At 43.3% G+C, this 61,274-nt stretch overlaps 1 protein-coding gene across 4 annotated transcripts; it reads right to left on the reverse strand.

Annotated features, from left to right (window-relative positions):
* Positions 1-2,728: 2,728 nt before the first annotated feature.
* Positions 2,729-58,006, reverse strand: chn1 (chimerin 1). Of its 4 annotated transcripts, none has more exons than XM_035411395.1 (14): positions 57,886-58,006; positions 57,455-57,583; positions 51,170-51,208; positions 50,988-51,043; positions 39,472-39,503; positions 39,088-39,201; positions 34,916-35,207; positions 13,448-13,525; positions 10,828-10,912; positions 6,379-6,552; positions 5,872-5,949; positions 4,693-4,830; positions 3,862-3,967; positions 2,729-3,638 (listed from the first exon to the last, which is right to left on the reverse strand). In XM_035411395.1, the coding sequence occupies exons 1-14, from the start codon at positions 57,986-57,988 to the stop codon at positions 3,467-3,469; spliced, it is 1,596 nt and encodes a 531-aa protein (XP_035267286.1). In that variant the 5' UTR covers positions 57,989-58,006; the 3' UTR covers positions 2,729-3,466. The 4 variants fall into 4 exon arrangements, with proteins under 4 accessions (XP_035267286.1, XP_035267285.1, XP_035267287.1 ...); XM_035411394.1 differs by having other exon boundaries at positions 34,907-35,207; XM_035411396.1 differs by having other exon boundaries at positions 34,907-35,207; positions 57,811-57,968.
* Between the last annotated feature and the right edge of the window lie 3,268 nt (positions 58,007-61,274).

Consider the following 61,274-nt stretch of genomic DNA (forward strand, 5'->3'; position numbering starts at 1 on the left):
ACAGTCCCGATTGATGAACAGACCATCCTATACAGACGGTCTCACTAAACACAACTGAAAAATTCTTGATGGAGTTAATATACATTTAAAAAGATTTAATGCAGCGCATAGAATATCGGAGCATTTATAATATTGTGGATGTGTGAATATAGGTCATTCTGTCGAGAGAAGAAATCTAGTCTTAGAGCACTGAAAGGTCACTTATCACGCATCACAGAATTACCTTTTAGGATAAAAACTGGCTTCATGTGGAAAAACAGCCACATCGCAATTAATTCAGAAACATTTTATTTGATGTGTGTCAATGAGGCCTCTGTAGCCAATGAACACAGCAGTGGTCTGGGCAGCATGATGTCTATTTGGTGCCCTTGACTTGTATGATAAAAATTTATTTCTGCATACATATCCAAATTGTGTAGATAATTTTGGTTTGTAATGATGGTTTCTGACCGATTCAAAAAAAGTTTCTGCACCTATATGTTAGAAATATAATTAGTGCATTTTAGGAAGGACAATGGTGTAAAAAAAAACTGTAATTATTAAGATTAATCTTAATGTCATTAGTAGATGCTTTGGCACAGTGGTAGGCAACTAACATGGTTCTTTAAGAACTGTTAAATAGTTAAATATTGTATTGTATACTGTAAATATGTCATAAGGGTATATTTTAGAGGAGAAATTGTTTTTAGAGGGAGGCAGCTTTTATTTGCACAATGATTTATTGTCAACAGTACAACAGGAGCCATACATATGCCCATTCTAGTAAGTGCAGCAATCTCAGGCCACATTTAATGCTTACAGGGTCAAGTTCACCTGAGAGGACACAGACAGTACCTGATAAATTAAATCAATTGTCATTGCTTTATGTTTCTATATGTATCCACAATGACAAGTGAAACCAATCGCAAAATCCTGAGACCGAAAGTGAAGTAAAACATTGCAGATAGACTTTTGGTACTCCACGCATACTCCATGTTTTTTTATATGCAGATTCCAAAAATGTTTTGTACATATACAACGTAAATATTTAATTTCTTCCTCAAAATAAAGTATTTTGAGAACCTAGGCACAGAAATGCATAACTACATTTAGCTAACATGCTAGACTATATGGTTCAGAGGAGACTGCACTAACTCATTGCTGAGACTACACAGTTAAAGTCTACTGACTGAATATTTTAATATAGCAAGGGATTTAATGCTGTGTTTCTGAAAATGTATGCTGCAAATTAGCTAGCTAATATAAGCAAGTAACAAAACTTGTAAACTAGCCATTTCACAAATTAATTCACTTTAATAAGCTGATGGTCTATCTAGCAAGAAAGCTATCCAATTTTGGAAGCTGCCTTGTTAATGAGTTATTTTACAAACAATGCACTCTGAATAAGAAAGATTGATCATGATGAAAATGCCCCAGAACTGTAGATTTCCCCAAACCTTCTGCAAACACACACAAAAAAGCCTCTCATTTATTAGCCTGTCAAAGTGGATTTTACAATGGGTTTCAATGGGCATCAAAATCTTTTTCCCTCAGCATGCGCAGAAGAGGCTGTTTTCAGTTTCTTCCTTGGTTTAAGTGCCTGGTCCTTCCCACCCCCTCCAGCTCTAATGTATTCTCTATGACCTAGACAGGGCAACAATGCCTTTTTTGTACACAGACAGAATACCGCAGACGTTGTTCAGTGGGCTAAGGGTCAGGTCTCGTCAGATTTATGGGTCTTAATAATGAAACCAAAAAGTTGTGGTTTCCAGTTACCAACAAGAACAAGGGCATTTAAACGAATTGTAAATGGACTGCATTTATATAGGCCTAGTGCTTTTATCCAAAGCGCTTTACAATTGATGCCTCTCATTCAGCCATTCACACACACTCACACACCAATGGTGAAAGGCTGCCATGCAAGGTACCAATCAGCTCGTTGGGAGCAATTAGGGGTTAGGTGTCTTGCTCAGGGACACTTCGACACACCCAGGGCCGGGGATCGAACCGGCAACCCTCCGACTGCCAGACAACTGCTCTTACCTCCTGAGCTATGTCGCCCCAGAATGGAATTTTATAGTGAATTTCAAAAAACCAGATGCAAACATTTCCCCATAAACTGCCATTCTGTTGTCTGCTGTGCCAGGACATAAACTTCAAAAGGAAGGCACACCCCCAAGCCCCTCCATGTCCTAGTTTCCCAGAATCTCGTCAAGAAATCTAAAAATAGAGAAATACAATTCCACGCTACTTAAGAGATAAACATGGCACGGCTCTTCCCAGCTATCATAGTTAAATGCTTGTACTGCACGCACAATTACAGCATTGGAATGTGCAGACATTGCACAGGAAAGATTTAGCTTGTGGCAAGGGCTGAAAATAAAATGTGTGAATCAAAGTGACATTGTTTTTTCTATGTGGCCAGCAATTAAGAATGCAGTGACAGGAGATGAGGGTTGCCTTGGGTACCTTGGGCATTAGGGCTGAGAGCGAATCAGTGTGAGGGCAGCCGCAATTACAATGATTGACACAGCGTTAGAGGGGCTGTAGGATGAAGGTTGCGCTGTCACTCCAAATATGCAAATACGAATGCACAAACCTCATTTGTCAAGGTCATTCTTCAAGTGCAAATCAATGTAGAGGAGCACTGAGCAGTCAAAGCCAATTTCTTTCTTTCTGAAATAACACAATACTGCAGTTTCACTCAACGATTGGACTAATGTGCTCAACCAAGGTGACACACGAGACATTTGATTTTGGAAAGCAAGTTTTAATAAATTAATATATTCATGCGCAAATCAAGTACAAAAATATTACAACCAAACCATGAACTAAACACTGAATATTGCAAATTTAACACAATGGAATTTTGAAGGCCGGGTTCATTCAGAGAGGCATGAAGAGAGTACATTGGTTTCTTGGATTCTGTTAGAAAGAAGCTTCAAAATTAACCGAAAATGGTACTGCATATATAAAAAAAACAAAAAAAAACAATTGGTCAAATATATCATCACAAAGGCATTAAAAAAAATACTGTATCCTATGTCACATCCAGGTACATAGTGTTTCACAAAAACAACGTGCCCATTTGGCAACAATGAGCTACATCCACAGGACAAAAGAGCATAGTCACAATGCTGTACAACCTTAAACACATGCTGGGTTACTGCTAAAAGGCTATCCCAAAATAAAGACGCTCGGCCATGTTTGGTCCATCTCCATTTTAATGACCCCCGACAAAAATGGGGAGGCAGACATGCAAGACCTGGGTTCAAGGTACATAATCCACACCCATCACAGGGGGGGAGGGGGCAAGGTTATTCAGTAAAGGTCCACAGGAAGAGGAAATATGGGGCGGTATCAAAAAAACAAAACAAAACAAAAAAAAGACCTTCATATTGGAGTCTTTGCACCAACGAAACGATATCGAGCTGCATTATATGAAAAAGTGATTCCTTCATTCACCGTTTTGTCGAGTGGATCCCTTTCAGAAGAGAATGTCTTCATTTTTGATGAGCGACTCAACCACCTGCCTCTGGTAGCGGATGTCGTTGAGCGCCGTCATGGCGTCCAGGTCCGGGGCGCGCATCAGCGTGGGCCCGAACACTATCCCCAGATTCTCCGCGTTCATCAGGTTGTCCTTCTCGTTCTGGGTCACCCTGCGGAGAGGAAGGCCGTGGGTGAGGCTGGGGCAGAGCAGCGAGCACGGGAATAACGTGGAGAGAGACGGCTGAAAGCCTCCCTGGCGGGGCCATGCCGCGGGGGGGTGGGGGGGGGGTTCTGGACGGCGGGATGTGGAAGACACAATTTCAGCACCAACATTTGTCAGCCGAGGCTCCCCCACAGACGCGCGCGCCAGCAGAGACGGCGGCTGCAGCTCACCTCTTTAAGTGGGCCATGAGGTACCTCAGGGTCTCGCAGTGCGCCAGCGGCAGGAGCTTCAGCGCCTCGTGCAGGGCCTCCAAGCGCTCGTCAGGATCGGTGAGCTCTGGAACACAGCGAGCCTCCTGTCAGACAAGCCTCAGGAGGCGTGGCCTCCCTATCTCCATTAAAAGCAGCGCCCATCCCCTCTATCCCCCCACAGTCAGAGAGAGGAAGGCCACACCCCTCTGAGGCTTGTCCTGTCAAACGCCAATTTCAATGTCAGAAAAGCCTCAGGAGGGGCGTGGCCTCCCTCTCTGCATCACTCTGCTCACTCTATTCGCCTTAGTGAGCACCCCCAGTCCTTTCCACAGAGACACACATCAGCATTCCCTCCCATGTTCAGATCAGAGCCTCGCGTCCTCCACAGAGAATCAGAGGAAGCACACGAGTGACGACGGTGAGTAAAAAACCATCGATCTCCATCGATCTAGCATGGCGTCTGAGGCTACAGCGCGCCCTTCGCGGCACATCAGAACACCAGTCAAGGCATCAAGCTCAGCCCACGTGTTTTAAAGACGATGACGCATCACGCCGGAAGCTCCAATCGCAACGCGGCCCCTTTGTTCCACATCGTGTGGTCTCTCATGCAGAGCGGGAGGCGAATGTTCACTGAACACCGTTTTCACGCATCGCGTTATCCAAATCGTACCGAAAGTGTCCTCACGCCAAATACGTGTCACTAATGGTTTTTACTACGCTCCTTTTTCCCCAAACAGCACTCTGATGCACATACACAAGCACACGCACACACCTGCAGGAGGGTAAGACGCATTTGTTTCGCTCACTCACTTGCTGCTTCGATGAACCGGGGGTAGGCATCGTATGTGATGACAGGAATGGGCAAATCCCTGAAGTAAAGTTTAAGTGCACCAGTGATGATATTGATGTCTTCATAAGCATTTACAGAGATGTCTGCCTTCTCTCCATCTGACAAGAGACGAGGGAGAGGTTAGCATCACAGCGCAGGACAGCAGCGATAACGCAGGCCCCTCCCCCTCCCCCTCCAGCTCCAGCTGAGCGAAGCCTGGCCTAATTCTGCAGCAGGGCTGCATCTGTATGGCTGTATGGCACAGCGCTGTGAGGGTGCCTGACACTGCACCAGGAGCATCCAGAGAAAAGGCTCTGCTCTGCTCAGCTAGTCACTGTGCGAGGGGTTTCCCCTGCTCTCTCACACACACACACACACACACTAACACTAACAAACACACACATTAAAACAAACACACACTAAAACAAACACTAAAACAAACACACACATTAAAACAAACCCACACACACACACACTAAAACACACACAAACACTAAAACAAACACACACACACAAACACACACTAAAACAAACCCACACACATACATACACACACTAAAACAAACCCACACACAAACTAAAACAAATCCACACTAAAACAAACCCACACAAACACGCACACACACAGACAGACACACACACGCACACACACACACACAGACAGACCAACAAACACGCACAGACATGCATAAACACACACAAACACATGCGCGCGCGCACACACACACACACACACACACACTCAAAACACACAGCGCTGGACAGGCGCATTGCTTTGAACTTTTTCCCCTTGTGTGTGAACTGAAAGACCCTCATAAAACATGGGGCTCTTTAGACAAGAGATCTGATCAGCTGTGTGGAGCTAATGCTGGATGAGTCTGATCAAGCAGACAGTGACTCTCCTTGGTTTTGGTTAGGGTTAGGGTTCTAAGGGTAAGCAATCCTCTTACATGCATGAACTCATCCTCTAATTAATGTACAATCTTCTCCTTAATATCAAATAAATGAACGGTCCATTACATAAATAGTAATGTTCATCACACATTGATGTGAAGATGTTAAATATGCAAATGGCTCTTAGGCACACACCACACAGCTTTCCACATCAATATTTGGGGCACATGCAGTGCCCATCAACAGGAAGTCAAAGGAACACATACCTCTGTCAAATGCCAGCTTGACATCTTCAATTAAATCACTGAATCCTGATATCCTGTACAGCCCCTCAGACTTCAGACCTGAGCGAGACACAAGCACAAAATCAATCTTATCCCTGACAGGGACCGCCCACACACGCCAAATGTCTAATTTCAGTTTTTAATAAATGTAAAACACAACTAATATTTAGTCTGTAAAACCCTGAAACACACACAATGCAGTCTTTGTGTAGGAGTGGTAGCCTTCATATACACGTACAGCCGGCAGCACGAGGTGGAGTAAAGGCCCCCGAAAGCACCCCCAGCAGACAGCCCCTCCACCTACAGCTGCACCAGGGGGACACAGATCACTCCCTCTGAGGGCGTTAAATCTGTCTGCGCGAGGAGCGTGGGGGGAAATAAAGCCTCCGTGCGAATCGATGAGGCGCAGGGCGCGCGGCGGCTCTCTGCGACAGCAGCACGGGGACGACCCGGACTGGCGCCCGGCGTCCGGCCTGCGTCCAGGCTCACCTCTCGACTCAATCTCCCGGATGCACATGTCCACCACCATGGGCCGCTTGGCGTTGTGGGCCTTCACCAGGGTGGTCAGGTCGCAGCTGTACACCTTCTTTACGTGCTTCAGATCGGGCTTGCAGTCGTTGGGGACCATCTTGGAGCACTGCTTGTGCACGTTGAGCCCGCAGTCTGGAGGAGAGAGATAGGGTGGAAACCCTGAGCAGGATCCTCACAATCCCATTTCCAAAGCAATCCCCCAGACAAACACCATCCCAAGCAGGGGGGCACTGGTCCATTCACAGCTGCTAACACTCTGCTCACCCAGTTAAGGGTTTCAGAAGTCACAGTGTCTAACACACCTAGTAAATTATAAATAAATGAAAATACATGCATGGAAAAATCAGTGATATGACTGCAGCTGGTCTGGAAGTGAGATCTCATTTCCTCAGGTCCACTGAGAGAGCTAATGGCCGTATTGATTGCTTCTTTGTACGTGGCGGAGACTGTGAGCCTCTTTGATCAATGCTCGCCCTCTGAGTGGCATTGCTCACTACAGTGCTCATTGACGGCTAGTGACATCACTTCCTGGTGGGCTGCTGCCGTCACCTTGAAGAGTTCGGAGTGAGGGGCGGGGGGGAGAGTACTACACAAACATCCCTTCTGTCTCCTGATTATTCACTGCTTAACTGCAGTACGTGGGCACTGAAAAACTAAATCTACATTTGCCCTTTACCACAAACAGTCTCACATTCCGAGCAGTGGCCACTGAAGCGTGTCACACGACTGGTTGTTTAGGGAGGGATGCGGTTTTGTCCAGCCAGACGAGCACTGGGCGGAGTTCACATTAACACAGCGGGCAGAGAACAAAGGATGGGCTGAGCTGGAGCTAAAACACCAGACATTTAGAATAGGGCAGGGCCTACCACACTGCCTACTGCCTGAGACTGTTTGGGTGAGGTATATTGTATACTAAAAAAGGTAAATCCAATGGCAATTTTAAACACTCATTTACCAGTCATTTAACAAATAATTCATTAAACTGTACCTCAAATGTAGAGCAATCTTGCAAGGAAAGTAATGTTTGACACACTTTGAATCGAAGCCAACGTTTCCCTCTTTCAGTCTGTACGAGATTCATTACAAACAGTCAATGCGCCAGCCAACTATCACATTCACCTTTACATGAATAAAATGCCACGTGATTGGCTGGGTGGAGACAGGCCAGTTCAATCTGATAAACTGCGTAGCTGTGTCACGCTGTGGTTTGGTTTAATTGGCCAATGGCATGAAGGCAGGTGCCCTGAATGGGCAGGATAATGCGCTTTGTGGGAAGCTGTAGACAATAGCGACCCGTGAGACCTAGCAGGGCTGGGAAGTGCTCATAGATTCAAATGTGCACGGCAGTTTTAATGACGCCTGTTTGTATCAACATTGCACAGCAGGAGAACGGCACACAGTGCATGTAAACACACGCAGACATATGTGTGAGCGTGGGTGTGTACGCACATTCCTTCAGTGGGCGGAAGGGGAACGTGTCTTGAAACCTTTCAAAACTGTTTGTAAGCACACAGGCGCTGATTGTACAGTGTGATAAAATGTAGTATGCTATACTCTATCCATTCTATCAACCAGAGAATTTTCAGGTCGGGCTGACAAAGTGAATCAATCATTGGAGCAGAATGCATATTTCTGGCTGGGAATTTACCCAGTTCCCATGTCTGGAAGCCAGTATCAGTATGACCACCATGCCAGATGGTGACTCTTGAGACATAATATGCATTTATATTTTTTCAGTTGTTTTTCCATAATTTTTAAATGCCACAGATATTACAAGCACACATCAAAACAATAACGTATTCCCTTGCAACAGCAGTTTCAATAAAATAAACCATTTTTAATTTATAATAACTAAGTTTTCCATACTGATTGTTGCTGTGCCAAGCTTTTAAAATGCAGACATGTTCATTTTTACAGAGCCCTTTGCCCTCTATGGATTATTAATCAATGCACTTATATGGAAATAAGGATGAAGCAGGCTCCATGCCCAGCCCCCACGCTAGTGTGCATGTGAATGAGCGGGGCGCAGTGTGTTTGGGGGGTGGGGACTGTGGCCTCAGAGAGCAGGGTTCACCTTGAGCAGACTCAGCGCGGCAGCCAGCAGGCAGATGCAGGGGGAGCCCCCCTCCCCACCGTGAAAACAATGAGCGCAGGCCAGCACGCCCCGCTCTGCTCCCAACCCGCACACTGCTGCAGGCCTCACGCGGCCTGTTCCCCTAGCGCTAAAGGGGGAACGGCCCCAAAGTCGGAACACGCGCGCACAAATACACGATGCGATGAAGAATCACATCAGATGAAAAAAATGTCCATGTTACACACACTACAGTTAGCAATTTTATATTTTCAGAGGAACTCACAAGTCCTTTATTTATATTAACCTATGGGGAAATGTAATTACCTCAAAATACATTATTCTTTCAAGTGTTGGAGACAGCTCTGACAGCTCGATTGTGCCAAATCCAATATTCCCTTTAATACAATGCTGTTGTGTACCTCGAGAGCTCAGTGTTTTGCACTGTGAGCAGTGACCTTCAGTCCCGGGGGGGTTGGGGGTTCTACACACAAGGGGGCTGAACGCAGGCCGGCTCGCTGTGCCCTCAGCTCCACTCTCAGGGCTGGGACAGAGCACCGAGCCCAAGCCACCGTCCCATTTGTCCTGGGGACTGTGTGGGGAAAGCGAGACCCACAGCGGACCGCGCGGTTCATCAGGATGCGGCGAGCTCTCGCTCCGTCACCTCGCCTAACCTTCAGCGCTCCGGAGCCGCTCGACCTGCACGCTGCGCAGTCAGCCAAACGCACTCCATCCATCGATTGGCTGATGGATTCATTTAGCGACCGCGGGACCGCGGCAGTCGCAAGGCGGCCCGAGGACGTGCCTGGAATGACCTGCGGTGCGCGGGCCGGGGCGGGGCCAGGGGGCGGGGCGGGGCCGGGGCGGGGCCGGGTTTGGGCTGCTGAATGTTAATACTCCCACGTGCTCACGCTCTGCGTCTCTGGCCGCTGGGGGCCTTCTGCAGTCACATCTTCACAAACGCGCGCTGGCACGACCTCCTTTCCCAGCACCGCCCCACATAAACATCTCACACAAATGGGGGAGGGGGGGGGGGGGGGTTACATTTTGGAAACACAAATAAGATGCATATCAAATAAGATGGCTGCCCTAGTTTCTGGTATCCATGTCAGAGGCTGAGGAAGCCAGGGAAGCGCGTCTAAACATATCCTCCCTCCCTAACATGCTTGGCTATGAGTGCCCCATCGGCCACTTTCCAAAGCAACAGATAAATGATTCATCACCCTGCGTCCACAAACAAAGGTGCACAACACTCTTGTTCCATAAATAATGCATGAAGTACACACATCCCACAGCATTACAGCAGTAATCTGTACAGAGCCCCAGAGTCTGCGTTGTACAGAAAATATCTGAAATTCATATTCAACATGCTTGACACATGGTGTCTTTTTAAATTACAGTATCGTTCTGATATGATAGTCACAAGCTGTAATGCACACCAATGACAGCAAGGGACAATGACTTCCCATTACATTTCTCTCTGAATATCCCAACCAAAGTTTTAAGAAGAACAACAGCACGAAAAAAATAATCAATTTCGTTTCTACCAGATCACCAAATGGCTAGTAACGTTTAACTGAATAGAATCTGTCAGAAACTTGGCATCGATTGTAGCATTACCTACCCCTGATTTCTCACAAAGCTCCCATAAAGAGTTCTGATTCCACACTGGTTACATAATTCCTCTGATCCATAGCTAGATTATGGGATTTCCTACAACACATGGTTATTTGGGCCTAAACTGAAATAAAAATAAAAAACTAGGGCAACGATGTATACTGGGCATATACTGTAAATGGGCTTCACGAAACACATGGTTAATCTCCATTCAACACATTAACGGTGCACAGTTGCATAATACTTCCAGCTTTGTGTCAGAAGCTTGTAACGTAGGGAGTGTGTCTTCACATATCAAAATAAAGCTATGAAAAAGATGTACTTCACAGTAAAATCATTTACCTTCACATATCATATGATCACACCAACAGACATCACAGTAAAGGGGTATACCGGCAGGTGTTACAGTAAAGGGATATACTTGCAGGTGTCAGTAAAGGGGTGTATTTGCAGGTGTTACAGTAAATGGGTGTCCCTGCAGGTGTCATAGTAAATTGTGTACCTGCAGGTGTCAATAAAGGGGTATACCTGCAGGTGTCAATAAAGGGGTATACACCTGCAGGTGTCAGTAAAGGGGTATACCGGCAGGTGTTACAGTAAAGGGATATACTTGCAGGTGTCAGTAAAGGGGTGTATTTGCAGGTGTTACAGTAAATGGGTGTCCGTGCAGGTGTCAAAGTAAATCATGTACCTGTATGTGTCACAGTAAACACATTTACCTGCACATTTGACTCCCTGAGCAATCAGCCCCCACATGAAGTTGGCGCAGTATTCACACCAGTGAGGCCCGCGGAATGTGTGCACCTGTGGGAGACAGCAGGGTCAGTACTGGGGCCCCACACCCATCCCTTCAGACACACACTAACAGCTCAACTCCATCAGAATATTGTGAAGTCATTTCTCTCTAATGTACAATACCTTTAACTTTGTAGAATGTCTTTTGATTGTATATAAAAATAATAAAAACAGTAGTAACTAATAAACATTAGGCACTGTGCTCGCACAAGGCTCAACAGAATCATTGTCAGTACAATAGAGAATTAAAAAAAATACAGCAGCAGCTCAACATTTGTGTTTAGCTCGTGTAAAACCCAATAAAACACTGGATTAAACAAACAAAAATAATTAGGAGGATCTTTTAGAGGAACTCCCAGCATGCAAAAACTCAGGCCTGACTGGAATGAGCCGAATGTTTGGGATTATCCCTGCGCTGATAAGAGGAATCAGAGCAGAGTCAAATCTGACTGGAGGTTTAATCTACTCAAACAATTAACGAGGGAGGGCATGCGAAAAACAGGCGACGCGGAGCGGGGGGAGCTGCCAGCTGAGGGGGCGAGTTGTCATGGAAATCAGCTCAGGCAACGTGAAAAGCTGCCTTCCCACAGAGAGAGGAAGCCTCACTCCGCCAGGTAACAGCGCAGCCAATCAGGAGTGCCCCCTCTCCCTCTCCAGGGACAGGGAAGCCGACTTCGGCAGACTCCTCAGCCAAACCACTTATCCTCCGCAGTTCAGCCGTTTAACTGAACCCTTCCGAGCGCAGAGAGCGGCTCTGGGCTGCCAGTGGAGTTCTCAGCAAACGCAGCACGAGGGGATTAGGCAGATAATGCCACAAAAAGGAGACGCCATTAGGATTAGAAATGAAAAGCATCCCTGCCGAAAAGACCTGGGCAAACCCCAAAAGAAGGCAGTTTCTTTAGCGCACCGCTAACGTACCGTCCGGTCCAGTAGGCCACATTAGGGAATAATTACTGCCAACTGAGTGGAAGGTAACTTTAAAATCGAATGTCTTTGGATACATTTTTTGAATATATTTTCCCAAAAACAAAGCAGTCACTAATCTGGGCTGCTGGCCACACTAAGCTTTATCCTTATTCATAACTGCCTTAAGAGGAAATAAAGGAATGCCATCAAGCTCAAGGCTGTTTCTGCCCTGAACGCTTTCACAGTAAACAGCAGGCACAATGCAGTGCGGTTCCTGTCCCCCAGAATGCTGAGGCGGGGCGTCTGTCTTTTAGAGGAAAATGCTCAATTCAGGTCAGAGAGCCTGAAAGCAGAAAGGCAGGACAGGACGCTGAGGCACTGCGTGAAGCGGAGGGGATCGCGTGGGGACCTCAGAGGGCACGCGTCCGTCTCCCAAATGGGGCGGCAGTGGCTCAGCTGACAGAAGACAAACAGGGGCACCCTCCTCCGCGTCACCTCCGCCCCCCTGTCCCCCATTCTGTAGCCTAATCTCCCCCATCTGCTGTCCGAAAAGAACAGCGGCACCCCACACGGCTCTCGACAGATCTGCCTCTTTTGAAAAGGGCTCGCAGAACAGAAGCACCCACCCCCAGCCTGTGACATCACTGCAGACAAACATCTCAACTTCCTACACAATAACTGACCTACACAACCACAGTTACTCTCAGTGCATCAGCTCCCATGTGAACAGATAATAAATGCATCTCTACTCACAGCGAGTGGGTACACACACAGCGAGTGGGTACACAAACAGCGAGTGGGTACATACACAGCGAGTGGGTACATACACATTCTGTGGGTACACAAACAGCGAGTGGGTACACACACAGTGAGTGGGTACATACACAGCGAGTGGGTACATACACATTCTGTGGGTACATACACAGCGAGTGGGTACATACACATTCTGTGGGTACACAAACAGCGAGTGGGTACATACACATTCTGTGGGTACACAAACAGCGAGTGGGTACATACACATTCTGTGGGTACACACACAGTAAGTGGGTACATACACATTCTGTGGGTACATACACAGCGAGTGGGTACATACACATTCTGTGGGTACATGCACAGTGAGTGGGTACACACACACAGCGAGTGGGTACATACACATTCTGTGGGTACACAAACAGCGAGTGGGTACATACACATTCTGTGGGTACACACACAGTAAGTGGGTACATACACATTCTGTGGGTACATACACATTCTGTGGGTACATACACAGTGAGTGGGTACACACACAGCGAGTGGGTACATACACATTCTGTGGGTACACAAACAGCGAGTGGGTACATACACATTCTGTGGGTACACAAACAGCGAGTGGGTACATACACATTCTGTGGGTACATACACATTCTGTGGGTACACACACAGTAAGTGGGTACATACACATTCTGTGGGTACACACACAGTAAGTGGGTACATACACATTCTGTGGGTACATACACAGTGAGTGGGTACACACACAGTGAGTGGGTACATACACAGTGAGTGGGTACATACACATTCTGTGGGTACATACACAGCGAGTGGGTACATACACATTCTGTGAGTGCATACACAGTGCGTGGGGGTTCGGGGGACCCTTACCTTGAAGTTGTGCACTTTCTCGTACTTGGGCGTGCGGTCGTTCTCCTTCAGCGTGGCTCGGCGCACCAGCGAGGTGAGCTGCGAATAAGCAAACAGTTTGAGCGGTTGCCAGAGCGTGGCGGGGGGCTTCTGCGGCCCCATCCTCACCCCCAGCGCCGCCGCCAGGATGTCCTGCTGCCCGCCGTCCTGCTTGGGCTTGTGGACCAGGGACTGGTCCCCTTTCCTGCCCGCACGCGACTCCCTGGACGGCATGGGGACGCTAAAGCACGGCACCCCCCCGGGGGGCTCTGCGCGAAAACGGAGAAACGCAGAGAGCTGCGGTGTGCGGAGGACGCGCGGGCCGACCCTAAAGCCCTGCAGTGCTCAGTCCCAGACCAGACTCTGCGCTGCTTCTGCCATGCCGTCCCAAAGAGATGCCCGTCGCTCTAAGAGCACACGGTGAAACTGAGAGAAGTGAAATAAAAATACAAAAAAATACAAAAAAAAATCCCCAAAACAAAGCAGAAAACTTGCTTGAAATTTCGCAGACGTTTAAAAAGTCCCTTCGCGCAGGCGAGGCTGTGGCAGTCTGGAGCGGCAGATTGGAGACAGAGGGGTGAAAGCCCAGTGTGCGCCCTCTCTGCGCATCTATATGCAGATTTGAGTGCGGTTGTTGTGTTAATCCTCTCCTGTGCGGAGCTGATACTGGAACACAGGCAGCACTGTGTGTGGACACCGCCAGAGCGGAGGAGAGAAGGAAGAGGAGGGGGGCGGGGCCAGCAGCAGTCACGCTGGATTAGACGGGTCACATTATGGAGCCAGCTAACCAATCAGAGCCGAGCTTACTGTGCCTTATCCCTAATACTCCCTTCCCCCCCCCTAGCAAGCAGGCAGGCCAGTGAGTGGGAGCAGAGAAAGAGGAGGGGGGGAGGGAGGGAGAGAAGAAAGGGATGGTAATGAGTGATGAATGAGTCACGCATCATCACTGAGGTTCAGAGTGGCTCTCAGCGACCACCACGCAGGGCTGGCTTCCGTACCCATCAGGACTGGGAATGTTTACACTGCCAGAGGATCACAAAGAGAGCCTCGCCGCACTGGCTGGGAAAAACAACACCGCTCACATTCTGTTGTTTTCTGGGCTCACTGACTCAAATCATTCTACTTCAACTTTATCTGTACCCTAAAATAAAGATAACATTAACAAAAAGAAGAAAGTATTCCATTTGAAACTCATGTTTGTTTAAATTTATGTCACCCATCAGAACACCATTTTTCCTAGAATGTAAAAACTCTATAATAGAAACACGGCTCTAGAACAGTCAAGTAACTGGAGAGATATTATGCAAAAGAACAAATTTTTCATAAAAAAGGCTAGCAGATTTCACTCATTAAAACACCCAGAGACAAGCCCATATGTCCTCCCTGGATGCAATTAAAATCTGTTAGATATACTGTTCCCCAGGTTCAACTTTATTCTTCTGATTTAAATGTAAAAATAAATAAATAAAGATGAAAAGGATATGTAAATGAATGCTAATTAGAGCAATGCTATATGAAAAAAAAAAAAAAAAACAACTAATAAATGCAAGCTGTTTTTATAAAAACTACCTTCACTAATGCTCCACACAGATGCACACTCAAAACTTCAGAAGGCTACAAATATTGTTGTTCAACCAGAAAAAAAAATGTAAAAAGGTGATTTCTGGGACAGTATTTGGATTAATCTATGAAAATGAAAATAAGCAGCCCGTCACATTTGGCAGGGTTCTCCCTGCTGCAGTAAAACAAAGGGAGCAGGGCTGCTGAACACTGTGTGCGCTGCGACGGTCACGCTGCAGAGGGACTGATTCACTAACGCCCACGCTCCACATCTGAAGCACTTTCCCTCCCACACCTCAGAGGCTGATTGAGGCCAGCGGAGAGGAGCTCGCCCAGTCGCCCCGCTCCCCAAGCTGAACCGAGCGGGGCTCCAGCCTCCGGCTCACAGCCGGACACGGACCCTGGAAGCTGAGGCCGGAGTGAGCTCCACTCTCACTCTCAGGGAACCCCGCGGTGCCTCAGGACGAGCACCCGAAAGCAGAGGAGCTCTGTCATGAGGACTCCGCCCCCTCCAAACTCACAGCCACTCTCTCGGCCCTTCTGCCAACTGACATTGATGGATCTGCTCATTTGTCAAACGTTTCCCTGGTTGCGTTTTAAAAAGAAAAAAAAGAAAAAAAACACACACCAGTTGATTCAATTAATTAGTCTTTTCTGATGGTCTTGTCCATCTGAGAATAAGAATTACTCCTCATGCATCTGCTTCTTTCTGCACAAGTTCAGATGTCATTTGTTACGGCAAAACGTTTGCTGCAATTTTCCCCAAAACAATTCAAATATACAACTCCTTCATAACTTGGAAACTGAAAATGCACATTTCCCTTCATTTCCCCATTGCTTCAGCACTAATCATGAAAGATGTATGAATAAAACTATGAGGGGTGACAGATAGATAGACTCTGGCTGTCAGGAAGCACATATAATAATGTGTGATAATCATTCTCCTCCCTCCTCCTGCCAGAGATCACTGCTACACAAACACATTAAGAGCACTACATTCAACAAAAGTCTCTTCCCTTCTCTCTTTACCCACAGAATTAAAATGGTCTAATCGATGGTCTAAGCATCAAGGAAGCACACATGACTTCCTGTAAGTGAAGCTGCATGGGGTTATCTCTGAATAGCTACCAACAAAAGCAGACCTTCTGCAGTCTGCACAAAGCCATAATGTCTACCACAAGCGTGCTTCCAGACAGCACTGGAAAATTTAAATTAATTATTTATGAGAAGCAAAACATGGAAACCAAAGGAGCTACATGTGCCATATAAACGGACCAGGCGCTACCAGGCGCATGCATAATGGTGACAATAATGACAACTGGATTTATACAGAGCCTTCAATCTATTAGAAAGGTCCTCAAGAGTACTTCACTGTGAAAAAGGGTCGCCAACCTCAACTGCCACCAATCTGTGAAATGCAACAGCCATTTTGTGCCTTAAAAGCCACTCATCCAAAGTGGAGAAGCACTACTATTCTATCTGGGGGATGATTTGTGGCCAGATTGGCAGAGCCAGATTGGGGATTTGGCCATGGCACCAGGGAACACCCCTGTGGTTTGTGAGAAGTGCCATGGGACTTTCAATGAGCCTGAACCTCGATTTAAATATTAATGAGGGTGGTGATGTGGATTTAAATAATTTTAAATAATAAAGATCATTACCATCGTGCGGTTAGTCACAGTCAGATTAAAGAACAAATTTGCAGGAACACATAAAATATGTATTTTTTGCCATCTGGAAATATTGCAAACACCCAGAAAACAATATACAATATTTATATACAATATTCTACTTGACAACATAGTGCTCCTAGGATTTAGGAAAATAACTTCATGGCATAGATAGAAACAACTCTGATCACATAAAATATGAATACTCAATGTATAGATTGCCATTGGTGCTTTTATTAACACTGATCTTAACATTTATACACGTGTGGGTACTTGTCCATTGCCAATTCAGCAATTCAGTGTGTTAACACAATGTTCCCACCTTTCAGACTTGAGCACACAGCCGTTTCCTTGTTTCTCTCACAGTCATAGTCTATGGAGTCTACTAGATGTTGGTGAAATGCTGGATGGGACTTATATTACGAAGCCAGATCTGATATGTGCAAACAGAAAACTGAGTATACCCTAAACAACGACAGCTTCTCTTGGCCTGGCTAATGTTTCCGCATGAAGAAAGGACACAGGGCAGCATATATGGACATGTCATATCCTTTGTAAGGTCTCATTCTTGTGCTTTTACTTGTTCCAAAGCCATGTATCACATTTGCTGCCCATGTTCTGTATTCTATACTCAGAGGGAAAAAAACATTTTTAAAAGGGTCTCACCTACATGTTAATGCCACACCCACAGTCTATCAACCAAAAATGGGCTGATTTTCAAAAGTATTCGAGCAGTCATGGAACTGCAACCGCCATTTCTGTTCCGCTTAGCTTACACATTCTATTTTAACATTACAAAACACCTATGTGCGTGCATCATGCCTTCCCTAAACTTAATGCAATTGCATTTTTATGAATGCGTGTGGAAGGTGGTGTCTACATTCAGTGTTCACAGCAATGAGGTGAGTGGACATCCAGCAGGTTTGTGGTCAATTCCACTAATGCAGTATGAATTAGATTTTCAATCAATTCTCTAAATTCCATTCCTTCTCAATTCTATTAATTCAGCATGTTTAAAAGTATCATTTTGAATTAATTCTACAAACATGAATTGAAATCAATACTTTCCCCAAGCAATTCCTTTCAGCTGCCTTGAGTTCAATACCATTACATCCTTAAACCAAATCCTCTTATTTCAGGGACATCTATAAAACCAGTTCCACTGTTTAAAGGTCATTGGAATGCCACTTTCTGATCAGTTCTCCACTTCTTGTTAAAGTTTTTATGATGAATACAGTTTAATGAATTTTATGATGAATACAGTTTAAATAGGAATGTACCCCAACCAAAGACAATCAGAAAAGGTTAAAGTGTCAAGGTGATCATTAGAACATGTTTTTCATTAATGGTGGATTCATGAAAATTGATGCTGAAGTCCTGTTAGTAGAAAAGCTACCCTGATTTCTCATTAATCAGGCCAGCTCCTGTGGCAAGAGTGAAAAGGAGCTGCAGCAGCAATGTCCACAGTGACCTTCAATAACAACGGATTTAACCCTTCCTGAGCCGAGGGAAAGGCAGAGCAATAACGTCCTCAGCAGGGAAGGGCAGGGACGCGCATACGCCGAAATTCGACAGCACCGATGAGCCGTGCTTCCCACTCGCAGAGATAATAAAACACAATCAGCCTGAAAAGCATTCCTTCTGGATGTGAACCAACGTCAGGCTTGACTAAGAGCAGAAAAGATGGCTTTGGCCTCATTTAAAATGTAGCGTGACGATGCGTCCACAATTAACTCCTGCACAGTGGAGATTTATTGCACATGGGCAGCACTCGAAAAGCACGGAGGCCGGTGGCTAAGTTAAATTAGCCATAGCAGCACTCTAAAATGGGCAAACACCAAAGAGAGATAGGAGTGTGTTTGGAGCTGAGATGCAACACTCCTCTCTCTAAAGGAACGTAGGAGGCCGGTATTACATAATGTTATATAACCCGAAAGGGATGCGTAATTACATGCAGATACAAAGCTCCGGAGTTGGGGAGCGGTGTGATTACTCAGATTGGCGCCCTGGCGTTGATGGTTTCGATCTCGCGTTCGAGTCGTCGGGCCTTGTGTATCGTTATCGCCTCTGCCCTCGTGAGATCCGTGCCGAGATGTAAAGAACCGGACTCAGGAAAACAGGGCCGGGTCCAGGCATGCCTTAGGGGAGAACGGCCTGCTGGGAGTCGAAGTGCGATAGAGGGCTCTCTGTTCGTACAGCGCGGTGATGCTGTAACACCGCAGGTTGGTGATTATGTAAGCCGGTCACAAGGAAGGGCGGGGGAATAAGGCGGCGGGAAGGAGGACGGACGGTAACCTTGAGGAATAACGCCCCTCCTCGCGCAGAGACCTTTGTTGTGTCACCCGGACCGGCAGAGAGAGAATGGCTGTCCAAGGGAAAGCCTGGCAAATTTACGGGAGGCCGCGAGAGGTTACCACAGCTCGCCACGACAATCATACAACCAATCCAAGCACAACAAATGAGATCCGCACAGCGCGCTCCGGGTGCGCGTCCGAGCAGCCGCAAGCTGCACATTCTGCCTCACGCTAATGGGAGCCATTAGTCACTCCCAGATCCCCACGCTAACACAGCCCTGACTTTGTGCTGGGGCACCAAGCACTAACACCGTGTCCGGGGTAGTCACATTTATGGTATGATCGTGAAGCCACGCACATCCTAAGTGCTGAACGTGCGGCTGCATTTGTTCTCTTGTTTATACTGAGCGCATTACATAAAGAGAGATCTGGGACTGCAGGACAGAACTCCAGAAAGAGCAGATAGCGCGTGATGACTATCACAAGTGCAGAAACTGCATCACAGATTACATAACGGCAGTTTCGGTGTGAAACGCTGAGATTGTGTGGGCACTTTGTTCCGCCTACCTCCCACAGGCGAAGCAGCCTCTGCTCCCAGCATCATCTCTGGGGCAGCGGAAGGACTGAAATAAGAGACTTCCATAGGCGACCAGCCCTGGCTTAATCTGGGGAGATAAGCACTGCAGTGCCCCCAGCGCACAGAGCAGGCCGACCCCCAACCACCGAAAGCCACAGTCTTTCCGCTTACGCTGCAAAAAGCCGAAGCAAAACAAATTATAGTGTTTCAAGACAAATAAATTACCTGGCTCTGCCCCCCGCCTTGACAGTGATGCATGGGGCTGCATTCACAAGCACATGCTGCCTTGCACACGCCAAGGTCACATGAGAACACACGCTGTGCATGATGCATTAGGGCCGGCATGTTTACATGTGTGTGAGGCTGGCAGGAAGCATGAACGCCTGTGGGTTTCACATACATCCAACCTGCCCTGATGGTACCAAGTCTACTGTGTGATTTCCCTTCTCTTCTTTCAAAATGGTACCGGCCTTTTCATTACAATAAGGTAAACACAAAAATAAGAAAAAATAAAATTATCAAAATTAAGAATTAATGTTGTTCAATTAATAACCACAAATAAATTGGATTAACAGTATATTAAATGATAGAACTTCGACCTTAGTGAAAACTACAGGTTTCAAATAAAGATCTCAGGGTCATGAGGAATCATTTCAGCAGGAAAATGCCTGTTCCATTGCATTTATTAGTCCAGCAGTTCATTAGATAATTTTCCAATTCAAAACCTTCTGAATTATTTATGCCTCATGTGTGTGAATTTCAGCAGACAAATGAATAAGTAATGGTCCCCAGCAAAACCCCAGTCAAAGTGCAATATTTTCCATTCAAACGGCTACTAAAATGAAATACTGATATTTTCATTTCTTTATTTAGTTAATTTAAAAAACAATGCCTGTCTCGGCAGCATCCAATCTTTCGCTGCCCTGCTTGGCTGCGGTCAATGGTCTGGGATTCGATACCAGACAGTCGGGTGTGCCACAACTTCAAAGACCAGTGTTCAGTAGCACTTACCAGTCCTCAGCCCAGCATACAGATATTTACTATGCATGGGCAAAGTACTTGAGTACTTGAATACTCGAAAGACGACTGCTCAAGTACTATATCTCCTTAAAAACAAATTTATGATAATTAATGGAAGTGAATGAGTAATCTTACTTAATTATATTTACGCTGCAGCATTAGCAGATCTGTGTTTAATGAGTAATAATGTTAGCTTCTAGAATCCTTCCTCAACAAAAGGCATTTCCACAGCAGAAGTGGTTTGGACGCTGCCAAGGCACAATGGTGAGTAGCCTACGCTACAGTGTAAGCCTATTCTCTGGTGTTTCGTGTAGCTAGTTATAGCTAATGATTCCGGTTTCCATCTTTGCTATGATGACAGGAACTGAAAGAACTGACAACACCATATATAATCTCTGACCAAAAGTCTTTTCTGCCATTTCTCTAACACTAGAATCCCAAATGTCTACCCTCCTGTGTAGTCCATCTCTGCTCGTTGTTTATTTTTCCTTCTAAAAGCTAACCAACAGTATTTGGAAGACATTTGGAAAAAAGAGATTATTACAGGGCAAATTAAACAATGGCAACAAGGCGTGCACAATATATGGCATGTTTTAATTAATTTAAAGTGACAATCTCAAAGATTTCAGTTTCATTCTCTATGGCGGTGCCAATGGCGAGAAGCGGTAATTGCAGGTGTGTTTTTGGACCTCACTTCCCATAGATCCAACCGGATCCAACCAGTGTCGCCTGTGTGACGTCAGCCAGTTGGCACGCCAACTATAACACTTACTATTTACTGAAGAAAAAAAGATTTTTATAAAAGTAATGTTATGTACATACTCATTCGTTGTCTAACATTAGGCTAACTCAAGATGTCTTTACACTGCTGAGCCGGGTTAAAATGCCATAGTAAACCTGGGGTAGAATTAGTGATGATCAATTTCTGCAAACGTTCTTTATCCACCTTTTGCCCGGTATGAACATCTTTACACTGCAGAGAAGAATTTGCGGGATTCGCTGTGGCTCGTGCAATTATGTATCTCGTGCACAATAAGCAGTCTTTTTCGTGAATGATTGTTGTATGGTATTTTTAAAACAACTGCCTTGCAAAATGTTACCCCTGGTGTTTCTGGTTTTGCTAGCTAAACTGTTCGAGAATAAAGCTGAGCTGGGTGTTAAATTAGCAATCAGAACAAGAAGAATAAAACAAAAACAAAGGAGATTTCATCAAAAAGGGCATAAAGGCTGAAGGAACATATGAGGAAGCGTAATAAAATAATAACAATGCTGCCGTATTCTTTTATTTCGTTTTCTCCTGCATGACGTCTTCAGAAATCAGACCCGGCTCTGCTCCACATACCCCGGCTTTATTCCGATCATTATAATATATTTATGAACTCGATGGAAATGTAAATAACGGTAACGTTAGGCCAGTTCAGATCAATGATTCGCAACGAGGCGAAACGGTTTTAGAATGTTGCAGAGAAAATTGCAGCGGTGTGAACTGGCTAGTAGCAGAGTGGTTGCCTGTCCTGAGGTTTTAAAAGACCGTCCTTGTCAAATCGCCAAGTGCAGTTTTAGAACGTTTACAATCAGACGTCTTGGAATTTTGCAAATTGCATCCAGTCTCATTGCGAATCATTGATCTGAACTGGCCTTGGCTTTAGTTAGCTACACTGCAACGTTGAAACAAGGTAACATTGCATTAGAGAGACGGTTTGCAAGGTCGGTACCGGTCGGTAGCGTTAGCTAGCGTTTTTTCTAATTGTTAGCTGACATTAGATTGTGTTCATTACATTAGCTAGCTAGCTAGCTAACGCAACGTTACCTGATATGAGAGATGGATACTGTGCGCAACGTTGTCTAAACTAATGTGGTCTTTCTTGACATGGTCCGGTAGCTAGCGTTAGCTGTGCAAATAGCTATGTAATTTAGTAAAGTTACATTGTCATTAAATGTAATACGAAATCTACATCAACAAATAATATGATCTCTCATGTTACACAAAAACTTTTTAGGGTTCCATAAATCCCCCAACCCCCCCTTTCTCTGTTATTGTAACGCATGCAGACACCGGAAAAAACAGTACGCCGCTCACACACAAGTGAGTTGAAGAGCGAGCCTGTTGCGTTAGCTCTGCCTACCCTCTCTGGCGGACCAACCACTGGTGGGTGATGAAAAACGCGTCAGTAACTGTGCGCAGCTTGTGATTTTTTCCCGGGAATGTCGCCACAGACACCAAGTTTTTTAATCATGAATTATGATAATAATAATAGTATAAATGAATATAAAAATAGGCTCAATCACCATTGTGTTACCCAATGCAGCAATAGATAGTGACTTAAAAGACATTTATTACTTATTACTTTAAGACAGTGACATAAATAACAGAGTAAGGTGATCATCAGCCCCCTCTAGGTACAGTGTTGTTTCCACACCCTGCACTAACAACACTCCAAACGCAAGCAGGCACTCAAGCTATCCCTCGGCTACTATCCAAATGCCCATCTGTGACATCTCCCTCAAATCTGCTGCTTCCAGAAGACCACACCTTTAAGACCCTTAAAAGAAAGCCTTGCCCACAAAAACTGGAAAAGAAGGGAGTAATCAGTCCACTGGCAGTGAATTCACATTTGCTCAGCTAGACAGCAATGATCCAGAACCAAGCAGGAGCAGGTAAACTCGGCATTTTCTACTGCAGTGCACTGCAGTGGCTGGAGCGAGGCCAAATGCGGAACGTTCTGGCTCTTCACTGAGGCCAAAGTGATTACAGGGGTGTGCGGAGGGGGAAAATGATGCCGTGATGCCGTGTAATACGCAGGATGCGTGGGGCTCCCGGCAGGAAGCTGCAGCAAACCGAGATGGACGATTACATTTATTACTGGGAGGTTGCCGAGAGCTTTACAAGTTTACGTAAGTAAATGTCCTCAGCTATGCAGGCGGAGAGAGCCTGGCTCGTGCGTCAGACGAGGGGAGGTCAAAAACACTAGAGCGGAGCCAGTACTGTACGCTCAGTCCTCGAGTTAATAGCGGCGTCCGCTACTGTTCTTCAGCCCACTGTAAGCAATCCTGGCTGCAGCAGATCGATTTGGTTACATAACTGTGCTGCACTTCTTCACCCTCTTCCCCCGCAACACGATGACAACACAGCGCAGGTGCGCCAGCTCTCCATGAGACGCTGAAGTTTCATAACCACAAGCTTCAGCGCTCATCTGCAGCCGCGCTGCTCTGTCCAGAGAATGTGTGCGTGTGATTTAAGCATGAGCTGCTGAGGGACCAAACAAACGCAAAGGAGTCTGGGAAATTAGACAATACAGACGTGAATGAAGGTTATATGAATTGGCGAACTGTCAAAAAGATACTACCATACCAGGACAAAACAACAACACAAAAAATCTAACAAGCGGACAGATGCTGAATTACCTTTAAAGGGGAACACAACTGAAAATTTCAAAGCACTCTTACCAACCAAAGGTCTGTCAGAGGGATTCTCACTGTAACACAGGAATAGCTTTGAGTTCCAGTGGCTTGTGATATCAGCTGGATATAAACCACTGACATTTAGACTGGAGTAGATACAGACTTCCTACTGTGTTCACTATTGAAGTCAGAAATATAATAAGGAGCAATCAATGCAAGGTTTGGTGTTCTGTGTCACAAAAAAAGTGCATTGGAGATGTAAAGATTTATCACTTTCACCCAGTAAACAACAATTTCACCTTGGCAAACAGAAGACTGACACTCCTATAATAACCCTACCTATCATACAGTCAGTTCTGCTTTACAGTGTGCTCTTCATATTATATAACAGACTGTGTTCTACTGCATTAAATTATTAATTTCCCGACACAGAACAAGTACCAACAAAAATCTAGCACTGATTTTGTCATATTTAATTTCGGTCTGTCTTCATTAGGGAACATGGCGGAAAAATGTGTTACTAGCCCAGTCTATATACTAATGGATTATATCCAGCTGACATAAGGAAATGTCAAGATGTTCCTGCCTTTCCTGCCTTAACCTTACACCACAATGGAAAGTTCTGGATGAACAAGTACACTTCTCACCAAGGCCCAGCAGAACCTCCAGGAGTGGCAGACACCCTAAGTGCATCAGTACAAAATCAGTTGCCCGTGCCCGTTCACTTGCTCTAGCTAACTGCTAGGCCTTCCATACAGCCTAGGCCTTTCTACAGTTCACTTGCTTTAGCTAACTGCTAGGCCTTCCATGCAGCCTAGGCCTTTCTACAGTTCACTTGCTCTAGCCATCTACTTACAGTGCTTTAACCAGCAGGCTAATAATGGCAAGACTTTCCAACCCACATCCTACGTGAATAGTCACATGGTTACGCATGTTTAGCATTGTTTCCAATACAGGGATGATATGCATGAATGACACCAGTACTGAAAGCGGAAGGCAACAGGTTTTGCACAAACAGTGGCACCATGGGTTCCACTTATGCACGGAAGAACACAAAGATATTCATAGCTGCAATTGCACATTTTTTTCATTTGTGTGCTGGGGGGGGGGGGGTGTCTCAGGGCCAACAAAAGCTTGAGGTCTAGGGGAAGAGGCAGGCTTTACAGTCCAGAATCAGAGCTCGACTGTGCTACTAAACGCAGATTTACCATAAAATACGACAGCCACTGATATTCTGGCATACATGGTCTTTATAGTATCCCAAATAAACCATGACTTGTGCTGTTTTTCACTTTTGCGAAATACTTTAATGTCAACAAATTATCTTAATGCAAACAAACCAGCGTAATCTAAGTGGCTTATTAAAACAAAGTAGCACTTTAAATATAATGGCTTAATGCAACAACAGTATCTTCTCAAAAACTCAAAATCACATGTACCTGTATACTTTCATAACCAAAAGACAAAAGTACATCTTGTAGTTGCTCCAGAAATGCCAGGTTTTTGGGGTTTACCCTGACACTAAGCTAGAGAGTGAATTGTTACCCAAGACTCGGTGAAAAATAGAAGTAAGAAGGTATACTCAGAAAAGGGCGAGTAATAAACCATGTCTTACACCCATAACCAGGATACTGGGTTATTTGAGTTTTGGCTACTGTAATAGGGTATTTACATGACTCATAGTCAAAATGCTTGTATATTTGGGTTAACATCAAAATATTAATGCAAGTGACATCAGAGCCAGCTATGGCTACTTTTAATCACAATCGCTGGGCAGCTGCCTGAAGTTTCAACCTATTAACAGCCCTAGAGTAAATGCCACTGTATATAACAAGCAGCCTTCCTGCCCAGCCACTCGACATCTGTGGGTCCCAGAGCACTACAAGGTCGCGGGACACACATGAGGGTATAAATACAGAACAAAATCAAATCCTTTCATTCACCTCCAAACCAATCCATGACAGGTGGTATATTGTTAGGCACAGATTTCAACAGAGGTAGATTCAATATTTCTGGGTGGACGAGGGGCTTGTTTTCAGATCTCGATTTAACCTGGTCCTGGCAAAAGATAATTTCACATTGCACTGGGTAATCCAAGAACACAGCAGAGCTGGACCTGCCCAGGCTGTAGTGTCCTGCTGTGGTTCAGCTCAGATAAGCCACTGGTAATGTATTAGTGCTTAAGTTTACTTCATCTTCCTGTTCTGACTTTAAATGAGAGCGCGTGTGGGGGCGGGGGCACTGTGTTTGCGTCGTCTGGACGGGGCGTAATTAAATCTGCTCTAGAGCACGTGGTTCCCATGGGAACTGGAGCGCTCGTGTCTCCTTCCTGTGTACGCTGGTGCTTATCTTGTTTGCCGAAACGAGCTCGACTGTTTCCAGAGGGAGGGCTGCGTTACTGCCTGCTTTTCAGCTTCACTGTTTGAATAATTAAACGCCCTTATTTTAATACATTCGACAGAGATCTCTGAGCAACAGACATGTCTGAGTGGCCCATTACAGCCCACATTAACAGCTTCAGGAGACTTGCAGTTTACTGACAATGAGTACACTCCGGCTTAAAGTGAAGAAGGGAAAAAGGTGCAAAGCAAACAATGCTTGCAAACAGACAATTCACACAGGTTATCCATCTGCACACTGAATAACCAAGATGACAGATGGTGGGTCTTCAACCACTCCAACTGTATTCCCACTTAACCTATAAGCCTGAAGCTTGTTGGTAGTTAAATACAGAAAAATTTAACAAAAAAACATTTGAGTTATAGTGGCACCTGCTTTCTACATGCCACTGACAATTACACTAACCGTTGGTGATCATTTTAATATTTCTACCATCGAGTCACCAGTCTGGCATTTTTGACTTGAGGCAATGATTTAAACCAAGAGGCTCTGTTTCATGAATAAGTAATTCAAACTGACAAACAGATGACAGCTGGTGGTGTTGTGATGAAGATGTCTGCCATTTACTGCTCGTTAGCGTGTAAACAATGGGCGGGGTGAAGAGGGGCCTGGTGACTGTGCGCCGCACGCAGAGGCCTGTGTGGTGCGCATGGCGTCCCGCCTTTACTCGTGGGCGAGTGTGGGCCACGTGGGCCGACTGAGTTCCTGCTGGACGCCTCAGACAGACGCAGACCGTGCGCCTCAGGTACAGGGGGCGACACAAGAGCAGGCCGGGGTAAACCACAAAACTAAATACAATGGTCACCAGCAAAATTCTCCCAAAATATGGATGTTGATGGATGATGCAATACTCCAGTGAGGACAGTCTTATATAAATACCTTTAAGAGAAGCCCACTGACTTGCAAGGAGGCACTGACATAACACACAGTGACCGGTACATTAAACCTATGCATGCAGACACAGTTCTCACCACAGCTTATAGTCACGTAATGCAGTTTCTGGGCATAGTGAACAGTTGCACACTGATGAGGCCTTAAGGAATGCCTTCAGAAAGGCAAGTCTGTCTGGCAGTTAACTAAACAGAGCTGCATCTGTCCACTTAATGCCAGCACTGTCAGTCTGCTTTAAATACATCTAATTAGACCTGGGCCAATTACTTTACCAGCTGGTACAAACACAAGCGCATGTGCAATACAATGGAAATGGCCGCACTCCATTTTCTAATATCTCTAAAAATAATGCCAGTGGAAAGGGGAAAAGGACATTCATTTTGCTATGTTTTGTTCACCAGAATTACTGCCAAAATGACCAAGGACAACCGTTGCGTCTGTGACATTATGAAAACACAGCAAAACCTTTGGGATACAAACACTTTTGGGAGCGAGGGAACTTCAAAACAAAAGAGAACTTCTGTACATTTTCTCCATGGCAAAAATCACATTAATTTAAAGTGCTTTTGGTCAAAAACCTTCCCCAGAGCACAAAAACACTCCAAATCGGATCCAAAACAATTCTCTCTGACAGAGCTTTTTGTCAATATTAGCCCCTCTAGGTAAATAAATTGTGTCTATATGCAGAAAATGGAGAGGAGAGACACTATATGAGAGCATTCAGTGAAATGCCACGCAACGGGATAGTTCTCAGCTTCGCATCCAATGCTGAGCTTGTGTTCACTAATTCTTTGCTTAATTTCCAGCTTTAGCCATCAGTCATAAACTATGAAAACACTACTAAAACACTGGCATCTACTCGTTTGATGGTACCCTTGGTCATAAAAATCAAAGCCCCACTTTTCATTAGGTTTTTTAACCTAAAAAATAAACTGGTGCACGCGAACATCACCTCCAACCCCAGACAGATGCTGCTTGCTCCCCTCGGGGATGGTAACTGTCCCTGTGGAAACTGCGCTCAATAGAATGGCTCCACTAAAACCTCTCAGGTCACACACCCGAGGTCTGGCCAAAAATATATATTTTATTAAAACTATGCTGTAATCAATATTTCCTTTACTGCCTTTTCTTTCCATTTAGATAATGGACGGCCCTGCTATTCATGAGGGCAATGCCCGATATCCTTTTCAGGTTGCCCAGTTGTTGTCTACTTTTTTCATTTTCGATGTTTATTGCGGTCTATTTGCGGGATATTTGTCTGTTGTAGAAATGCAACCCACTATAAAAGGAAAGGAGAAAAGAAAAAAAATGACTTAATATGAAGCTGATTACCACAGGTGTTCTCACTGAGTGGCCCTCCCCTAATATGGAGTATAAGATATAGGTCCTATATGTTTTGTGCATCTGACAAAGGTCTTTGCCCAAACACTCAGCACTTTCAATAAACATGAAATATGCAATGGAGAAAATACATATACTGTTAAAAATGTGTATTTCACTGTACCTGAGTAGATAATGATTGCATGACTTGCCCCCCTTCAAAAATTATAATTTTCCATGGACCATGATGCACAGTTGGTGGTGCATTTCCAGTTTTTATTAATGGCAAGGGCAACTTGTTTCTGTGTAATAGTCACATTCAGCACCAGTGATAATACCAAAAATAATTTATATCTTTTAATTTTTAAAAAGTGCCTTATTCAAGTAGGCAGGAAACACAGAGGGTAACAGATAGAGAAGGGATCACAGTTCCTACAGACAATACCACACGTCTCACCAGAATCTATGTTTTATAATAAGGAGCTTTGATATGACATAACTGCAATGGCTACTTCCAGGTTCACTTCAAACAGGTCAGTTTATAATTCAGGTATTGTTGGAGGCTCCCAGGTAAAACGCTGAAGTGCTAATGTTACTTCGCTAATGCAGTTGCCCCAACGGATCAAGAGAGTTGCATCTGAGACTGGTTCCCTGTTCTGGGGACTTGGCTGAAGCATAAAAATGCTCTCTGTTTTTGGTGACTTTGAAGTGGAAGTGAAACGCTACTGGGCTTTCGGTTACACAACACAACGCTGCCGTGGTGCCCAGTTTGACTGTAGCAAGTCAGCTGTGGATAAACTCCTGTTTGCTCTCCATGTGCTTCAATGGTCTCTGACTCCACTGGAAGTCAAGTCTTAATCATATAGTGGACAGTCTAAGATGGACAAGCTCTCCACTGTGTGCCTTGTTTGTTTGCTTGCTGTTAGCGGATGTTCAATTCCAAGTGAATGGAAGCATACCCTGCCATGAGTCAGGGTCGTTCTCATTAGGATTCAGTGCTTGTATATCCATATTGTCTCCACTGTGAATGGATGAACACACAACTGGTCCCACAGACTCGTGAGAGAGCCTTGAGATTTGCCACAAAAGTGAATTTATGGAATACTCAAGTAAATGCAATGAAGGTGCGGTTGTAAACCAACATTTTCTCAGGGAAGACTGACACAAGGTTACTGTGATGCAGCCTGGTACTTGTGTATGTGGCAATGATGGGGAGATCCAGTGTCTTCGCAAGGTAAACCATAGCCATACAGAACATAGAAGCTAGTGACAGAAAGCTGAACTCTGTCCAAGCTTACTGCTTCTTCAGGTATCTATATTCTAAACAACTATAAGTTCAATAATACTGCTCAACACACTGTTAAATAATAAGTGTGTTCACTTCAACATGAAAGCTAGGCAATGTCTCCTTCAAATGCCAGCTTGGAAAATTATATTATGCTTCAAACGTCTTTAAATGAAAATAAACTCAGTAACTGAGCCACCTACTGAGATCGTGTTCCTCAAAATCAGTTTCTCCAAAATTAAATAATTTGTCAGAGTGATCCAGGTAGGAGATGCAAAAATACATGTATAGCTGCATGTAATTCCACAAATTTCTATTCAGTAAATTACAATGAGGGGTCTTGTGGCATGTGTAAATAGTTATCCTGAATGTATTAGGATGGCAGGTATGCCATCTGCCACGTAACCTAAAGGCATGCCCAATACCTACACAGCATGAGAGTATGGCATTTTCAGGGTTTCCTACAGAAATAACCAGAATGACCACAGACTTACAGACCTTAACAGCATTCATTTCTGTACTTTCAGACCTCATGTAAACACACAGAATTCACAAAGAACTTCACATATCCACACAATAAACCTCCAAACTTGGGTTATTTTGTGTTTTTTGCCACCTCCTTTTTCCTGCCAATCACATCATCAGAAATGTTCCAGTATCACTATCAATAACTATCCTCATTGGACAATTAGTTACATCTGCCAATAACAACATCTAATCTTGAAATTAGCCAATTGCAGAACACTCCATACACAGGCAAAAGGACATAGTAAAACTTTGTGGTCGCCATCTTGGCTTTGGAACCAATGTTAGACAGGGAGTCACAGACATGCAAATTCATAACTACCGCAAACTTTCTTCCATCAACTACTCGGAAAGGACATTACATTATAGAAGGGCATAGAAGTCAATTTTGGGTGGCCCCTAGTGCCCCCCCCCCCCACTCCTGACACCAACCCTGCACAAAACCCTCAAAATATCCACGCAGCTCCTCATAAAGTGTATGTCAACTAACCTCAAGAACTAAACCATTTCTGTACTTAGAACAAAATTTCTTCTACACCAACTGCCAAATTTTGATGCATTTGAATTTTAAAAAAATAATATTCCACTAAAGTCAGTGTCTTCTATATAACCCCAGCTGCGGCCACGTAGTGTTTTCCATTCTGGGCAATTACCAGTCTTGGCATGGTCTCCGTCCAGTCTTTTGGTGGTTTCTACTCTGCCAGGGTGGCAAGAAACTCACAGGCACATCTAAAGACCCATATAAAAATGGCAGGATTGGGCTGCTGTGTGAATCAGTCGGTTAAGGCACCACACTGTAGTGGACGGATGAGCCTCACGGTTACAAATTGAATTTGGACTGTGCCAGTGCCGACTGCGGCCAGTAGCTTGACAGGTTGACACAATTGGAAATTGTGTCACTGAGTATACGGGAGGATTCTGTTGGTTAGGATTCTGAGTTTCATCGCCCTCTCTCTAGCGACCCCTTCTGGTTGGATAGTCGCTTGTGGACAACATGTTAAAGCTGGATATGAATGGCCGTCCTCTGACTCCACTCTGCAAGCTGAACTGTAGTCTTATTTTCCCATCGCTCACTAGCTAGCAAGCTAACTAATCCAATAATTGGAAATAGCTTTCTAGCCAATATTAGACTTTTAATAGCTTAAAGACTTTAATAGAACTCACGATCCCACACCCATATGCTTGGTATCCTGTCAGAATCAGGAATAAATTTCTGTAATGCAAAGGCCAATGCAAAAAATAATAGTCCATCTTCAGATTTTTAGGAGTTCAAGCCTGAAGGACAGAAACCCTATTTTTTTTGCTTTTGTGCTGGTTTATTATTAATCTTCTTCAGAAATGTTTGCGCAAATACCCGTGAGACGGTAAATGGTAGAGACATGAAATTCTGCCCATTGATTGGGAGTTGTGTGCAAGTGCTGCCCAAGAAATATGACCCCAATCGGCCTGATGGGGGCGCTATAATTAAAGGTCAAAATTTTGAACTTTGAAAAGTCATAACTCCGATGCCGTGAGTCCAATTTACACAAAATTTGCTACAGACATCCATCTATCCTCACTCTACAAATTTGCCTCAAGAACCACTAAAGTCCATGTGACCAGATTACTGGACCAAGCTAAAAGTTATTCAAAGCTTGTTGATATCTTAATGCGTTTTGAAGATATTGACCAATGAACTTCAAAAGGGCGTGGCTCAGCACATAAATAGACCAAAGTCAACAATCGTTGGGCCAATCATAGCTCAGGAGGTAAGACCAATTGTCTGGCAGTCGGAGGGTTGCCGGTTCAAACCCCGCCCTGGGCGTGTCGAAGTGTCCTTGAGCAAGACACCTAACCCCTAACTGCTCTGGCGAATGAGAGGCATCAATTGTAAAGCGCTTTGGATAAAAGCGCTATATAAATGCAATCCATTTACCATAACCCTTCCACTTGTAAAGACTAGGACAATTTAAAAAAAGGGCAATTTATCCCAAAAGACTGGATTTTACATTAGCTACATGAAAATACAATTGGCTCAGAGACAATGATTCTCCTTCCATTCCTATAGTCAGTAAAAAAAACACATATACCCTAATATACAAAGCACAGCTTAAATAGAGTGCATGATTGACAGAGCTGAAGTATTTCATAGAGCTTATTTTACCAATGAGGATATTCTGAGGGTACACCCAACCAATATTTTATATTCAGATAATATTAAGAGGGTGTATAAGACTTATAATTAGTGCAAGTATGAAAAAGAAATTGAATTTGAGTCAGGCGCATAAAATGTGCTACAGTCTACACTTAAATCCTTCGTATTATCAAATGTTACGTATGCACAGTACCATTTAAAAAATAAAAATAAAAATGGGGGGAGGGGGATCATAATAGTAAAAGAACAATAAAGTTAATTGTCGCAGAACCAAGTAGTGTTTTATGTCTAGTATACAGTTGAGGCCAAAAGTTTACATACACCTAGCCTAAAGACATTAAAATTCAATTTTTCACAACTCCACACATCTCATGTTACCATACATTTCCTGTGTTAAGTCAATTAGGGTATCTACTTTATTTCCATCAGAGTTAATTTCAAAATAACAGCTAAGAGACAGATTTATTTATATTATGGGTCAACAGTTTACACTTTGTTAGTATTTGGTGGAATTGCCTTTTAATTGCTTAACTTGAATCAAACGCTTGGGATAACCTTCTACAAGCTTCTCACAATACTTTGCCAGAATTTTTGCCCATTCCTCCAGACAGAACTGGTGTCAGGTTTCTGGGCCTGCTTGCTTGGACATGCTTTTTCAGTTCAGTTCACAAATGTTTTATGGGATTCTGGTCAGGGCTTTGTGATGGCCACTCCAATACTTTCACTTTGTTGTTTTTAAGCCATTTTGTTACAACTTTGCAGGTATACTTAGGATCACTGTCCTGCTAGAAGACCTGGTTGCGACCAAGTTTTAACTTTCTAGCTGATATCTTGAGGTGTTGCTTCAGTATTTCCAGATAAATCTCATTCCTCATGATGCCATCTATTTTCTGAAGTGCACCAGCCCCTCTACTAGTAAAACACCCTCACAACATGATGCTGCCACCCCCATGCTTCACAGCTGGGATGGTATTCTTTGGATTAAAAGGCTGACCCTTTTTCCTCCATACATAGCGGTGATCATTATGGCCAAAAAGCTCAATTTCAGTTTCATCTGACCAGAGAACACTCTTCCAAAGGCTAGGTCTTTGTCCTGATGATCACCTGCAAACTTCATTCTGGCTTTTTTATGCCAGTCTTGGAGTAGGGGCATCATCCTTGCGCAACAGCCTTTTAGGCCATGGCGATGTAGGATTCTCTTAATGGTGGATGTAGATACTTTGGTACCTGATGCCTCCAACACCTTCACCAGTTTCTTTGTTGTCTGAACCCGCTGAACCTTTCGTACCAAAGTTTGTTCAGTCTCGGGAGTTAATTTGTGCCTCCTTCCTGAACAATGCATTGTCTGTGTGGTCCCAAGATTGTTTGTATAGATGCTCGTGGTGCCTTCAGTTGGAAATTGCCCCTAAGGAGGAACCAGACTTCGGGAGGTGCACAATTTTTTTACTGAGGTCTTGGCTGAGTTGCTTGGATTCTCCCATGGTATCAAGGGAAAAAGGCAGTGGCTCTAAAGGTAGGCCCTTAAATACAGCCACAGGTGCCAATGAACTCCCAATTAACTCCTAATTATGGCAATTAGCCAATCAGAAGCTTCTAAAGTCAATCTCTGGAAGACATCAATTTCTGGAATTTTCCAGACTGTTTAAAGAGACAGTCAACTTGGTGTGTGTAAACCTTTGACCCACTGGAATTCTGATATAGTGAATTAAAGCTGAAATAAATCTGTCTCCAATCAATTGTTTTAAAATTACCTCTGAAGTGAACAGTAGATGTAGAAGTAGATGCCCTAATTGACTTGCCAAAAGAAATGTATGGTAACATGAAAAAGTTGTGAAAAACGAAGTTTGAATATCTTTAGCTATAAGGTGTATGTAAACTTCTGTCCTCAACTGTACATGTGATCATATGCAACATTGCTGGACCATACATTCAAGCACAGAAGTTCATCTAAAAAAATATATTTTTTGGAATGGCCTGAACAATAATCTTAGCACGAACCACACTACATGCAGATTAACAGGTCTGGCCCAAAATACACAACCCACTGCTAAATACTCCAATGATGAAGCATTTTCAAAAGATGCACTGTCATATAAAAGATGGGATGAGACCATTAGTGTCCGGTATTTTACTTGCACTGGCTACAGCTTCCTCAAAAAAAAAAAGACATCTTACTTGAGCCGTTGCTCCATAGTGAATGTAGTCTAAAAACATGGGCATGCAGACAGACAGATGGAATAACACATTCAAAAAAGGTCGCTCGATGACTGTTCCCAGAATTAATCAACACAAATTAACATGCCTTAATGAGCATCGCTGTGGAGACTGCGAACTACAGCTTTGTTAAGGCGGTGAAAACGCACTTGGCTTACCCTCTCCTCCAGGCTGCCCTCTTCTCCTGGGGGTTCTTTCCCGTCTGGGACGTCCTTGGACAGGACAGGCACGTGTCTCTTGAGCGCCGGCTCCCGGTTGAGCGTGGTGTAGCCTACGTGCTCGTAGATGGGGTTGATTGTCATCTTGGCGATGTACTCGGCGGCCTTGGTCTCGATGTAGAGCGTGATCAGGCCGTCCGTCACCAGGTCGTGGATGGACTCGAAGCGCTTCTCCCCGACAAAGTGCTTCCCATCGTAGTAGAGGCGGAAGTTTCGGGTCTGGTTTCCGAAGCTGGGTCCGAGGGAGAGAGGCAGGGGAGACGCGTTTAGGGGCGCGCTTTCCCCCCTGTTTGAGGTGCTGCCTGCAGCGAGCGAAGGGGGGAAAAGAGCGCAGTGCAGAGAGGCAGGGAGAGGCGCACCCTGTCTAATAAAGATAGATTGCCCGAGACCGGCCGCTCCTAAAAGGAATGGCTTGTTCTCCCCCTCCCGCCTCCTCTGTGCTTTCCCTACAGCTGTGGGGGAAAAGGGAATAAAAGCAATGCAATCCATGCAAGGTTTTAAAACTGTGGCGTCTGGATTGGGGTGTTCGGCCACTGCAACTGCTGGTCATAAATAATGGAGCTTTCTATTAGTGCTGATCGATACCAGTTGTACAGTATGATGTAGGTCCTTCTGTCTGCATCACCTTGGACACAACAGAGGCCTTTCCGAACTCAGGAAGCAAACAAAGCCAACAAATAACCATGTGCATCAGCGGTGCCAAAAACCGTGACAGTTAGGTACAAAAACCAAACTACAAGAAGCATTCTCTGAGGCTGGGCTGAACCCGTTTAACACTGTGTGTGCATGCGTGTGTGTATGTGGGTGCATGTGTGTGCATGCATGCGTGAGTGTGTGCGTGCTTGTGAGTGTGTGTGTGTGTGTGTGTGTGTGTGTTACACTTGTTAAGGGTGGGATGTGAGCAGAGGCCCATAATGCAGTGATCGCTGAAGAAAGAAGGGTAAAAATTATCTCAAAGTGATCATCTCAGAAAAAACCCTTGAGAGAATTCAAAACTCTGACGCAAGTTCATTAACCCAAAAAGCAACCTTTCCAAATTCAGATATAAGCCAGCACCCTGCGCCTCAGTTTAGATCATATTTAAGGAAAGCAATTATATGACAGAATTCGCAAGAGGAAACACTTTGGTGTGAACAGTGTGGGTGGAGCGGGGGGGTGTTGGGAGGCTGAAAATATCATGCTTGTTTGAATAATTGCATTTCCATGAAGCAAAAGCTAAAAAGTTCCCTAGTTGGTAGATACGTAAAATCAGATGAAAGATGAGGGGGAAAAAAAATAGTTTTAGCATCTACTGGACTACCCCCAACCCCCCACAAGCAGAGAAAATATTTGCTGAGCTGCTGCCTTTGGGGATGTGGGAGGGTGGGGGTGCACTTGGGCATTTGATCCTGATTTGCTCTGTCAGCTACCTTAAAGGATACGGTTTTGATCAGCAATAATGGCACTGCATAGAATGAGAATGCAAGGACTTGTAAAATGGTTGGCAGTTCAGTCCAATGAATAGCCAGGGAAAAGGAGTGAAAGAGAACAGGGTTTAAAGCACTTGGTCAATTTTATTTTTAATATAAACATGAAAAAGTACTAAAGCACTTAGAACTGCTATGCTTAATTCTGTTTCTGAATAGCAGCATGTCTCCAAAAGTCTACTACAATGCATAAAGAATCAAAGACACAAGGACAGATGGAGAGACTGACAGACGGCCAGACAGAGCTGAGATTATAGCATAGTTTGGTCGACCTCAAACTACAGCTAAGTTATAGCTGCTAAATTCAACAGTGGAAGGCCCACTGCCTCAACTCTACCAGTGCCTCAAAAGTATGTGACTGTTCCCTCATTGGAATTCCCCTCCATGCCCATAGAAAATATCTTTCAACACAAGACTGAGAAGCTTTCAGAGCATGGGGTTAATCTTTAAAGACAACCACAGCTGCCTCAACATTTTACACTCACAGAAAGGCAGGCACAACTAAATGCTGTTTTTGGATTTAATGTGCAGAAGAAAACATTTCTGCTCATGGCTTTCAGATTTTCCGGGCCGTTTTTCCGTACTGTGCGTTTCCTGTGTGAAACAGTCCCATAGTCTCAAATTGGAGAAAGAATTCATGACGCATGGAAAGATGGGACTTCTTTCAAAACTAACAGTGGGGGTTTTGTGTACTGCAGGCTTCCTGTTTACAGTCTGAAAGTGTAAGCGTGGAAAAACTGTTCCGCAAGTGCAAGGTCATGTTAACATCTACTGAGATAAATATTAGTTCTGCAACACCTCCCATTTCTGAGGTGTTTCCTTACAAAAGCACAGAATTTGATAAACTATATACATATGGAAATTGACACAGAGGCAATAAGAAAATTGCTGGTCTTGCTGTTCAGAATTTCCATATTACTCATGTGCTGCTATGGCAAAATGGCAAGGATTCCTTAAAAAAAAGTTTTTTAATCAAGATCTGAGAAATTTCCCCCGATTTATCAGCTAGTGAATCCCGATCAGTTATACAAACAAGCACAAAGCATTCCCTGCAGTGAAAACACATGCACAGTCCTGCTGCCTGCCAGAGTTTGGGGGGGGGGGGGGGGGGGGCAAGTGATCAGACAAAGGTATTTGATATTTTCACTCCACAAGCAAAACCAGGAATGTGAAAATCCAATTAAAATTACAGCCACCCACTCAGAGGACTGAAAGGTCAAGCATCTGGCCAAAGAGAGCAGGGCTGGAAGAGGTGTTGGAGGAAGGGGGCGAGGCACTGACCACACCTTGCAGGAAATGCGCTGCTTTGGACTAAACAGGAGGAACAGAGACACACGGCAGCACCACATCGGATAACCTAGCGGCCCTGGCTGGACGATCGGGCGGCTGTGGGCTGCATGCCAAAGCTGCATATGAAAGTCAAGGTCTTCCTTCCTGTGAGCTTATCTGTAGTCTGTGTGAAAATAATCAGTCTGTTTCGAGGAAGAACTGTGTGGATGTCTTCACTCTCCAGACTGGGCAGTGGGGACCACTCAATGTACCTGTGGTTGCAAATGGCAAATTGGACAATCTAAATTAGGGTGGGAATTGGACCAGCCCGCCAATATTATTACAACAAAATAAATAAAATCTTCTGAACTACTTGGTCCCGATTTATTCCCATGCTTAAAATTAAAACAAACGGAACAATTCTACTACACTGTGTGCATCTTCAAACAAATTTCATTCAGGAATAAAAATCCTTCTTAATCCACTAAACATCTGCACCATTTCAAAATATGATTTCAGCAGCTCTGGAAAAGGGGGTAAAATAAATAAGGAAAAATGAATTGGTTCTAGTGATTCAGAACATAATGGGCATGTTTTTCATGTGCATACTGAACAGAAACATTACAGTGCAGTCAGTCCTTCCAGTGAAACAAGTGGTTTCAAACATTGTGTGCTTTAAATAAGAAAGTAAAAAATAAAAAACAAAAAAACTGGAGAGCAAGTTGTCTGGGCAACATCATGTCATCTACATATTTAGTTTCACATCCTGACTCACATATGACTCACACTGCTGTAGTTATTTTTATTACCAGCAAATGTAAAGAGAGATGTAAGAGAAAATCTTCATAGTATTAATGGTCAATGCTCAGTCTCTGAAGGAGCATCTAGAGAGTTCAGTAAACTTCATTGGACAAGTGATTTTACTTGGTGCCATCAAATTTCTCCTGTTGGATTTTGGTTGGCCAGTGCTTCATTTCATGTGCCCACCCTACAGCTCCCTCAGACTTGTACTTCTTCCTTTTGACAAAACCTCTGACCAAAGGAGGGAACCAATACTGCGCCGTGCCTTTGTGGTGACTTGGACAAATTAGCTAGCCAAGAGACCAGAGCATTTGTAGACAGATGGGGGGGAGTCCAGTTCACCAGATTATAGACAGTCTTTTCCTTCTTTCTGTCTCTTTTGCTACATACAACATATACGGTGAGGCCTAGGTCAGGATAGAATTCTCTAACAACCTTTAGAGAAGTTTCTTAAAATGGACAGCGCATCCACTAGACACATCCTAAAAGAGATGACACACTCATAACAGAACCCCACCACTGCGTTGACGATTCCACAGCGCCACATTGAGGCCTGAGACCAGGACTTCCACTGACCGTAATGCTAAAGTGTAGGTCCCTGGCTGCCTCTGGCTCTCCCGAATGAGGTAGCTGCCCTCAGCTACACTCAGCAACTGATCAGCTTCTTCCCTGGAGATCATTCCATGATACCTGCACAACAAAAGCCAGATGATACACTCATCAGCTGGAATGATATACCTTTTAATGCCAAATGGAGTCTCAATGCGAGTATGCATATCATACCATATGTTTGGTATACATGTTCTGGAAGTCGCTCTAGAGAACAGAGTCTGCTAAATTCCAGTAATGTAATGTAATATCAAGTCACAAGTATGGTTTGACAAAGTTCATGATAAAATTACACACTATACAAAACCATACACAGAAAAGTTTAGGAAAAAAGCAAAAAACTAAACTCACTCTCGTCCATAGTATTTGGGCCTGTTGTCCACCTGAGAACAGAAGAAAGATGGATTAAAATACAGGACAACTGGTCAAATGTGATCCGTTTATTTTATGTCTAGTCAAATTTATAATAAGACCCTTGAGCCCAGTTCAAATGCAGCGGGTGAAACAGCAGACACAATTAGACAGATTAAAATACATTTTCACTTGCTAATGAAGTTCTTTATTAAATCCCTCATTCCAGGAAGTGCAACGTCTTTCAATCTTAAATGCCATCTACAGAGCTGGTGGACCATGTTAGCTTATGACTGGTCACCGTCATCGTTAGAACCTGCTGTAACTAATATGATTTCAGTGCAATGCTTAGCAACATGAAAGGGCTAGTGTAGGGAACCCTTGCTCTATAGTTATTAGTAATACCAATATAAGAAGTAGATCAACTGATTACAAAAACACACAAAGAACGAGAAGACCATAAGCAGCCGATTTGAGCATTTAACCTTGAGAGTGACGGCTGAATGTGAAAGGTAATAATCAGTAAAGCTCTATGAATAGAAATGAGGGGCAGATTAAAAAGGCATCAGGTCATTCTCAGAGATATTGAGAGGTGCTGAGTTGCTTTGTGTTCAATCACACGAGACCCCTGGCAGCTCCCCTCCCTTCCCTCTACTGAGCTCTGCTCTGGCAGATTAAATGAACATTCGGCGGGTGGGTGGGGGTGGTTTGCACAAAGCAGCCCCGTGCTAAAGGATCCTAAGAATGGTATCCCTAAAACAGACACAAGCACACACACAAACACACATACAAACACACACACACACACACTTTCATTGAGCGAGTCATAGGTTAACCCCGGCTTCATTCAACGTAATTAAGACTGATACACTTTTTTAAAAAACATGAAGACGTCGCTATTCTTTTCCAGTCAGCCAAGGCAATTCCTTATCACGGTCAGGGCTAAAGAGTTAGAGAATGGTGGACAGTGACGTGACCTGCAGGGCAATGAGCAAGCTAATGAAGCAAACAGAGAGAGGCGAGGGAACAAAAACAAATCGGCTGGCTGTGATAAAATGCTATTTTTAACAATGTGCTGCCCAGTCAGTGAGCAGTGGATGGGGAGGGGGAAGGCGTCCAATCGGTGTTTGGTTACGACGATTTGTTGAGCTGTGCATTGTGCACAGCTTCAGAAAGGATTCCACGTGAAAAATCTACGTCAGCCAGGCTTCAGAGGTTTGGACACCAACCAAATTTTGAGAGCAGTATTAAATGAAGCTCACGCGGCACTCCTAAAACCTATGAACACTTCCTGTAGTGCCACATGAGGATCCTGTATCGATTCACACAATATTAACCTTGAACGATCTTCCTGGGGTGAGATCAAATTACCCAGACAGACCAAAATGAGAGCACAGTATCAGTAGAATACAGTGTAAAATACTCAATTCTCCGCCTGCCTGGAACCTTGAGAAAGAACAGTGTGACCATAACAAAAATAAAAATAAATAATTAAAATAAAAAGGGTCTTATTCTATTAAATGTCCATGAGAAGATATGTATATTCAAGTGCCCACTGTCCACTCATACACAGTGAGGAACGTGTGCATGTGTCAGATGGTGGGAAGAAAATGGGAGATTTCTCTGGTGTGAAAATTATTCCTTGCTTTTCAACATTACAGACCCACCAAAGTAATGAAAAGAATATTCCATTTCAAATATTTTGGATGAAACTACCCTTCAGCTTCTGTTCATTTAATGAGGGGGACAGAAATTTCAAAGGGGGAGGAAAGAAAGCTGTAATCGAATCGAATTACTACACTTACGATTAACCGGCTTTGAGTGAAGAGGCCAGCCGGTGTCCATTCAGAAAGCAGGATTACTGAGTTGGCTGAATAACGGCATCGAACAGCTCTTTTTACTTCAGGCCATGTTCCAAATTTGGGAGGGTTCTTGATTTTACTCGGTGTAGTTATCCAGCTGACTCAGTGATCCTGCTTTGTGATGCAGGCCCCAGCAGTCACCAGATGTAAATACACCTGTTTTACACCAGGGAACAGCTCAAACGGACGATTAAAAACCCAAAACTGAAACCACCAAGCATGGAGGAACCTGGCCTGTGACAGCAGAAACTGGGTCACTACTGGAGCTTTGTGTTGGCAATGCTTCCAGCTGTGGACCCTTCCCAAGGCAGAATACCCTTCCAGGGGACCAGCTGGCCACACTGCCACGTCCAGATGGAACCCTGATCTGTGAGAGGGACTGCAAGCAGGGATCCCAACAACATAGCAGCAGGCCACCGCCTGGCTACAGAAAGAAGAATACAGAGAGAGAGCTTGACGGTTGAAACCAGCGGTCGTGTCGGTTCATGGAATGCAAACCTACGTTTTACACTAATTCACTTGTTGTTCATAATTTTATGATGACATTTGTAACATTACTAGGATGAAAAATAACACAAACGTTTTGGCATTCAGACCAAAACTCATTTTTGCCACACAGGCTAATAATAAAAAGCCAGAGGAGCGATTTCTGTTTAAATGCTCATGGTCTCACTCTCTGCCATCCTTTGCTTTGTATGGTGTGTCACTGCTTGAGAGACCTACCACTCTCCCACCTTTTTCCATCAGCAGTGCTGCGCGCCAACTGTGAGGCGAGAGGCACGTCCTGCACGTTCTCCTCTATGGCGGTCAATAGCACCCGATGGCTTTGTGGGTCACCGCAGCACACGTACATCAGCTGCATCAAAAATAACGATCCGTTTATGAGTGGAGGAAAAAGGGCGAAGTCTGTCTAACTCTCAGCAGGGTCCAGGCAGCGAGGGGCAGTCGGGCCCCTTTGAAGCGCGCCGCGCGAGGCGGCAGGGTGGCAGAGGGCTGGCCATGCTGCCAGGGCCAGGGCGATGAAGACGATGCTCAAACGACGCTCGTCTTCGAAGCCCCCGCAGCAGAGCGGAGGCCAGCGAGGCGTGTGCTGCGCGAGCCGGCGCTGGGAGGGCTACGCGCTCGTGAGAAACAAAGAGCACACGCCCCTCCCACCAGCAGCGTTCAAAGCACTGGCCGAGGCCTTCACCGAGCGGAGACAAGCACAGAGACGCTACTGCTGCCGTTCTCAAGATCGCTGTGGGGAATATTTAATTAGCACAGCTACATGGTGAACATAAACAACTGTCCAAATTGAATCATTTCATATCAATCAACTTCCAAGCTTCATGGGACTTAGCCAATGTAAACCAAGCGTCTTCATTTTAAAATGGTCACATACTCTTTCAAATCATTTTCTTATCATTAGCGCTTTGTACTTTCAACAGCACTGAATTCATCTTTCCGCTTCCAAAATGTAACCTTGGGAAGGCAAGGTTAATTAAGGCTCCAATCTATCGAGGGCCTTGTGCGATTGCCAATTACGACACATCTTTATGCATGCTGCACGTAACAGCACAAGTAAGGCAGAACAGTACGCTAGTCCAATTCTTTTGATGTCCAGTAATATGATTCTCAGTCTGTGGAGCACAGAAGTGGCAAGACAGATCTGGTTCAGATATGAAAAACAATTTGCTCCAGGGTGGCCTGTGTAAAAAGCCCTTTCCATTATGCCTTCACGGGCCCAGCGATCTTTACCACGAAGGTCTTCAATCAAACGGTACGCCATCACATCCTTTACCCAATTTGCGCTTGGCACATAAATATATAACGCAAGTACTGAGTCATCTATAGATGCAGATGAGAGCTGGAACCCTGAACTCATACGGCCTCTGCTCCAGGTGTCAGTGAGCGAGCGAGCGAGCTGCTGTTTTTAACCAGGGAGAGAGACACGCAAAGGCTAGGCCAGAGGACTCGGTGCTGGTTATTATGCACTGTGAATAGGAACGCATGTGAATGCATGCTGCGCTAATCGCTCATTTCAGGAGGAGGTGCCCAGGCGGGGCTTTCCCCACATGTGCTCAGTTGTAACAGGCCACTGATTGGCTGGGGATAGCGGAGCTAGTGCACTCAATGTAATACTAACGATTAGATGAGCGGTCCAAGGTAAGTCACACGTCAAGCACAATCACAAAGGCTGCTGACCAGCCTAACGTGCATGGAAAATGCATGAACGCACTGAATACAAACACAAACAGCCAAAGATTCCTGATCCTGCTTCAGTTCTGCATAGTGATGCAACACAGGATTTGCACAGAATAGCCTTCCCTGCAGAATTCCATTATTCTTCTAATCTGGTTCATTTAAAGGGACAGCAATGAAATATTTCAACCAACAAATATCTGCCAACTAAACTGTGCGAATGAATACGCATACACAGCCACAATGTCAGATGTGGCTTCCTCAGGCCAGAATTAGCACTCCACGAGCAAAACTGCAGCTTTATAAACACATAGTCATACTTCAGCTGCTCAGTCCTGAACTGCTCTATTCGTAGCGCAGGTGCTCGCATGCAAATGCTTATAATGCAAATGTTAAGAAATTGCAAACGGGAAGAAAAGGCAAGCACTTGGGAATAGGATGCACTGAGTGCGCTAGTAGAAACAAAAGATGTTACAGGCACAAACACAGCCAACCGGTTAAATTAAAAGCATGTGGATAATATGAAATAGCAGTTTTAAATTCAACACATTAAAAAAAATAAAACAAAAAATAAAACTTACTTTTTACTTTTATTTATAAAACATCATTTTGGATATTCACATTATGCTGGTTACTGTCATACCCTGGGCAGTGTAATGACATTTTGTACTTTCTTTTCTACGTTCAACACCCTTCGGGACAAACACACAAATTCAAAATGGAGATAACTCACAATTTATTTCATTGACTGTTGAGGATTTACACAATGACCTGGTAAAGAGTGCATTTACGGTGTCTTCTGGCTCAGTTTGCAGCTGGCAAAGCCTAATTTGCATATTTCAAATGAGGTGTCAAATCAGGCTGGATTTCCTGAATTATAAGCCCGAGTGTAAAAGCAAAGACAGGCGGTGTTTGCTGTGAGCCGAAACCTCTCCCTGGAGAGAACAGCATTCTGGGCAAAAACCTGAGGGTCCAAACTGACTACATACCCATTTTTTCATATAGCCGCCTAGGCTTGTTATAATGCTTAAAAAAATAAAAAATAAAACGGTGGGAGATTCAGAAAAAGATCAAGGTGCTTCTTGTGATATAATTCACATGAAAGACCCCGCTCCACACTTAATTCTGGGCCTAATTAAGTGAGCACCCGATCTGCTGAGACAGCCTCTGCCACGGATCGCAGCTCAGTACCGGTCCTATTAAAGAGCGGCAGCGGCGTCCGCCCTGTCAGCACTGCGGCCCTTTATTAACATTCCAGCCATTAGCTAGAGGGCAGAGTGGGAAACACAGAGCAACTGGCCCGGTCCGTTGCGCCGTCACCGCTCTGCTCCTCCCATTTACTTCCTGAACGCAGCGCAGCGCCCATGTATAATTCAGCATTTGGCATAATTCCACTCCGCGCTGGGGGCTCCGGGCCCTCGAAAGAGCTCCAGAACAGAAAAGCTGCGATACTGTGAGGCAAGAGCATAAGCAGATGTGATCTGCCGTATCTCATGGAAAAGACTGTCATTTTTAACCAATAAGAGACCTGGAACGCACAGATCCGGGAAGGCGTGAATGAGGAGGGGCCGGCAGACTCGCATGCTCAGAGCATGAACGGTCCAGCCTCCGGCACATCCAGCTTCACATACTAATGATACATGCTAATGAATTATGCACAACCGTTACCTCAAAATTTTTAATTAAAGCCAGAGTCAGCTTAAATTATCTTTTTTTAGGGGAGGCAGGATGGGGGTAGGGAATAAATTCCATTTTGGGTTTGTTCATTATTAGCTTCTACAGACACCCAGACAAGCTGAGAACAGAACAAAAACCATCTTAATCCTCTTTATAGCTAAGCAAAGGAAGAATTTACATTCATCTTGGATGTGAACTCTATTGTTGCATTTAAAATTTAGACTGCTCTGATCATTTGCTTCCCAAACCCCATCAAAATAGATGTTTGGTAATCAGCTTATTTAGCCAAATGAACAAATCTGAGGATTTCTAATCAACGTGCGTTGTCATTAAATTATGTGATTTTTATTTTCTGCCAAACTAATTTTTTTCCAATCCAACAGTTCTTGCAAGCAAACCAATATCACCCGGTCTTTACTCATTAGGGGGAAATAATGATTGCCTAATAATAATATATTCTGCATTGTGTTCCCACGCTGTTTGTGAAAATGCAAAAGAGAAAACCAAGTGAAAATGGCCATAACAATTTTGAATGAAATGATATGGATGTACCTTAAGTTACATGAGCCCTTTGGCCTAAAACTTTTATAGAAGATATGCAGACCCATCACTCTCCATGTGTACAGACTTTTGCCTTAAGCATGAATATCAGAGATACACCCGAGAGGCAGAGTTGCTGACACTGCCCTGAAACCTGTTTTTCCTGCTTGGTCTTTACTCCTACTGAGAGGCAACCTACTGTGGCCCTACTGGCCATGCTGAAAATCCGACTACATTTACTGAATGTATTACTTTTTATTGCTACTGTTTTTTTGGTTTTTGCTTCAATAATAATAATAATAAAATACAAAAGTAGCTAATACAGTTAAAAAAAAAGTAGCTAATCAAGTTCCAGCTACAAATGAACACAAGAAAAAGCATAAAATTAACAGTAAAAGTAAGGTAAAATATACAGTCCTTAGAAAGACAATATATCAAAATAAAACAAAAGAAACCATAATAACATTAATTCTAAGCAAGTCTAAAATAATGTGTAGTTAAAGGGGCAGTTCACCCAAAAATTAAAGTACATTTACACTTACCCCGAGTGCCATCTACCAACTCAGAGATTATTTGACAAGTTCTCTAGATTCAGTGTGATCTGCATCACCGTGATACAATGGACCCATATTTTGGTGGCACCATGGTTTTTGCGAGTAATGCCATGGTTACTCACAAAAATCCACATAGCTTAATTTGCGTATGATTTCATACAAAACTACTTCTAACCACTTTAGTACCAAAACAGCAGCTTACAATTTAAAATGTCATGACATACACTACACTCGGCATCTTAAACATGGAACGCTGCATATTCATCAATACCATGGAGGATCTGAGTTCTAATATTGCCAGTTTTTTAAACTGTCTCATAGTTCTTTGGAAGACAGAAGATTGGCACTAGGAGATGGATTTACAAATTTGTTACAAGTGCTAGATATAATTAGATTTGAACAATAGTTTGCTCTTGCTATATTTACTGAATTACTGAATATTTACATACCTGTCTTTCATCAAGCAGTAGTCATTATTCAATTTGGAGGACTTACACTTCCTCACTGCCTTCCTTTATTTGGAAAATATGTTCATTCATCCAGGGGCTAATTCCATTTGTAGAGTGATGTAACCTTGAAAGGTGCCACACAGTCAAGATTTGACATGCGCCTTGTATTAAACCTGACATCTAATTCCTCAGTTAGGTGAGCTTAAGACGGGCTTGCAGAAGGGTGTCAGAAACTTTTTCTGCCGTAGAGGAAGCAATAATACGAAAGCGCACGCTTTGTACACTGTTCTCACTGGTGGTAGAATGCTCCAATTAAAAAGTACGCAAGACCATATGTCAAGACCAGATGTAATGCGTGTAAAAGAGTGAGAGTAGGCCCAGAGACATGCCAAGTGAAACTAAAACATTCAATAAAATTTTTAAATTCCATAGTAAAGAGATCTGGTAAATCTTCAATATCAATATTAAAATCATAAAGTATAATGATTCTATCATACATCATAACTGCTAGCAATAAACAATCTGAAAACTCAAAATATAAGACTGGTTTATATAAGGTCTGGTTTAGGGGGCGATAAATGAGGACTCAGAGAAGAGGATTATGTTTGTACCAATACACCAATAGTTCAAAAGATGAGAACTCCCAAAAGTAAACATGATTAAATTTAAAATTAACTATGAATAACAGCTGAGCCACCACACCCTGTCCAGTTTGCCAAGGTTTGTTCAATTGGTTGCAAATGGGAGGACAAGCTTTAATCAGTGGCACTTGATCATTAGCTTTTAGCCATGTTTCAGTAAGTATGATCAAAAACATTAGCAGAAATAATATCATTTACAATAAAAGTTTTGTTTGATACTGATCTACAATTCAGTAGGCTGACAGTAACCTTCTCAACAGTATTTGCACAGAGAGAGATTTTGTCATGACTGTAATGAGCTTATTAAGATACTAGGATATATAGTAAAAATGTCATAATTCTGTGATAAAATCACTTCCGTAATTCTGTTTTCATTTACTTGTGCAGAAGACGACAACAACCCCGACTTCTCTGGAACCGAATTTGAACACTTCACCTAATTCAGAGCTCTGCGAGGGTAAACACACAAGTGCCCTACACTGCACTGCCTGGTTCATGAGAAACAGCTGGAAAGTTAGTGATGGGGAAGAAGGTGAGATGGAGGAGAGAAGAAGCGGTGGAAAAGCACAAACAGCGATAAGCAACATCTGAGGCATGTGCAGTCTGGAGACAAAGGAAAGTACAGAACGCAATCAATCCCCATCTTCTTCAAAATGAGAAAGCCCCACTTTCATTTTCAGCTTTTGTCTTTAAACAAGATAATTAGACAGAATCATACAGTTGAGCTGCATTTTAAACAATGGTCTTGGGCATTCAGATTATAGGCTAGAGGTTAAGGATGCTAATGTGGGGCTAAAAAGGTAACCCATGGATTTGGCATGTTCATGGAAGTGAATAAAGTCAGTCCAATATGTAGCTAGAAAGCTCAGAACACCACAATATATAAAAACAAAACTACCACTATTTTCTATCAATCACAGTACTCTTTATGGCAGGAAGTTTGCATTGAGGCTATCCTGTATCAATTTAAAACATATAATTGGAAATACAGTAATGTTATAGGCTCCATAAATATTGGCTAGAATTAATACACTTCCTGCTAATTTGAAAGTATCATTACATTATTAAAAAGCAACTGGCCTGTCCATTGTGCTGCATGTATATTGGTGAGTGACCTTCTTTTTCCCATGGCGACGCGCAGGACGCTGCCATGGGCTATGCCTCGCAAATTGTGGTCACTCACTCACTCACACTCACGGACGCCCTTTGTAGACACATGCGCAGGTGGTGCTTCGTTTAGTAGGACGCATGCGCAGGAGGTGCGCCGTGGGTCTGGACGGTTTCGTGCTTGTTAAAGTAGGATGAGATCAGTACTAAAACCACTTCACACATATGCACTCAGAAGTTCTAAAGAAATAGCAGCATACATATTTTATTTAAAGGTACCACATCAGTCAGGTATTTCTGTCATGAGTTTTGTAATGGAAGAAAATGACTAAATTAAAACTATGTGTTTAATATCTACCAGCCACCAGGGGGCGTGTACTTACAGCAGCTTTTTAAAAATAATTTAGTGCTGGCAACCTCTTCATTTCCAAGACATGTAGTTTCTTATCTCAGGTCAGAAGATGTGCATTTGAGATTTGCTTGAATCACAAAAGTCAAATGCACGTCTTATTCCCAATACCTTCAAATCCATTTAATAATTTTCCCCAAACCAAACCCAACCAAACCAAATAATGTTTGATTCCACAGAGCAAGTTACTACAATATGCATAGCATGCCTACTAATGTATGCATTTGTCTCCACCAGTAATTAAGTTCAAATAAACAACAGTTGGCAAGCTGGAATGGACTGCCTGATACAGACAAATAAGAGGTTTGATTATATGCCACAAGCATTTCAAGCCATTCACTATGACCTTTCTGAACTCGGTGACAATCGCAAATGACAACACACAGACTGCCATGTTACTCTAGTAAAACACAGCAGACAAAACAATGTTGGATCTCCAGGCGGGCACCATGGAAAATGTAATCCACAAAATGTTTGGAACAGCAAATCCTATGCAATGTATGTAATAGTTTTGTTTGTTTCATCCAACACATTTTTAAATTAAGTTCTTCTCATGAAACGAAAATTGGGGTGTACACTCTAGGTACACTAAGCTCTGTACGTGTAACACGAATCAGTCAGCAGTACTATAGGACTGCAGCTTAGGCATAAAGTATTATTTTTTGCTGAAGGCTAAATGTAGCTAGCCAGCTGTCAAATGCCTGGAGAGGCTGCCATTCTTGCTGGGATGGACACAGGACAAGTTTAGAGCAGGGGGAAAGCAGAGAGAAGCCCAGCTACTGCTGCTAAGAGACAGAAACGGGAACAATGGCCAATATGCACACTGAGTATCTGACAATGCTAATTAGATTTAGACATCATGACATAATTTTGGCAAAAGTGCAGTTCAGTGTGGAATTTTTTCAAGATTTCATGGACACCATCAAGGGACAATTAGCCTCACAGCCTTACACTCAAGCACTAAGGTAAATACTGAATCCTGCACCACCATTAAAACTATTTCACTCTTCAAAGACAGCCACAAGTAACAGGGAAAGGGAACATGGCTAAGAGCAGTCAAATTGTTAAGAGGCCCTTTGAAGGGGTAAAAAAAACCTATAGTTAGAAAAACTAAAATCTAATTAAGCTATACCACAGTTAAGATTGCTTGTGCAATGGGATGTTCCCAGTGAAACAGAGTACGGCCAGCTATCATTAATAAATGTTTCAAGGATCATAATGTAGTTGACATGGTCTAACCAGGAAATTAAATAAGATAGAAGACAGGGAATGATATCTCAGGCCATTGATTTGGATCATTATTACACTGAGTAACCGCATAAGGACAGCACTCTATTCAGTTCATTTTGCCAAAATACTTTTGCTGGTCTTTAGGAAACAACAATTCAATGTAATTTGATCACATGATAAAATAGCAATGATAGCTAGCTTGACGGACGAGGACTCCCTATTCAGAACAGTGACAGAGACAGGATTGTTTTTCCCCTCACCAACTCCAGCTACGTGCCTATGACACATTACCGACTGGATAAGTCACTCCCCCCTGCCCCCCAACTACGTCCCCTCCCTCCTCCCCTCGGTGCTCTCACTCTCAACCCCAACTGGTATCTTTTAAAACGGTGAAGTGGGTGGAGACGGGCCAAAATCTGGTCTTGCTGTACACTTTAGAGTTGAAGAGAGAGGTGGAGGAGTTCTGAATGGAGGGGACTGAGCTCTGAGGGGGGGGGGGGGGGAGAAAGGTCCTGGAGAGAGAGGATCGGGAGGCACAAGACAGTTCATGAAAATTGAAGAATTCATAAACAGAAGTGAGACTGGCAATGTGTGAGTGAGCACAGATGAAATAAACACAAGCTTAGTGCTTAATAAGGGAATGGAGTACTGAGAACTGGGCTTGCAGTGTGGAGTAAAGGTCACGGTGAATCCTTCTGCTTTGGGCGGGCAGTGGAAAAACTCATCCTCTTCATTCACAGTCCACTAAAGTGCTATAAAACTCCATGACTGTGAATGGGTATAATTTATCAGATGAGCACTGAGCATGTCCCTCCCCTTCTGCCACCAGAAAGGAGGTCCATTAGGCCCTCTCTGAGATGGCTCACCTCACAGGTGCAGGTGACCCGACGCGGGTGTGGCGCCTCCTGCTGAAGCTGATACACTGCACAAGGCACACAAGCAACACAAAGACACGTTGTTAGATGAGCCGCCAGGACAAACCTGCACAGGAGCCATCCAAATATCTTCAAAGAGGGGTGAGGAATTGACAGAGCAAAACAGTACTTACAATAGGACTTCCACACTGGCGGTCTGTATTCATCATTATCTGAGGAAGACAAAGGCATTAATAGAAGATGTGGCTTGAATATAATTTAACAGATCTCGTAAAATCACCGAAGGGGGGTTTTCAGATACATTTAAACAGATAAAACTTTTGGTTATTTTAGGTATAGCAGAACTCTGGTAAGCAGGCAAGTTATTCCACAAGGAAAATCGGACCTTATTTTTTTTGGCATGAGAAACAGACTTCATGACTGAAGTGCATTGTCCTAAAATGGCTCAGCTGTGAAAAGTTTTTCGAATCAGCATCTCGAGAATATCAGCATACTGACATCCTCAGGGTCAGAGAAGATCCTGTTCCCATGGTGATGGCATAAATGATGAAGGCCTGACATAAAACAGCTACAGTTTCAAGCACAAGCGTTCTCATGGCACACTTTAATCTAGTTAGTTATGCAGGCAAGACAGCACAGCTTCAGGATACCAGCCACTGCTTCTTAAATACAACAGACAGACCTAAAGGAGCAAATTAAATTTAGAATTACATTGAGGAATAACCACTTAGAGGTACAGGAACATAAATCTTTTGATATTAAAAATAAATAAACTAGAAATACCGCTTCGCGGTTGTATGCCTCCACCAACCAGTAGCCAGTGCTCTGTTTTTCGCGGTGATGTAGCTATATATAATGTCACCACTTCATAATTTTATCCTATTAGACATTTGTGTGAAACTTTGTCATAATTAGCGTATGAATTCTTGAGTTATGGCCAAAAATGTGTTTTGTGAGGTCACACTGACCTTGACCTTTTACCACCAAAATCTAATCAGTTCATCCTTGAATCCAAGCGGACGTGTGTGCCAAATGTGAAGAAATTCCCTCAAGGCAAAAATGTGTTTTGTATTCGTGTTTGGTCACAGTGACCTTGACCTTTGACCACCAAAATCTAACCAGTTTATCCTTGAGTCCAAGTGGACGTTTGTGCCAAAATTGAAGAAATTCCCTCAAGGCGTTCCTGAGATATCGCGTTCACGAGAATCGGAACGGATGGATGGATGGACAACCCGAAAACATAATGCCTCTGGCCACGGCAGTGCCGTCGCGGAGGCATAAAAATCTGAAAAACTTAACGTGCCCCTCTGGAAATGTAATTGATATTTTTTGGCCAAAAACATCAAAGTACCAAGTCCTATGGACTCACATAAATTTAAATACCATAAGAGACATGACATGGTCCTCTAATAGTTCAGAGTCAACCGTTTTTGAGAAGTTACTACAAAAAATTCCATTTGCCAACATGTTCGCTTATGGCATTCGAGTTTATGTAAAGCAATAGTACATGGAGATTCATGATACATGATGTTTCAGTGCCCCCTGGTGGAGCTCACTCCAATTGCATTTTCAATCTATGCAGTGGGACAAAGCAGTGCATTAATCAACACCAGCAATTGTTCACAATTATGGCATGACCATGAAAAACACACATATACTCTCAGCATTACATCACTGACAATAGGTAGAGACAAAAAGCTATTTTTCTGTCAATTTTTCCATCATCTCCATTCATTTTGTCCACTACGGAAATGAGAATGAAGTGCATACAGTCAGCATACAATGCTTCCATAACATATTGTGCATAAGCTGCAAGCACAGGCATTATGAGCACGTTTTCCTGCAATAATACGCAAGTCAGATATGACTAGCAACAGCATGGACTGCCAGTCGTCTTCGGCATTCCTCCTTTATCCGAGGTATTAAGCCAATACGCCCGCCTTCATGTCAACAAACAACAAGCCTGTTGCAGTCGCCATGGACCAAAAATACTGATGCACAGAACTCTGGACACATGAAATGTCGATTAAATTTTTTTCTCATTTATGCTATATAATCACAGACTTAGAGAAGAGTTCCAGTCCCAAAGGGTTTCAGCATCCGCAGTTGTTTATATGGCTTCCCCTCAATGAGTAGTCAGTTTAGGTCTTCAAAAAAGTTATTTGGACTCTTTAGCCAATCAATGACTTCAATTAAGCACTTAAGCGCTGAAACACACTGAAAACTAGCAAACACTGCAGTTCTCCAGGACTTTGAGATGGACATCTCTGACTGAAAATGCCAAAAGCAGAGAGGAAGAAAGAAATGAATTGTGAAATAAGGAGAAACTCCAAGTATGCATTAGCATTCGATAAACAATCAAAAGGGGGTCCACTGGGGGAAAAAAATAGTGCAAAGGCATCAGCCTGTGCCAAGCCTACAACATAGCCAGAGGAAAGAAAGTACAATTGGAGAGTATGCTGCCCCCTCCCCCTACAAGGCTGTGTACAGGAAAGCTCTATTGAAATACCTTGGCGTAAGCACTCCAAGAACAATGTGATCCAGGAGAGGAAGACTCAACAACACTTCAACGTGACCTCTCTGAACATGCTGCAGACCACAGATTCCTGTTGCTTCATGTGCCCCCACCCCCACCCTACATGGTGTTGCTAGCACGTTCCATGACTCAAAGGTGAATCGACAGCAGGGAATCACCTGAAGCTCTCTGGTTAAAAATGTAACACATTGGCACAACCTGCAAGTTTGGACCAAAAATAAACATTTGTATGTAGATACCAACATGTATTGGAATAGCTCTCCTTCTCAACTTACAACATGCAGTATTCAGCCCATGATATTTTTAAAGTCTAGGCCAGGGGTGGGCAAGGAGGGTCGTATATCAGTGTCTAGATTTCATGTCAACTTCATGCCAAATGCAGTTTGTACAGCGGTGTCATGATCACAGAGGCTGTGCATGACAGATTCATTCTATAGCATTTACTGAATATTATAAACAAATATCAGTATTTACACCGCAACATAAGAAACAGTTCATAAATGCAGACAATACCACTGTAGGCATAACGCCTCTGTACAAGCTGCTTTGGAGTTGCCTGAAGTACACTTTCTTGCTTAAGACCACAAGTGTTGAGTGCCCCAACACCAATCATGGCAAAGCTGCCGGGTCATCGGAAACCTCTCTAAATATCTGAAATAGGCCTATTCTTTACCACACACAAACCTGGTCTGGACCACACAAACACATCAAGACTGAAATAGTACAAAACTGCAGCCTGAATCTTCTCCACATTCTTCAGTATAATAGGCCATTTAAATCTGCACATCGTGATTAGGACCACCAGTTTGTCTCCATCACATGGCCCTAAACCTGTATTTAAACTGTTATATATAGTTTTGACATTGATGGATGTCATTTGAGATTTAATACATTTGTTCTTAAGTGCAAATGTTCCACTGGAAAAGTGGATAATCCATAATGACATGCATTTTCAAATAAGCATGCAATAAATGGTGAGCTAATTCAATGAGCTAGACAGCTTCAACAGAGGTTTGTACACAAAATGAAAAATAGCCAACTGATCAAAACAAGTGACAGTATCTGTGGTCACGGATAAATCAACAGATGGGACAGACAATTAGACCTATTAGCTTTCATTTTTCCCTCAAGGAAACTCCATCAAAAGTGAAAAGAACATTTACAGCTGATAAACTGTATCTCACTGCAGTGAATTAGCTACTCTTTAGTTGCAGATGAAATAGATAGGCCTAATTAGATCATTTTTTGAAGTTTAAAAAAATGTAGGCTAACTGTTTGGGAAAGCAATCTCTCTAAAGTTGACAAACTTGTGGCCGCTGACAAAATAAGTTTTTTAATACTATCCAAGCGGGAAAATAAACATACAGAAATATGAAACATTAAGAATGTGATTATAGGCCATGGTTCTTTTCTGTTCATAAAGTTCCCCCCTGAACAATGAAAAACCAATGGGCAATTAGATTCTGCTACAGAGTACCATTCAAGGCATGCCAGGTTTTATCCCTGATTTGTGGAAATGCAGACAGATCAAAAACAGGTCACATCAAAAACTGTTGTGCAGACATGGCTCAAGGCATTATTGAGGAACAAGGATTTTGTGAAAGAGCTGTCCTTAACTACTTAAAACAGAAAGTTTGGTTGACATGATCCTGTCATTTGAAAGTTGAAATGTCATAATCGACGAAAACTTACAACAAAAATAAACATCTTATAAATTAATAACACACACAGGCTCAGCAGATGCACAGAAATGACAAAACAGTTGAACATTCAATGAAGCTGTAGAAACACTCAGAGTTCTGTCAACCAGCTGACACATTTCCTATGGCTCTCAGGATTTTCGATCCAAGAGTGCAAACTGTACTCAATTCCAAGTTGTGGCAAGAAGCATAGATCCAACCCAGGCAATTAAAATATATTATTTGCACAAGAAGCCGGCACTGCAATGTCAGTGGGTGAATTCAGGGAAAGAGTTAAGAAATATTTCCAAATCTTACTTAAGAAGCCAAAAGATACTTGTAAGCTGTAATTGACTCAGGGTGTCTCTCTTCATATGAAGATCTGCATATGAAGATCTGCTATTGTATTACTATGAAATACTTTTTTATAGCCTATATACAAGTTCTATTCAAGATGAATGTTATTTAACTGTTCTCATCCTAATTTAAACATTCCTCTCTGCTGAAAACCAAATTCAACAGCCCCTTATACAATATTTCAAAACACTGACACATGTCCGTGGTCCTAAATAATTGGACTGAATTTGATATGCAAGAGTTGACTGTAAAAATCACTAAGTCACCATCTGTGCTTAATTAATGTAATCAGTTTATCGACGTAGACGATTCGGGGGGTGCAACTGGGATAACTGCTTAACATGTGGCATGACAAAAAGACTATCAACATTGGCAAGGACTTAATGCACACGTGAGAAAGCAAGTGAGGCTGAAAGCACGCCTCTAATCATGAGCCACTGAGAGAATCAGAAATTTCAGTGCCCCACAAAGAAACTATCAGTATATTTGATAAGTATACAGGTTCCAAGTTTAGAATCATCATCTCCTGAAATCATTTTTCACAGGAGTCCAGGTTTAGGCGCAACATTAATCCAGTTTCTTTCAGACATGCCACTGTGAGCTGGACTGGGCAGAATTATTTACTGGGACCTTTAAACAGACAGTGTCACGCAGAGCAACACACAGAAGCACAAGGACACAGCCACTCCCCCAGCATCCTCAAACAGCCAAGATGAGAAATGTGTATTTATGCCCATGGTCAAGAAAATGGCACTATTTAACGCAGTTGTGTTCAGATAGGCAGGGAGCTGAGGGGATGTGAATATCTGATACCATTGTCAGCAGCCTCAGTGCTTCCTGCCTCATCCCTGCAGTTTTGGCAGCAGAAAACAGTCTTAACTTGGATTAAACTGCTTCCTGTTCTAATCCTGACCCCCACCCCCCAACCCCACTCACAGCCAGTTGTGAGCTCTTCCTATGATTCAGCATCACTCTGAAATATTGGCACAAAATGGCTGCTCCTTTCCCAAATCAAGCTGGAGAGCTCAAAAGAAATGAGAGCAAGAGTACCTCATCTTTCTCTCACTGACACTTCAATTAGCCTAACTCAAACTTCCTTATACTGAACAGGTGAATCACACCTTTGTGGGTGTGATATTCTGTTATGGTCTGGTGAGATTGTCCTTGAGTAAACAGAATGACTGTTCAGGGTTTTCCATTCTCTAAAATTTTAATCCCACATCAAAATTCTATTTGTTTAACAGTCAGCCTGTGTTGTTCCTCAAAGGCTGTCTTGTATTTCAAGTGGACATACAAACAAAAGTGAGAACTGACTTTAGTTTAGAAAGCAATAGATAAAGAAGTTACTATAGCCTAGTCATCCACGAAGCTGTTCGTGAAACGTCTGTCACTATCATAGCATTACAGGCAATGCAGCAACCGCCAGCCTTGAAGCAACTGCCTTGAAATAGCCTACCTGAAACAGCACCCATTCCAACATACTTTACACGCACACTCATTCTGCAAAATAGCACGCCATACACTCAAAACAATTTACTATCCAGTCTAGTCGTGCACATTGTGTTTCAAACAAGGTTCATTACATCTCAGATTTAGCTGTGCGAAGTAAAAAAAATTGCGGAATCAAAGAGTGGCTCGTCGCCGCTAATGTGCAACAAGCAGTGTCTCGTACTGATGGAAAAAATCGCCAAAAGCGAAGAATCTCCACACGCCCCAGGCTCTGCATCTGGTTGGCGAACCGAACTATCATCAGCGAATGTCATACGATTAAAGTTCCAATATGTAGAAGAAAATTAAACGCTCCTTCAATAAATAAACAAACATTACACTTTGGTTAACTGGCTACAAAATAAAACTGGTGGGTAAAACTGAAACTTTCAACTTACCAAAAACATTTAGAGCCATTTTATTCCTGTTATTCCGAAAGACAAAAGCCTCCTCGACAGTGCGCAGGCATGGATATCCAACTTCCCAGTCCGTTGTCCTTCGATATGCTTTGTTTGGGACACCTGGAACTTCAAATTAAAACGCGAAGGTGAAAATATTTACGATGCAATGAGTACAATATTATGAAGTTAGCCACCAAGCAATACTGCAGCTACTTAATATCAGCTACCCCGGCATCATCCAAGCTAAGAGAAAACACTCAATGGAAGGTTAGCGAGCAAGCCAAAATGATTAATAAAACACTGTCATTACTGTAGCTGTATTCTACAGAACATCACAAATGTGTGATACAGACCTTAGACAAGAGGCTGCCACCAGTTTGCACAAGCGAGTGTCTGCAATAAGTTGCTGTACCTAACGAGAGACTCACTCAAACCGCATCCATCAGCGTTGAAGACGCCATCTTGTAATACCACGTGATCCCCAGTCCCTTCTCCTCCGGGGACTGCAGGCTTTCCAGGGCTTGTCACCATGGATACAACTAACGTTTTATTATTTTTGTGAATGCATGATAACAACCGTGAATGTGACTAAGTGGTACTATGCACAGAAATCGCACATCAGAAATCGTATAGTATCGAAACTCAGTGAGGCTTGTTCAAATGTTTAATACAGGTATGTAGACGAAAGCCGCAAGTTCAGATTCAGAAAAGCTGGTAAATTGACATAACGAAACACGAAGGTGTATTTTTAGCTAGACATGCATATTCGTATGCACGCTTTATGTGCATTGCAGAGGTAAAGTCGTTAGCTGATTAAAAAATGTGTTGTACCAGAAAATTACCGTATAGACTAATTCATGTTGTGAATTTAGTTTTCTGGTTAGATTAACGCCCTGTTTTATACCGTAGATCTTAAAAACAGCGCAAAGCATACATATACAGACGGGTGACAAATTAAAGGGAAAAGCTGAATTAGTGTTCTTGATACAATTGAGCAATTAGTGTCCTATCATGCTCTGTGGCATGTGTAAAAATGCTAAAAGGCAGTTGACCTCGATTTTGGATCAAGGTGTCAAGAGGAAAAGATCTAAGTGACTCTGGAAGAGGGTTCGTTATTGGGGCACGGATGGCAGGAGCTTCAGTCAGACTAAAGTGACATCTGCATTTAGATCTATGGGAAAGACATCAGAAAATAGGGTCGGAAATTGTGGTCGAAAGCGCACATTCAATGATGCTCGTGCTAGTGCGACATGTAAGGAGAAACAGAAGAGCAGCTCAACCTCAGGTGACTGAGAATGTCAATGCAGGACGTGAACAGCCTGTCGACAACTACATAGGGAGAGATATTATAGTAGGGTTGCAGTGCAAAAACCATAGGCACTGGTCTACAGAGATGTGGAAAAAAGTGATATAGGCCTAGTCAGATTAAATATCCTTTACCATTTCTCGACAAGTGGGCACGTGCATGTGTGGCATACACCAAGAGAACAGTACAGGCCTGAATGCTTGACCCCTACAGTTAGTGGGTCCGGTGGCTGTTATGCTGTGGGGGGCATTTTCCTGGCATGATTTGGATCCACTTGTCCCATTTGAGGGAAAGGTCACTGTAAATCAATACAAAGATATTCTGCATGATCACCTTTATCCTTTAATGAAACTTTTCTATCCTGATGAGAGTGGTCTCTTTCAGGATGACAATGCCCTCGTCCACAGGGCATGAGGGGTCACTGAATGGTTTGATGCATATGAAATGATGTGAATCATATGCTATGGCCTTCGCAGTCACCAGATGTCAAACCAATTGAGCGCCTATGGGAGATGTTAGACAGCGCTCCCCACCACCATCATCAAAACATCAAATGAGGGAATATCTTTTGGAAGGATGCTATTCCATCTATTATGCGAGAACCAGCTCTGAAAGTTGAGCATTTTGTATAATTAGAGGACAGTATTTTGTCCTCAATATCAGTGTGTAACCTTAAAAAATGTAAAAGATGGAACTATACATGTGGCTGTTGAACACTCTGACAACAGAAAAAAAGAGGAAATGCTGTAAAAGGCCACTAACTTTAAAAAGATTACATGGGTACAAATAAACTGGAAAGTAGCTTATCCAGAAGTCTGAGTTTGCCATCCTCCCCATGCAAAGACATGTACAGGCATTTAGGCTACTGTCCGTTAGAGGCAATGCATGGGTTTAAAATAGCCAGAGTAGGCTACACTTGCCCATAATCCAAATTCAACCCCTAGCCCCTGGTAGTTCCCCTGGAGTGTCCTCAGTATTATAACTCAATTACATCACATTGAGGGCCACTCACAAATATACAAAGAACTCTGGGTTACCCCCTTCAGCCCCTACATTGTTGCTGGCTCAGTCATTTCTGTTGTCTATCACAGAAATATTTCAAAGTATTTTAAAATTGTGTTTGTATTTTAATGTATTTTTAGAAGGCTCTAAATACTATTTGGAAAGTATTTGGTTTCCCAGGAAAGTACTTATTTAAAGTAGGGCTGTCAAATTAACGCATTTTCGATTAATTAATTAATAATAAAATAACGCGTTAAAAAATAACGCAAAACGCATATAATATTATTTATTGATTATGTTAATTAATTGATGTACCGATGTTACTGTAAGTTGCTGCGTGTTGAATAACAGTACCTATATTGCCAAATAACCCAACCGTCGCATTTTGCCACACTGTCAGCCGATACTCTGAAAAAAACTGCCCTTCAGCTGGAGCGGTCGGTGTGGCTCTGAGCCTCTGAGAACAGCACTAATTTCTGAACGACAAGAGAACACTCAGGGTGCCACTGACACCACCAAAGTGAATTTATGAACGCACCCTTCTGACACCGTGCGTCGCACAATTCCAACCGGTGGTGCGTTAGTTGCGCATGTAAATAGTAGCCTATGTTAAATAGTTAAACAAGCACGAAACCGTGCAGACCCACGGCACACCTGTACAAAGTGTCATGAGTAAAACCTGGCTAACTATATAGCTAGGTAGCTATGGCATGTCCTTACCTCTGTAACGGTGTTTGTTGTCCTCCGTGTGTCCAAACATCTGTATTGGTGGTACGCTCTAAGTAGGTTAACTAAAGCAGGTGAAACGCTAACATGTTAGGGTTAGCTAAAGTAACGGCAGACGATAAAGCTGTACTTAAAAATCTTGTGCTGTTCGAAGTGGTGATTTTGAGAGACGCACCCGCGCATGCCTCCTACTAAACGAAGCACCACCTGCGCACGCGTCCCACCAAACGTCCCTCTCAGGTCGTCCGTGAGTGAGTGAGTGAGTGACCATAATTTGCCATGCATAGCCCACGGTGGGGAAAAGACGGTTATGGCCACATTGGTGCTTAAGTGATAAGCTTATGTTAAATAATAATAATGAAAAATACTGTTATGGCCACATTTTAGGCTAAGTGATAGGCTTATGTTCAATGATAAAACAACATGTATTTGGAAAGATTATTGGAAATAAAACAATTTATTGATTTCTAATGCCCCCTTTTGATATTTCTATTCAATGCTTTACTCATGTGCCACAATAATGTTATGTTTTTGAGTTGAAATATCTTCATTTGGGGGCTTTTCCAAGCAAATATTGATATATGCGATTAATTGCGATTAATTAATCAGCATATCATGTGATTAATTCGATAAAAAATTTTAATCAATTGACAGCCCTAATTTAAAGGAATGTATTTTTAAAATACAATTTGTTAAAGTATTTTGTTTTCCATACAAAAATAATATAAATAAATCAAATACAAAGTATTTCATGTGTAAATGTATTTGAAAACACTTCAAATA

Source organism: Anguilla anguilla, chromosome 3 (assembly GCF_013347855.1).
Source record: "Anguilla anguilla isolate fAngAng1 chromosome 3, fAngAng1.pri, whole genome shotgun sequence".
NCBI lineage: Eukaryota > Metazoa > Chordata > Actinopteri > Anguilliformes > Anguillidae > Anguilla > Anguilla anguilla.

What these genes read in the sequence shown, in the direction of transcription:
- chn1 (XM_035411394.1), bottom strand. Translation starts at nt 57,988, where the DNA reads ATGGTGACAAGCCCTGGAAAGCCTGCAGTCCCCGGAGGAGAAGGGACT. An exon ending in CGCTGATGGATGCGGTTTGA is followed by an intron (nt 57,584 to 57,885) that starts GTGAGTCTCTCG and finishes TTTAATTTGAAG; the next exon opens with TTCCAGGTGTCCCAAACAAA. An exon ending in AATGGCTCTAAATGTTTTTG is followed by an intron (nt 51,209 to 57,454) that starts GTAAGTTGAAAG and finishes TGTCTTCCTCAG; the next exon opens with ATAATGATGAATACAGACCG.